This window comes from Sinohyriopsis cumingii, chromosome 1 (genome assembly GCF_028554795.1).
Source record: "Sinohyriopsis cumingii isolate HCF-2022 chromosome 1, ASM2855479v2, whole genome shotgun sequence".
Taxonomy (NCBI): Eukaryota; Metazoa; Mollusca; class Bivalvia; order Unionida; family Unionidae; genus Sinohyriopsis; species Sinohyriopsis cumingii.
Genome location: NC_142961.1, coordinates 102,604,082 through 102,676,170, shown reverse-complemented (window position 1 = coordinate 102,676,170; position 72,089 = coordinate 102,604,082). Strand labels below are relative to the sequence as shown.

Here is a 72,089-nt window from a genome sequence, read left to right as displayed (position 1 = left end):
ATTATGTTTCTCCGAGAATACTTACCCGATCACATTAACGTTGGGATATAAGCCTGCTACCTCTCGAATCCAGCCCTACTAAAAGACGAAAATTCGTCTTTTCTGTCTATCTCATATAGACCAAAGGGCAATAACTCTTGCCCCTTACCTCCCCATGCCACCGCCAGGTGTCACTAGTTTTTTAAGCTGAGCGATATATCTTATACGAGGATGCTTGCATTGCAGGGTGGTTGGGAGGGTTTTTAAGTAATGTGATCTGGTAAGTATTCTCGGAGAAACATAATTTACTAAAAATTTGCTTTCTCCTTCAAATACGTTCCCCGATCACATTAACGTTAGGAAAATAGGTAATAGGAGGAGGGAATGCTGAGCATCCTACCTCCACCCCAGGTACCTTCTAGGGAATGATGGCTGGATTCCCCATTTGAACGATAACCCATTCTCCTAATTTCATCAGCAACACAGCCTAGGGTCCCGTGATATGTGACCCCTATATACGGTTAAGAAGATAGTTATTGAAATCTTCTTACCTACGAAATTTCACTGGCGAATCCAGCGAAGCTGATAGGCTGTGCTGATTGTTTTAAATGGGTCTGGTGGTCATCTGGGCTGCCGACACCTGACCTACCAGATTCAAGGTTTGCCTCTGTGAAGCCAAATCTCTGAGATAAAAACTGGAGAAGGTTGACTCTGCATGCCAGCCAACAGCTTCTATTATATCTCGGATCGAAACATTGCGTTCGAATGCAAGGCTTGCCGAGATTTCTCTAATCACATGAGCTGTAACCTTCATGAGGCTACTCTGATCTTATGAGACCTCAGAGTACGCTGAGCGTATAACCCACTTCAGCCAAGAAGCAAGGGCTTGAGGGGTGATATCCCGTTTACCAGCTTTGACTGGAAGAAAGAGGCGCTTACGTGTGTCCCAACATGCCTCTGTGCGTTTTAAATAGTGCTTGAGTGCACGAACAGGATTTTGCATGGCTGTTGCTCTTGACTTATCTATGGAAGAGAGTGAGCAAATGACGATTCTTTGATTGCCAATGGATGGTAACCTATTTTTGGCTACAAAGCCTGGTTGCGTCAGGAGGACCACCGAACCATCTGATCTGAACTGAAGAAAGTTTGGGTCACTGGAAAGGGCATGTAACTCGCTCACCCTGCATGCTGAAGCTAAGGCTATCAAGAAACATGTTTTGTATGATAGTAGCTTTAACGAAGTGTGGGGTAAAGGTTCAAATTTGTCTGAATTAAGCCATGTTAAAACCCAGGACAGATTCCATTTTGGAAACAGGGTGAGGGATTTTGGTCGATTGAAATCAAAATTGGCTAAAAGATCTGATAGATCTTTGTTATGCCCAATATCACATCTACCATGATGGCGGAATGTGTCTGATATCATGGAGCGGTAGCCTTTGATAGTAATTGGGGCCAACTGTTTCTCCTCGAAAAGCCAGAGAAAAAAGTCAGCCAGTTGAGGGATTGAGACACTCAAAGGGACGATGTTATTGATATGGCACCAGTCCCTGAAAACACGCCACTTTCCCTCATAAGCCTTCAGAGTGGAGGGCCTTCTTGCTCTTGAGATTCTCTCCACAATCAAAGGTTTAAATTGTTTGTCTCACAAGGCTGTCCGGACAAGAGCCAAGCGTGAAGAAGAAGATGGTCCGGGCAGGGGTGGAACACCCGTGACCGCGGTTGTTTGAGAAGATTTGGGCTGGTTGGAATCTTCCTGGGTAGATCTATCGCTAGATCAAGTAGATCAGAATCATCCGACAGTTCTGACCCCTTAACCTCTGGATTATTTTTGGCACCAAAACCATGGGAGGGTAGGCAAATGCCCACAACCCCTCTCAGCTGATTGACAGAGCGTCCACGGCCCAAGCCTCTGGGTCTGGAACCGGCGAGACGAAGATGGGCAACTTGCGATTCCACCTTGTCGCAAAAAGATCGATCATCGGATGCCCCCAAAGTGTGCAAATCCGAAGAAAGACTGATTGATGGAGTGACCATTCCGTGTGAATGACTTGACCTTTCCTGGATAGAGTGTCGGCCAAGACACTGAGTCTGCCGGGAATGTGTCTGATTTGTACGTTGATGTGGAGGTTGTCGCACTGCCAGATCAGAATGCACAGGTTTGGTGATTTGGTGCACCCTTGTTTGAGGAGGTAAGTCACCACCACAGAGTTGTCTGACATAATGAGGACAGTTTTTCCTGAAAGTTGATCCTTCCAGAAATGAAAGGCATTGATGACAGCCCTCATTTCTAAAAGGCTGATGTGGAGAGGCCTCTCCCCTGGCTCCCACGTGCCGCTGACTGTAGCGAAGTCCGGCAACAGGTGGGCACCCCAACCGTAGGTACTGGCGTCGGTACATACCGTTATCTCCGCTTGGGGCATCTCCAGAGGAACGTGGACAGCCACCCGGGGTTGTGCCACTGATGCAGGAATGATCGTATCTCAGGCGTGATCATTACTGTTTGATTGAGGGGACTTGAAAAGGGGCGCCATTGTGCCAGTAACGTCATTTGTAAGGGACGCATAAAAAGACGGCCAAGCGGGATCAAGTCCACCGCCGCATTGAATAATCCAAGAAGTTGCAAGAATTCTCTTGCTGAAATCCATGTCCTGTTGGAAATGGACGCAATGAGTTCAACGATCCGGATTACACGTGTGCGAGGAAGCCGTACCAGATTCAGATCGGTGAGAAACTCCATACCCAGATGGACAAAACGCTGGGATGGATGGAGATCGGACTTTATCCAGTTCACGAGAAAGCCTAGATGATCTAAAAGTGCTAAAAGATCGTTTCTGCCTTTGAGCAGAAGAGAACTTACTATATGTTTCTGGAGGATGTCGTCAAAGTACACTGCTGTCCCTGTAGATGAAGTCGAGCGGAACAGGGTGACGACGCAATCCATAACTTTGGTAAAAGCCCAAGGGCTGATGTTGAGGCCAAAAGGTAGGACCTGGAACTGATAAACCGCATCACGGTAAGTGAATCGGAGAAATTTCTGTGGCGCGGGGTGGATAGGGACATGAAAATATGCGTCAGTCATATCTAGACTGACGGCATACTCGTCCCGCCGGATGGAAAGACGGATTGATCTCGCCATTTCCATCTTGAATTTCGGTGGTAAAATGTATTGGTTGAGGCGACTCGGGTCGATGATCGGCCTCAACTTGCTGTTTGCCTTCTGGATAAGAAACAGCCTGGAATAAAACCCCGGCAACTGCGGATTTTTTTTCCACAATCTCCACCGCCCGTTTTTCTATGAGCGACTGTATCTCCTGTTGTAGAAAGGTATCCTTCTCCCAATCGGATGGTACGTCCGTGAAGAGGGGAGAGGAGGACAGGGGAGGGGGTTGGATAAACGAAATCCGAAGCCCGTCCGAAATGACCTGAATCACCCAATCGTTCTGAGGAAAAAAGGTGGTCCAGTGGTCCTGAAATTGCAGGAGGCGGCCGCCCACAGGTAGGCTGTCCGCGGGTGGTTGGGAGGGTATGTCAACTTTTAGAGTTAGGAGGCTTGAAGACAGAGAAACTTTGTTTCTTACCGCCTCTGTATGGTTGCCTCCTAGCTTGATTAGACTGTTGTCTCCTGGCATTGGGTTGGAATCTATACTGTGCATTTGATTGTAAGGATCCCTTGTCCCTGGTCCGCCAATCATCCCTCCGCTGTGGCAGGGGATTTTTTCTAAACGCCTGCGAGGGTTGGGCGGCGAGTTGGAGGGGCAGTTCCTGAGCTGCCTGCTTCCGAACTTCTTCAATTTTTCCTCCAAAGAGTAAAGGCAACCCAAACGGAGTCATCCATAAAGCCAGAGTATGATGGGGCTTGAGCGACGTGGACCGCAGACATGCGTCACGTCATATCAGGTCTAAGTTGGCAGAAGCAGTCAATGCATTAGCCATGGAATGGTGAGCTGCCCTGTTAATAACTCTAGCAATCCGGGCCATCGATTCCCAAGCGTGGTCATTGTCGGATTTTTCTGCGAGTCGGAAAATGGCTAATGAAGCCAAGTCTAACATTGAAGACGTAGCGACCACTTTCCAGACTAGCTTTGACGTGGCATGGAACACATTTTTGTCCACTTTGTAAAACAGTGGAACGGACATGTGAACTGCTGCCATATTTTTGTCCAGGGCCAGAAGATCCGTACTGAAGGCGTCTGAATGAGTTTTGTATCAGCGAAATGAGAACATCGCTGGTACTTGGCTTTCCGAAAAGAACGCCTTAGTATTCCCCGGATCACCTATTCGTCCTGACAGACGATCACTGATCTCCTTAATTTTTGCCGACTGGGGAAGGAGCCAGAAGGATGGCGTCTCTTCCTCCCCGTCAAGATCTACAGACGCCTTAACTTTGTAGTCTTGAGTGGCAGTAGGAGGTGGAGGGCATTCTGAAGTTGCCAACACCCTATAAATTTCTTCCACTGCCGCCTTGAAGCCAAACTCAGTCTGTTCCATGGTTGGATCTGTGTACGGCTGATTTGCAGGAGTTTCATCACCCTCACTGTGTGCCGAGTCGTGTTCTGGAATAGCTTGCATTTCTGGATAGAGCATACCAGGTGGCATACATGACGCGATTCCCTCATCCTTGACACTGTCACTAACTCTCCCTTGTGGATAAGCCGTGAACATATGGATGGCCAGCCCTGCTGGCTGGTTTGTCTGGCTTGTGGTCGGCCTGAATGTTGGCGACGGTCCTGCTATCACCGGTACCGGCTGCTCCAATGGCCTGGCTGGACGGACAGATTTCTCACTAAAATCTCCGCCATAGTATTGGTATGTTGCCAGCGGTACAGCTTGACGGACGGATTTATCACTAAGATCCCCGTAAATCATATTTGGTCGGACCGTTTTAGCAATAGGGTCCCCATGCTGGGACAGCTGGACGGCCGGTGACATAGAGGTTGTATAATGAAATGGATCCGATGGATCCGGTAAAAACCCCATGCGTCCTGACTTACAGGCCCGAAGGCCATGCTCGGACTTACGCCCACTGGGCAGCCTAAACTTGGGGGAACATTCCCCCAAAGAGTCAGAAAAAGCTGTGAAAGCGAGCAAGGGAAATAAGGGTAATATCTGGCCTGATGTCAATAGCTACATCGTCGTTTCCTGGACCAAACGATGCATCTGTTCAAAGGTGGACTGTTGACCCTGTCAACATTATTTTCCTCCATTGCCGCTGATGTTACCGTGGCTGACGGATTTTAGGTGAAAGGGGGACCCCAACGTCCCCCACAAGACTCGCAATGGAGGCTGTCTTCGGACGTATAATGAGGACATCAATGCTATCTTTCTTCGACTTATTCCGTCTATCCCTCCCTTTTGCTGCCTTCTGGACTACATCAGCCCACATTTGCTCTGTCCAAGTATTACACACGCTGCATGGTATAGATGATGTACACTTGGTACATACAATACAAGAGTCATGGTTGTCTTCTTCTGCTTTGAACTTTTTGCATTTCATGCATTTGGTTGACATTTCTACTGAAACGACACAAGAAAAGAAAACAAAGCACAAATTAGCAATTCAGCATGTTATTAATTCGCTAATACCACAACCGTTACTAACGGAGTAAGCGAAATTAGTCAGTGTCACGTTAACTCTTAACTGACAACACAAGTTCAGCGATAGTGTGTGTAACATGGTCTTCAGCAGATGAAATCCGTAAGGGTGACAGTCACTCAATTTTGAAAAAATTGTTAAAATAATGTCTACAACCTGTAGAAGAATGATTGTCCAACGCAATAAATCCAAATTTAACTTCGGATGGTCCAATTTAACGCTAAGATGGCTTGTATTGTTTGGAGGTATAATGTACGTGTTATCAGTACAAGCGAAGCTTAAAACTAGTGACACCTGGCGGTGGCAAGGGGAGGTAAGGGGCAAGAGTTATTGCCCTTTGGTCTATATGAGATAGACAGAAAAGACGAATTTTCGTCTTTTAGTAGGGCTGGATTCGAGAGGTAGCAGGCTTATATCCCAACGTTAATGTGATCGGGGAACATATTTGAAGGAGAAATTTAATATTCCCCAACTAGATCAAAATTAATATTCAGTCCAGCATGAACTTTGATTTTCATAGGTTGATGGTACTGCTATGTCTGTAATATATATATATATATATTGAAAATTCTTGTACCAATTTTTGTACCAATGCAACTGTCACCTATTTTCTACCAAAAAAAATGATGGTTATATGCTGGTGGTTGCCATAATAAGTTTGACTACATACTGACCACAGATCTAGTTAAAAACCTATTTTCTTTGAACAACTCACCATAAATCAGTCATATAAATCTCGGCTACTGACAGGTAGGCACTGGAAATGTCACGATCTGACACAGGCTGTCCCCCTCCACAGGCTGCAGCCACCTGTATCATATAGTTGTCATTTTTTTTAAAAATTCAAGCTGTATTGAGTTGACAATGATCACATATGTTCTACCAACCTATACACTGGATTATACTACCTATACACTGGACTATACTACATATACACTGCACCATACTACCTATACACTGGACCATACTACATATACACTGCACCGTACTACCTATACACTGCACTATACTACATATACACTGCACTATACTACATATACACTGCACTATACTGCCTATACACTGGACCATACTACCTATACACTGCACTATACTACCTATACACTGCACTATACTACATATACACTGCACTATACTACATATACACTGCACTATACTACCTATACACTGGACCATACTACATATACACTGCACCATACTACCTATACACTGCACTATACTACATATACACTGCACCATACTACCTATACACTGCACTATACTACATATACACTGCACCATACTACATATACACTGCACTATACTACCTATACACTGCACTATACTACCTATACACTGCACTATACTACCTATACACTGGACCATACTACATATACACTGCACCATACTACCTATACACTGCACTATACTACATATACACTGCACTATACTACCTATACACTGCACTATACTACCTATACACTGCACTATACTACCTATACACTGGACCATACTACCCATACACAGCACTATACTACCTATACACTGGACCATACTACCTATACACTGCACTATACTACCTATACACTGGACCATACTACCTATACACTGCACTATACTACCTATACACTGGACCATACTACCTATACACTGGACTATACTACCTATACACTGGACCATACTACCTATACACTGGACCATACTACCTATACACTGGACCATACTACCTATACACTGGACAATACTACCTATACACTGGACTGTACTACTTATACATGGCACTCCTGATAATTCAGATTTTAGAAACTTTTGATTCTGATAGACAGAATCTGAGAACATGGAAGAAAACATCTAATTTCAATGGAAATACGCTAGGTTGTCACTAATTTATGAATTAGGAATGGATGTGATGCAAGTAAATAGGGATCTGAGAGTCATAACATTATCAGAATTAACAACTCCCATTAATGTAGCACAGGTAGGCTACAAGAAAATCCACAGCTTCCAGCTTCTAATAATATTCCTGACCATATATCTTGCATGTGCTGAAACTAGGGGGTCAAACCCTACACTGCAGAGATGAGAATCAAATGTATTACTGCTGGGTTATCCACGTACCAATTTTACAGGTAGAGTATAGTTAGCAGGGGCTTCTGACACCCCTATAAATATATACGGAGCATACTTAAGATAGAAACTGTGAAGATTTCTGGGGGACAAAGCAAAATACAGCTCTTTTAATACATATCCAACACATAATTGCTGATATAATACATATGCCTGTGTTTAGTAAGGCATGAGAGGTAGGTGTAAGGTGGTGTTGTTAGCAGCAGAGGTTCAACAACTGCTCAGAATAATTATAACAGACTCTAGTATGATGATTATATTGGTGTCGGTACATACATACAGATTTCGTTTTTCAGTCAATTGTAGGCTCTTCTTTGAAAGTTATACACCACTCTCTCATTTTTGTAAACCCACTTAAAATGCAAAAATTCTTTGGATTCCATTTTTTTCTAAAAGTTAGCAAGAAAATATAGAAATTAAAAATAACTAAGACTTTTTCATTGTCCAGTCATACTTTATGTCCAATACTCACACACATTATATGTTAAAATATTTGACCATAGGGTTAAAAGAGAAATATATGTAAATATCAGCATATAAACAATATACTGATACAAGTGTTTAGTCCAAAGCCTTCAAGAATGCTGCATGATCAAAATTATATTTTTTTTTAAAACAAGCAGATGGACCACCTCTAAGCTGGCTTTTTGACAACAACTGATGACCTTGACACAATAATATAAACTAACTGGCATATAAGTGGTCTCCAGATATTTACAATACTTTATAATACATAATAATTGCTTACAATACTTTATAATACATAATAATTATTTACAATACTTTAAAATACATGAAAGAAGCAGACCTTAAGGTAACATCAAGATGTAAAGTCCACCTAATTAGCTTCTGCAGTTTGCTTATCTGTGGATTGTTCTTCAAAACTGCAGTGATATATCAGAAATTAACTTCTAGGTTCTAATGAATTAAAATATTTTTGTCTTTTTACTCTCCTTTCTTTTTCAATCTTTTCCAATCCAGATGTAGTATTCTGCAGACTGCCACTTGCCAACTAAGTTTATTAGTGACATCAACGGAGTTGTACTCGCATATTTGCCATGTGATATGGATGAATTAGTTTATGCTGATATGTAAAATTGCCATTTTGAGGAAATGGCATGTGCAAAAACATATTGATCAGTTTAGCTCTGGTGCTTCATGAGTCTAATTCAAGCTGTGAAGCTATAATTTTGTTGTGCTTGCTCATAAATGATTTATGTCCACTGACAATGGCAGTGAGGCAACTCCCAACTTTACAGATGCCAAAGTTTGAGTACTGCATGTCAATTTGATTGATGCTAAAAGAATAGTCAGTAATTCACTTCTAAAGAATTCATATCCATAAACATCAAAATCCATCTGACTAATGTTTATGTAGAACAGTGAAAATGAAAATTCTCATATCAGTGAGATCTGCCAGTACTGCCAACCCCCTTTCCCAATGGCTAACCAAACATTCATGCCCTCACTGTCTGATGTTCACAGACTTGCCCCACAAGTTATCAAGAGGTTAATGAGGTTGAAAGGCCATTAGAAACCATGTAAAAATCCAGTTACCAAATTTCCTGTTTTCAAAACAAAAATATGGGAACATAAATTCAACATGCCATTTATCCAGCCAATTTTGATTATTATCTGCTCATATCATTTCAACATTGATTTACACTTGGAATCACAGAAATGGCTGCACAGCTATGACTGCTTTTCTGCCATTAATTTCTATATAGATTCAAATCATATTCAGTAATAACCCTACCATTATCTTTCAAAGTGTTACACTAAAATTAGGACATGGATGAATTTATGTAAGAATGGATCAACAATTAAATCATTATTGCAGAACAGACAAATTTCATAAGTGTTTTTGTTCCTTTCTTAATTAAGCCAACTGGCTAATAAAGAGAACACTGCAAAAAGCCATTATCATATAACTCTTAAATTCAGCCATCCTTTTCTAAACTGACCTCCTCTGCTTGTTGTTGCTGTTTCTCTTTCACCATCAGTTCAATCCCTTTTTGGTAACACTGCACTGAGTGTTCCCCTTCCAGTAACTGACCCAGATTCATGTATTTACTGTAGCCTTGCTCTGGACACACTTCCACTGCACGCCCAAAACACTAAAGTAAATAATAACAAAAAATAATTTTACATGAAAATGCACAATATGTATCAATCCAATTATTGCCAACCATTTGGTGTCAGTGTTTTATGTCATTAATGTAAAAGCATGTTTTGGCTGATTCAAAGATGCTTCACGAGGTAGAATTTATGTCTAATACAACTCTGCATCTATATCTATCTTCCAAAGAGGGGCCCTGGGTAACCGAGTGGTCTAAAGTGCTCATCTTTACTGACCAATCCATCTCACCTCTGTCTGCATGGGTCTGTGTAAACACGTTCCAATGATATGAAAAGCCTTGTTACTTCCAAACAGAAATATGTCTAAAAATATGCTTCCCTTCTGACCAAAATATTCTCTTTTCACGTATTTAGTCATGAGCTAAAGAACAGCAAGAATAACATGACTAGCCATTCTAGACAAGCCATTCTAGACAAGCTGTTCTAGACTAGCCATTCTAGACAAGCCATTGTGGACAAGCCATTCTAGACAAGCCCTTCTAGACTAGCCATTGAAGACAAGCTGTTCTAGACAAGCCATTGTAGACAAGCCATTCTAGACAAGCCCTTCTAGACTAGCCATTGTAGACAAGCCATTCTAGACAGGCCCTTCTAGACTAGCCGTTATAGACAAGCCATTGTAGACCAGCCATTCTAGACAAGCCCTTCTAGACTAGCCATTGAAGACAAGCCATTGTAGACAAGCCATTGTAGACCAGCCATTCTTGACAAGCCATTCTAGACAAGCCCTTCTAGACTAGCCATTGTAGACAAGCCATTGTAGACCAACCATTCTAGACAAGCCCTTCTAGACAAGCCCTTCTAGACTAGCCATTGTAGACAAGCCATTGTAGACCAGCCATTGTAGACAAGCCCTTCTAGACTAGCCATTGAAGACAAGCCATTGTAGACCAGCCATTCTAGACAAGCCCTTCTAGACTAGCCATTGAAGACAAGCCATTCTAGACAAGCCCTTCTAGACTAACCGTTATAGACAAGCCATTGTAGACAAGCTGTTCTAGACTAGCCGTCTTTGGCTCTACTATTCATCTCTCATAACAGTGCTTCAAATGGCTTGGTTAAGAATTTGTCAACATACCCCAAGTTATAAAATTTTAAACAATGTGAACAAAACAAATTTGAAGCTGTTCTTAATTGAAAATAATATAAATGTTATACATCAAATGACAAGATAAAAATTATGAATAGTACTTATCTTGTCATTTGAAAGGACTGGGTGCATCAACTTTTTATACCCCAAGCAGCTGAGTACACAACTCAAGTTAAGGGTCAAAGGTTTCAACCCTGAAACAGCTAGAATTTTTCCCTTTTGACACGATAACCTTATCATCCTTGGTGAGCCTCAGAATAATTTGAACAAAACACCAAAGACAGCATCATTTGTGCAAACAGGAAAAGTTTTCAAACTACAATGCTGTCAAATTGGATCAAATGCTGTTAATCAGTTTTTTTAGAAGTTATTAAACGGTCATATATTTTTAGCAGCAGCAGTCATATTTGATGACAGGTTGGAATCATTTGAACAAACTTAAAAGTCCTTCATGCCAGGATGACTTCTGTCAAATTTGGTCAAAATATGCTGCATGAGAAAAGTTATTTAAAGAATATTATTTTTGCAATGGCAGTCAATTGTCTGTTGAATCAACATCATTTATACAAATCCACGCACCCTTAATACCAGTGTTCAATAAAACTTGGTCAAACTCTACTTAACAGTTTTAAGATGCTGTTTACAGATTTTTCTATCATTAGTAATGGTCGCCATATTGAATGACAGATCAGAATTGACTGCACAAATCTGAGAGGCCTTGATTTCCTGTAAAATCATGCACAAATTGTTCAAGCAATGTTTAAATTGTAAAAAGAAATTCTAAATGGACAATGCACAACAATGTAACAAGGACATACCATAAAGCTTACCAGGACCTACAGCTTTGTAAGGGAATACTATCACAAACTTAACAGCAGTATTCGCTGTCCCAATGATAGAAAAACTGCTTGTCCAGAAACCTAAAACAGTTTGAAAGTTTTGCTTGCTAAATAAAAAAAATTTCTTTCAATTCCCCAGAATTTTATACAGAATATGATGGAAAATGTTAACATCATGCAATTTCATGAAAATCTCTATACCAGGTAAAACAAACACTTATGGGATTTTCTCAAATCAATGGCTATAAAATAAAACATACATGTTTAGCTGCCTCCATGTTGCCAACCTCTAACAACAAGGTTCCTGATGTTTCCAGGGCACGTACATTGTCTGGCTCTATTTCCAGGGCTCTCTGGCAAAACTTCTGTGCAACCTCATACTCAAATCTGTCAATACATTCTTCAGCCTGATGAAGAAAGGAAAGCTGTCAAAATACCATCTGAAGATTTGAAATGATCAGATATGATTTCTTATTCTCAACAAGAGACCCGCAATTTGTGACATTGGTGAACCCTAGCACAATCCCTAAATAAACTTTTTACAAGTTATTTTTCAAACTTTTAAGAAGAAAATTTTTTAAAAGATTGTATACAAGAAAAATACATGTATACGAAAATTTCAGAACCCATGGCATTATCATCTTATATTAGAATTCATAGATCTCCTCCACAAAATATTAGTAAACTATTTACATGCTATTTTTCATATTTTCAAGAAGATTTTTTTTTTTACACACAAGAAAAATACACGCATGTGAAATTTCTAGAACCACTCCACGATGATGTTATATATGAATTATGTTATAATGGAGAATGCTATATATAGTGAGGCCACACTGTACTTTGTATCTTCATTCATTTTTTAATGGGACATCAGCATCAAATTGCCAACACTGAAAGGCTTTACGGCCACAATGTTTTCTGTCAATGTTGGCCAAATTCTGATGAGTGTTGTTTTAAAAATATATCTGCTGAATTGTTTTTCTTTTTTGAGTATCATGACCACATTTAATGGCGAATTGACATCATCTGTATAAATTTAAAATGATTTTAAATAAAAAAAGTCAAACTTGTCAAATTTCGATGAAGCAGTTTCTGAGAATAAGTAGTTACGTTTCTTCTCTAAGTTTAGTTGTTGTTGTTGTAGGATTTACCACCATTTTTCAGCACACGATAGGCTATACATGGTAGCCAATATTAATGGTGGAGGAAGAACCCGGGAAAACTCTGGAAAGAACCGCCGACCCACGAGAAGCTACTGGCAAGCTTTCTCACATACCCACATTAGCTGAATCTGAGACTCAAACCCACACAGACAGAGGTGAGATGGCAGTGACCCATAACGGAGAGCGCTTTAGACCACTCGGGGCCCCTCAAAGTTTAGTAACAGTGACCTAAATAAATGCTAAAGGACACTTTTAAAACTTTTAGAATTCTTTATGCCAGGGTATTTTCTGTCAAATTTGTAAAACTGTATTAAGCATTTTTCTGTTAAAGTCATATAAAGAATGACTTGTACAAACAACAAAACCCTTTGAACCATAGTGTTTTCTGTCAAATATGGCTAAGCTGTTTATCACCTGCTTAGAAGATGTTTAACTGCTTTTCTATTTTTAATAACAATTGCTGTGTTTGAAGGCAGACTGGCATCTGTTGTACAAAATCTTAACATCCTTCACACCTGGATACTGTCAAATTTGGTTGAATTCTGTATTTTTTTTAATAAGCCATTTAATGCTTTTACTATTTTTGGTAATGGTTGCCATGTCTGATGACTGTTCAGCATCATTTGAACAAACTTCAAATTGCAAGAAGTTTTTCTATTAAATTTAGTATAATTCTGTTCCTCATGTTTGAAAAGTCATTCACTGCAACAAAATTTGTTGGTGGATTGGCATTGTTAGTACAAAACCTGAATGCCTCACATGCCATGATTCTGTCTGTAAAATGTGCCAAAATTCCATTCACTGCTTTTTAAAAGGCTGATTCAAGTTTTGTCCTTTCTTTTCATTTCAATAACAGTTGCAAACTGACATAAAGCACAAACCTTTTTTTGGCCAGGTTGTTCATCATATTCTGCTCAGAAGTATTTCAGAAGTTGTTTAAGGGTTTTTTATGTAATGGTGAGTACATTTTATATTGGCCGATTATGATTTATACAAACTTCAAATCTATTCATGTCCCATGTGGTCAAATTCTGATGAGCAGTTTCTGAGAAGTCGTTTTAAAAAAAAAAAATTATTTGGTAACAGCAGCCATATTTGATGCAAGATCATCACTTGTACAATTGAAAGTCCTTCATGCAATCATGCTCTCTGCCAAATTTGGTTCAAATTGGTGGCTTGGTTTTTGCGTTGTTTAAAAAAGCATATGGTGACAGACCTTGCCATAACCTACAAAGAATTACTGGCTGCCACTGAGCTTAATTTCTCCATTCTTTATAACACTAACATATAGCATTTGTTTGTCTATCAGGGGGGCCCCCGAGTGGCCGAGTGGTCTAAAGTGCTCACCGTTACAGATCATTCCCATCTCATCTCTGTCTGCATGGGTTCGAGTCTCAGGTTCGTCCAATGTGGGTATGTGAGAAAGCATGCCAGTAGCTTCTCATAGGTCAGTGGTTCTTTCCGGGTTCTTCCTCCACCACTAATACTGGCCACCATGTACAGCCTTTCTTGTGCTGAAAAATGGCATTAAACCCTACAACAACAACAATTGTCCATCAGAGTGAGACTGAATTTTGTCAATCCAAGGAAGGTCTTATTCCAAGCACTAAGCTAGGCATCACACACTTTCTTACACTAGGCTACTGTTCCATCTAAACTATCAGTTCTAGCAACTTTAGCACTCTTCTGAATCTCATTACAATCTTTGTCAGTTTGCCGTTTAACCCCAAACTACTTACCCAAATCTGGGAATGGCATTTTGTCCAAGTCTCAACATGTCTTGATTCCGACACTGCTTATTCTGCTACACTCAGATATGAACACAATAATGAAAGCTAAAATTGTTTATCTGATGTACTCTTATTAATGATGACATGTACATCTCTGGGTCTTTCTGCCTCTGAATTCTATCACTGTAAATATCAATACATTTTCACACCCAGCCACCCATCAGTCATTGAACTTGCCACCCAGCGATTGCATCATGTTCTTTTGATGTACTCTTATAATGGCAACATGTACATCAAGGGGTCTTGTGCCACTGAATTTTGTCTTTGCAAATATAATCACAGCTAACTGATCAACACATTTTCCCACTAAGCAGGTGGCTAAAGCAGGATTGGCAAGTCTTTGAATTTTGATGCCCACCTATTACATGCATACGGAGGAGTCCCAACTAAGTGATTTTCTGAATCCCAGATAAAAAATTGGCAATCAAATATGTGTGATTAAGCGTTTCTGAGACCTCTGGATGGATATTGACAATGGGAAGAAGAGGAGCATTTAATTGGTTGAATAATCTTTCGATAATTACATTCGGAATAACTGAATCAAATTCTAACAAAATTCTTCATTTTTCTATATAAATTACCTTTATTTTCAATATATCTGATCTCTGGAAGATCTTTTTAAACAACTCCAAGTTGTTTTAACACACCTTACATGTGCACCAGCAAGAACAAAGTATTACATCACTGCTGTTGCTTGTAAATATGGACACATTCTAGTTTTACAGTAGATTCAGAAGAAGAAAAAACATTCTATATTTAGAGCAAAAGTGACATATTTAGAGAGACGAAATGAAGAAACTAGGAATTATCAAAGTTGCAGGCATACATGTAGAACAAAAACAGGTTCAAAATTTACAATGAAAGATACATCATTATGAGAAATATCGGTATTTACAAACATGGAGCAAGGATGCAATTCATAATGCTACCAAGACCAATATCCCATCTATTGCAGCCATATTTTCAAGATCCATCTCTTGTAAAAATATTTATATTTTTGACTATTTAATATGGGTCATGAGATTTTAAATAGCATTAACAGATCAGCTTTTCAAAGATACCAATGTAAATTTTTTGGGTACTGAGTGCATTACCTTATTCAATAGTTGATCGACAGAATATGTTACGGTCTTCTTCCCTTTGTTCTCAGTTGCAATTTCATTAGAGGCATCCCTCAGGATCCGTCTTCTTTCAACTATACAAGCATAAAATAAAAACGAATCTATTTAGTAATGTGCAAGCTGTCAGTGTAAACCTTTGATTTCATCACATGAAATAAATGCCACAAATATTTCATGCCAACTTTTTCAATGCCTCTCCTGTACTCGCATATTGTGGGAACAAAGATTGGATAATCACAGGTACATTTACATGCAAATAAATAACCAATTTCTTAAGATATCTCAAATAAACACACTGTATTTACCCATTCTATTACACATAAAAGTTAAGCTGAAAAATGACCACTCATTCATAAGTTCAACATTCACTGGGGCAGATTATCTACCTGTGGTGGTAATGCACTATCTACAATATTATAAATGACATGCAACTTGACAAGATATCATACAAGAACATCAAAGAGGTAGATCACATGTAATTCCTTTGATACAAGCCTTTGCACCTCGTTTATTTATATCAAAGAAGAAATCCACTTTCTTACTGATCTACTTTATACATGTAAATAAGGAAAGTTACTTTATAGTTTAACCAAAGATTTATGAGATAAGTTTATTAATGAAACAGTCCTAGTTGTTTGAAATTCAGACTGGAGGTCCAATATGGCTTTGTTAATGGTATGTGACATTCGTCCAAGCAGATAAATGTTAACATAATACAATATCAATAATCCTATTCTCTCTAGGTAATTTCATCTTCGTGTTTTATTGTATTTATGTATTAGTCTTGTTTTGTACTGTATATACTCACTTCTAAGTTGGGTCCAACTTAAAAGCAGCACAGACCCAGATCTGCCATTGCATAATGCAACAGCAGTTCTTGGTCTCCTCTAATCTGGAAAACAAATAACACAGACCCTGATCTGCTGGTGCATTATACAACAACAGATCTGGACCTATGTAGTTTGTTAGGACTAATGAGAAGAAAAATAACAAAATATAATCTGATGGTGCACTATACGATGGCACATCTAGGTCTATGTAATTTGCAATTGGACCCAACTTACAGGCAAGTATATATGGTAAATGTATAAAAAGAATTACCAACAACTAATACACCACTTTCACAAATTTATACATCATGTAGCACATAAACCCCATTGTAGAAGATTCTTAATAGATTAATACATGTCAGCCATGCAGGACTTGAACTTGATTTCTGTATTACAATACAGTCTGGCAGACATAGTGGGTGTCCACCAACTCATTTTCCTTATAGTCCCTACATCATCCAAGAGTCCTCCCACTGCCTCTTTCCAGATGAATAAAACACCCTAAATCTGTTGTTTTTATTTATTCCACATACTTTTCTGTTTATTTAGATTAGAATAAACATCTGAATGTACTTCTGTTTCTATTTCCAAAAAAGATTAAATTCTACATTTCATTATTGAAAACAAGTATTTTTATTCAAAATATGCTCTTTATTACAAAAAGTGCATCTTCCTTCAACAAAAGTGCCGATTTAACCAAAAGAGCCCCTCTTCTCCTCCCATGCGTAAGAAATTTCTAGCTGGAACACTGTATCATGATACCAACGACGAAAAATGTCCATGATGTTGTCAGAAAAAATGTCCATTATCGTCATTGATTGAAAAATTGACTCCTGTGCACAAACACCATGGTAAACACGAGTACATAACTTACTTTTAATATACAATCATCGGTAATGATTGGTAAATTACTCTTCTTGAGATAAAAACTCATACATGCTAAACAGCAACGTGTGTTCTCGTCGTTGTTTCTCCCTACACACAACATCCTCCCTCCTTACCATATTAATAAACATTCCTATGAAAATTTTCCCCATGTTACGATTATGCAACACTAGCATATGCCTCGAAAACAGGTGACGCTAAATACGGGAATGCTTTTTCTGATACAGCACTCTACTTTTGAGTATCATTTCGAGAAACCTGTATCTAAAACGAATGAAGTGTATTTTAATTATCTATTTATATACCAAGAGAAGCTCCAGGTTTCTTTTTAAATTTGTTCTTGCCCATTTCTGCACGTGTTATACATGTGGCACAACAGGAAACATACTTCTTGTAGCAGTTATCTCCACTTAGCATAAATTGAGCACGAGAAGTGAGGACCGTGAACTAGACAAAACATGCATGTATCTTCTTTCTGTGAAAACGTATGCTACGTGCACAGTCTGAGCGTAATTAGGAACTCCGAAAAAATAAAACTAAGAGGCAAAGCTAGATTCTTTGCTAAATAGATTGTAGTCCGCTTTCCTCACTACACAGATTGCTGATATTATGAGAGATTTGTTTCTAAATTTAAAAGAAGGAAATTTTTGGGATGCATTTTTAGTCAGTTTCCATTCACGACATATCTCTGACCTTTCACATATATTTTCAATGCGCTGTGTCAGTCACTGTTGTTGTTGTTATTATTATTATTATTATTATTATTATTATTATAGCTACTTAGACCAATTGGTGAATGAACGCTGTTAACATTAATTCTGCTAAAGAGTTTGTCCAGTTTTGACTCGAACAAATAAAACAAAACATCAACAAAGCTCAAAATATATCATGCCCTAAAAATTACGAGACCAGTCAGACGGTGAGCTATTGTTTGACAAACTGAGAAATTGCAAGACCGGTCTTGTTTTCAAGAGAGCGAAACTGTTTAGCCTTGAGAGGAGTGCAACATAGTCCGATAGATCAACCCTCCATAATCTGTGTTGATACTGACAGACGATATATGACCTGATGTCATCTGTTCATTAAATGTGCAATTTTGCTGCATGCAAATCATTCAGGAACAATCCTGCGTACACTTTAGACACATACCGTTAATTGGTAATAGCCTTATCTAGCACGAAATTAAAAATGGCCACAGGATAAACTGTTGTGCTATTTCACGCGGATTTACAAGTTACCAAATATAATTTGCTCTGGAAATATAATGTACATGTCACAAAAAGAACACTTCAGCCGACGGTAGCTCCACAGTCACGAGAAATACCGGTAAATGTATAAAATGTACACCAACGTGTGCAGACAAAATCGGATGTGAAAATTTGCACCTTTCAGTGACTATCAGCCCTAAACCCGAAAATCAATATCATCACGTGTGAGGCTGATTTATCGGCCTAAGCGCTGCGCAGCGAAACGACGAGAACAAATAATTAAAAAAAAAAAAATTCTCTTTAATCAGTAGGGACTGAGATGTCCACTGGACATGCTGTGCCAACAAATAATTATATTGTGCTTAGTGTCACGGGTCTATGCTCTTAAAATAAGTAAGAGGAAAGAGCGAAAGACAACAAGTTTTGTAAAATTTAACAAATAATTTATTTACCTAGAATACAAATAGAAAATGAGAAAAAAAGAACTTACAGAATTGAGAATTAAATCCCAAAATAATCGAAGAACTACAGACAAGAGTCCAAATAAATTTAAAGTTCTGAATAAAAGTCAGTACAAGTCCAGAAAAAAAAAACATCCAGAAACTAACGGCGATGATGTGTCTGTGGTAGCTTTTAAAGTGTTGATGTGGTGTCAACAGTCTTTTGTTGAATCACATAAATATGATTCCAGGTGTGAATACACTATAAATTCCAGTGAATGTCTCTATCCAAGAATTTTATCAGAGCACTTTTGTATTTCCAGAGAAAATAATCACTTGAATTCAATAATTTGAAGAAATCAAATTTCCACTCAACTGGACACAACATAATACAACTTCATAGTGCTAGATGTTAAAGCACGCATGATATATATGTAGTTTTCTACTTGACCTCAGGTCACAATTAGCCTTTTCTAAAAATAAAAACAATAACCTAATGGAGAATAACCTTCTAGAATGATCCTGATGTTTACAAAATCAAAACCATAAGCTGGATTACACTCAGGAAATTCCAAAACTTAGACCCAAATAACCATATTTACTTCTTCTATTAATAATAATCCTGATATTAAGCCCATATACAAAGAGAATAATTTAGCAATTTATTAGTTGTTTACACAGAATTTTTTTTAAAAAGTCAATCAGGTCAGGCAGAAATGAATTCAATTCTGGACAAGGTCAAGTCCAACATATATTGCAATAACATGTAACGAAATTTAAAAAAAAATAAAACTAACTAACAAACTATGTAAATTAAATATACATAACATTAGTTCAAAAGTTTGTAAGGAAGTGATGGAAACAGCTCACGAGTTTAACATGAAAGCTACATTGTCGATAGCAAGATATGGCTATTTGTTTACAAAGTTTACACGTTTCGATGTGATAAAAGCGTGGTCAAAGCTATTTGCGTTGAAGAAAAGCATTCAAGAAAATAAAGTTGTTTTTTTTCAAACATCAAAAATATTCCAGTGTGTGAGCAAAGATGTGGATTTAAGTATTACTTTTAGTAATGATAACATTGAGATGCACAGCATAAACCCTGATAGGAGGAGGGTTAAAATAGTTAAAAACAAATCTGAAGCTTTAATAAAATTTACAAGTTCAATCTAATATGATTTGACAAAAACAGATGTAGATCCAATTGAAAGCAAAGTAAAATTATAAAACAACATGGTGACGTAGGATATGAAGTAGCTGTTTTCACTGGACCGTAATGTTGGCAATATTTGGCATAACTGTCAAATAACTTATACGTTTTAAAAGACGAAGGAAACATTGAATAGTTGCAATTATTGCTATCTGTCTTAGACTGTCGCCTTGTTGGGTTGCTACTAATATAACGAGGCAATTTTTCAAACATAAGTATTCTCCAGAGGTTATATTTCGTTTTGAATGACCTTCAAAAGAATTCTATTTAGGAAATCATTCCTGCTATCCTGACAATCGTGTTGTTTATACAAATATCAATTAATAGTGGGAAAAAATTAATCAAAAAGACAATAAAATCAAAGAATAAAAATAATAATTGACTAAACAATCTACCCACGCTTTTCACAAGCAAGTTATGAATAGATTTCCAGACAGAAATATTTATATCAGTCACGATAATAACCAGAGGCGAGCAGACATTGTTGACATGCTAACATCTGGACAATAAAACGATGAAAATAAAATATTATGACAGTGATAATCATATTTTCGAAACTCGCTTGAACTGTAAAAGCTAAAATAAAAGAATTGAGATGATATACAAAGTCCTTTTAGAGACAAATATATGGAGCGAAAACCAGAAAAAAATGCAGTTCGATGAAGGAAAAGAACTTTACATCCAAAATGACAAGGATCTATTGGAGAAAGAAAACATTTCATGCTTTTCACCTTATTAAGACAACAAATGTATCTACAGTGGAATGGGTTTATCAAATCAATATGTTTAAGTATTTCACTCACAACGAAACCAGAAAATGCGTTGACGTTATACCAAATTTGAGCAAGCAAAAATAAACATATCAAAAGTATAAACCAATCTATCCGGTTACCAGATGAAATAAACATTTGGATCACTTAAATATCAAATCAGTGAATCAGTTAGAATTACGAAATATAACACAATTTGTAAAAGGCTACCTTACTAACTTTACTGAGGATATATTTAAAATCATGCAAGTAATTTTATCTGATCTTACATACTGGAAGACTTGAATGGAGATGATATCAAGAGCGTGTTTTTTAACGAAAATGACATCATGGTGAGACAAACAAGAGAACGTAAACAAAGTTTATAAGGGTTTAAAAACAAAATGAATGAACGGTATAAAGAATGTATTAGAGAAACGGAAATGATGTTGTTAATTAGTTAAAGGTTGGAACCACCTGAAAATATTCTGACATTAAAATGAATGCTGTCCGAATCGTGGAATACAAATGACCTGGATGAATGTCGATACATCAATAGCAGTATAAGAAGCGCCAAAACTTACAAGTTTGAAAATAGTGAATTTATAGAATGCGACAAATATAAATAGAAAGGTGAATTAAAAGAGAAAGGAGTTTTACCATGCATGATCCATGCTGGTGTGTATTTCGTCCATATCATGTCAATTTCCCCCTACATCAACTGACGTTTTTGTTATGTTTAGGTAATTCTTTGTTACCGTTATTTTAAATATGCAGCATCTGCATTAATAGTGTATATAATAAAATATTGTCCTCGCAGAATGCATAATTGATTCTGCAATTGATGTACATTTGCTTCATTAAATTCTAGAGAAGTGTAAATGTTTCCACGATTACATCAACATTTATCTTAGTTTACTTATCTTTCTTTTGCTGAAAAATCTCGCATTTAGGTTTGCAGTTATTTGTCTTTATTCACGTTGAATCTGGTTTGACCTTCTTGAGATGCAATTGGAACGAACTCATATATTTTTAATGGTATCGTGTAATTGTTTCAGTGATGTCAAATATTACCCTGCTTGAACACCGTGCATTTTTGTCACTTTATCACGATTAAACATATTTACCATTTGTTTTTACCTATGACGTATTTTGATTTTGTAAACATCAGGATCATTCTAGAAGGTTATTCTCCATTAGGTTATTGTTTTTATTTTTAGAAAAGGCTAATTGTGACCTGAGGTCAAGTAGAGAACTACATATATATCATGCGTGCTTTAACATCTAGCACTATGAAGTTGTATTATGTTGTGTCCAGTTGAGTGGAAATTTTATTTCTTCAAATTATTGAATTCAAGTGATTATTTTCTCGGGAAATAAATTATTATATTTTTAAAAGTTTGTTGTTTTCACTCTTTCTTGTGTTACTGTTTTTTTCGAGATTAAACACGTAGCATAAGAATATCAAGTACAATGATATGATGCAACGAATAGAAAATGTGTACAAAAGCAAGAAAGACCTTGGAGGACACAAATTTGAAAGTTGTTAAATCACGAGCAAATACATGTAGAGAATAAATTAACTGATCTTAAGCAGGATGATAATAAAATATATAAAGAATACCAGAGTTACACAACCAGGTGGAGACGAACAGACAAAGGAGTTTTAGATGCACAGGAATGGTTCAAGCAGAGATTCAGTAATGTGTCTACTTCTAAAAGAGCCTTATAAAAGAAAAGAAACGAATGGAGATATCAAATATTCAACAAAATTTACAACCATCTGAAGAGAGAATAAACAGTGATATGTGTATCTTAGAATGTGACATATAGAAAATGTATGGAGTGGCATGCTGCACTAAATTCAGGGGGAAAAATATTTGCTAAAGAACTAATTTCATAGAGTATATATATCACTTGATGACGTTTAATAAAAAAAAAAAGGTGCTGACTTCAGTAACAAGATAATTACTAATACTCCCCGCCCGATACGACTCGAGTCAGACTCTTCGATAAGAACTATGTCTACTGTGTTAGTCTCTTTGTCATTTGACACGGTATACCGTTCTCCCGCAAGCGATCGTGTCAGACTCTCTAAGAACTGACACTCAATTCAAGGCGCGCTTCTTCAATCCAGCGAAATCGTCAACGTGATTTATCTCGTGTAATCAGTGGCAAATCATGGGCCATGTATTCTATTTTATTTGATAACCTGGCACTGTTGGATAATGACTAGAGACCCTGCAAAAATGCACCATAAATCTGTTATACTGACTGATTTATGAGAAAAGTCAATATCATTTGGTAATAAATCGCAAATGTTAAAATAGACATAACATACGAATATAGCTTACAGCCAAGAGTGAGGTGGTAAAAAAATCAATTAAGAACTTACGTGCCTCAGTTCTATCGAATTCTCAGCAAATATAATCCTATTTAAATGACAGAAAAAAATTCATTTAATTTTGCTGTACAAATAATTTAAATGTTTAAAAAATTGCTAATTGTTCTACCCAAACTTTTCCCTCTAAACTGTCTCGTATCAGGCTGATGCAGATAGTTGTTTACTATTGATCGATACACGTCTAATGCAATAGCTTATATCGAGGCAAATAGGAAATGAATCACTGTTTTAAAACTGGTTTACATGTTATTGACTTACAGACTTTAAACCTAGCTTGCTGTACATAGATTGAAATGTCATGTTAAACTTGACGCTGGTATCTGATTTTTTTATACAACCGTTATATCATTTTATCAACTCCATTCATTTTCTTTTTATATCAGTAATGACTAATTGTGTAATTGTCTTTAATCTTGATAGAATGCTCAGATGACAGGTGTATCAACTGCTAGATATTATATTATATTGGAAAAGCTGTAATCGTCATTTTTATAAGTTATCAATGTATTTATTTTTTCTTAAGCAAAGCTCGCAATATTCAAGATTTCACTATATCCGCGTCTCTAAACAACTTTACATATTTTTTAAATATATCCTGTGCTTACGAACTGGAAGCTAATAATACTGGATAACTAGAAATGGCGCTGATAGACAACCCGCTGACCTCCCATTAACGTCTTTAGAATGATAACTTATAAAGGTGATACAGTGCTTTCGTTCTGCCAGCGTGCATCCAAAAATTAATTTCAATATCGTTGGTTTTGTTGTACATGTTTGATAAATGTGGTCTGCATTTCGACATGGATTTTGTTTTCTCCCTTTTCTTTGATTTTTTTTTTTATATTATCTTTGTGATGGGGCAAATTTATGTCGATCTACGAAATCACACTAGTTTGGGCCGGAGAACAATGAATTAGATTTATGGGGATATCCGCTTGTTAAATCATCGCTATACTGCAGTGATTCCAACTGTCTGGTCGGTAGTGGTAAAGATTTTTAAATAAGGCACTTGTTTTCTTAACAGCGAGACGGACTATTAGGGACACGCCTAACTTCCATTTCATAGTGTAACTGTCAAACTTGGAAACTTTCTAGAAACCGTTTTTCGAAGACCTAAGTCAAGTTGACCCCAATTTTGGCGCCTAGATAAAAGGCGGTAAATATATTTCATCCTGATTGGTTACGCTAAATAGTGGCGTGTTTCCCACACGAAATTTCCAAGCTGTAAATATTCCCCCCATCAAAAAATCTAATTAGTCTAAGCTTCGCTGCAAGAGGAAAGGTACATGGGACTCCGAGAGTCAGTTTGGAAGAAATTCTCTCGTAAAACATTTGTCCAAGGGACCGGATGTCTGGAAGGTCTACGGACACAATTTTAGCGGTATAAACGAACAACACTCGAAAGCAAAAAAAAAGGGGGAAAATAGCTCTTCAGACGTATTCCCAGAAGTATCCTCAGATGTACCTACGCACTGATGTATCCAAGTATATGTGTATCTACATGCTTACTTATCCACCTACCCACACAAAGTTTGAGGGCTGAAGTGAGGCGAAACATTTGGAGTGAAAAAAGAAAAGGAAGGAAAGGGAAAGGCGAAAAGACAGAGAACAGTTACAGTGGAATTGGAGTGAACCAGAGCTAAGCAGGTTATGCAATTGTACAAGGCAACAACTTCGATTGTTCACTCGATCGTATGAAAAACTAATTCTATCAGTAAAATAGATCAGCTATTTTTTTAATTATATTTGTATTCTGAAATTCGGTTAAAGATTTATTCCAATAAGAAGTGTATCTTCCTAATGTATTGTGTTATCAGTATTGTTTATGTAATTGATTAAATTTTGATTTTCTATGTACGGGAGCTCGGGTCGTTCTGTTCTGTATATCTGCTCAGATCTCTATTTATTCTACCTATACGTTTACTCGATCCGGGCAATAACACCAAGGGCTATCATTTCCTAGATAACGAGAACCGAATAAAGCGGACACCTTGAAAGAAGGTACAATCCGCAAAAAAAAACATCACCCTTTACAAAGAGTGGGGGCGTTTTACAATCTTTCTTTTGGGTGGGGTGGGGGGGTATTTTGGGTGTTGGTGTTGTTTATTTTTTAAAACTTTTTGTTTGTTTCTTTTTCGGGGGGAGGGGGTGTTTTGTTTGTGGCCTATTGTAAATATCGATACATTTGTAATTTTCAGCCAAGTTTAAACACATATTATGAAATATTAAAAAACTAGTGTAATGATTTGCCATGACCACGTGGGGGATGACAATACCAATATGAAAGATCATAAGTATACTTTACACTAGAGTGTTATATAGACACATACAATTATCGACTACTACAAAAAAATACGGTATAAACTACAACCCATGCTCAGCAAATGCACATATCGTATGTATTCGATTATTAATCGAATCCAGCTGCAAATTGCACAAACCCAGGTCTGCCGTCGCATCATGTGCCGGCAGATCTGAGTATGTGCAGTTTGTTAGGAGTAACCAGTGGAACAAACATCATATACCCTGATCTGCAGGCACATTATGTTATGGCAGATTAGTATCCTTGTTGTTTGGAGTTTGACTCGTCTTATAAGCGAGTAAATACGGTTAGTACATAATGCCAGTATAAGTGATTGGAAAATTGTTCCTTGATATTCCTCTAAGAAGTAATAGTTTGATATTTCATTGACTAGTTTGAAACAGAAGATTGTCCATGCCTGTATAAAATATTATTTCTAATGTAATAACAATAGCAATAATACACGATAATGATGATAACTACAATACTATTATTAATCAGATATTATTATCACCGTTATCACCATCACCTTCAAAGTCGCATGTATGTTATTTGTTGTGGTTGTTATTGTGTCGGAAAAATAGCAAACTTCTTCTTCTTCTTCTCTCTCTCTCTCTCTCTCTCTCTCTCTCAACTTAGTAAAACTATTTTATTATGGGGAGGGAGAAGAAGAATTTTTTTAGTGAATTAGGAAATGCTAACAAACCAGCCATAAATCAGAAATCCGAGGCAACATTTTAATTTCTGCCCCGTTCGCGGTACGTCCCTCCAAGCCAATTACCACAATTTCCAGTGTTAATTAGGCAGACTACTGACCGTTCACCCGCTAATAACATGCGGACCGATAATTTGATGACGACAAAATGGAGTCGACTTACACGGCACATTGCAGGAGGAATGAACCGATAAGATGAAACGCTTAAATATAGAACTAAAGTGGTAATTTAGAAAAAGGAAAAGAACGATAAAAAATAATATTGTTTGTGTCCTTTTTGATGTACAATAGTAATTAATCCGACGCAACGAACATCAATATCATTCGACTAATTTTAATGAAGTTTGCTTCATTTGCATTTTAAGTTGGAAAATTAAAGGGACATTCAAAATGTATCTGTGAAAATGGAGTATTCATAACGATCTCCGCTCCAGCAACAGCGCTGTTAGATAGACAACTTACTGAAAAGAAAATATCGTGTAACACTTGTAAACTTTTCAAGAATACTGTACGTCGACCAAATCATACGAACGTAGAAATAGCATTGGACTGCATATCTTCGTATGGAAACAAATCAGGCATTTTCTCGGATCGTGACATAGAAGATAAACAAAAATACGGACAGGAAAATGCTTATTTTTTTTTTTTTACTGATATCTACTAAATTAGATCTTTGCTATAACAAACGAATTGCTATACCCATTGATCTTTCAATGTAACAAAAATTCCATAAAGGGTTATAATTTTCATTCATCTGGAATAGATATGATCAGAAGCATTTCTATGGGTATGTAATATTTGGTTTTTAACTGCGTTACTAGAACTCAAACCTCAGAGAAAATCTGTGGAATTTATTGCTCCGTCTTCATGTTTAAGTACTACAGTCTTCACTTCATGTTTAAGTACTACAGTCTTCATGTTTAAGTACTAGTCTTCATGTTTAAGTACTACAATCTTCATGTTTAAGTATTACAGTCTTCATGTTTAAGTACTAGTCTTCGTGTTTATGTACTAGTCTTCACGTCTAAGTACTACAGTCTTCATGTTTATGTACTACAGTCTTCATGTTTAAGTATTAGTCTTCATGTTTAAGTACTACAGTCTTCATGTTTAAGTGCTACAGTCTTCATGTTTAAGTGCTACAGTCTTCATGTTTAAGTACTACAGTCTTCGTGCTTATGTACTACAGTCTTCATGTTTAAGTACTACAGTCTTCGTGCTTATGTACTACAGTCTTCATGTTTAAGTAGTACAGTCTTCATGTTTAACTAGTACAGTCTTCATGTTTAAGTACTACAGTCTTCATGTTTAAGTACTAGTCTTCATGTTTAAGTACTACAGTCTTCATGTTTAAGTACTAGTCTTCATGTTTAAGTACTACAGTCTTCGAGTCTATGTACTACAGTCTTCATGTTTAAGTACTGCAGCCTTCATATTTAAGTACTACAGTCTTCATGTTTAAGTGCTACAGTCTTCATGTTTAAGTACTACAGTCTTCGTGTTTATGTACTACAGTCTTCATGTTTAAGTACTACAGTCTTAAGTACTACAGTCTTAAGTACTACAGTCTTCATGTTTAAGTACTACAGTCTTCGTGTTTCTGACTTAAGATTTCTACGAAGACCATTAACGGACTTAGGACTTTAGAAGCGGGCTTAAGCACATACTTTTCGATGATGCAAGGTACCAAATGACCACTCCGATTACAACTTCCGCCAAGAACTATTTGCAGCAACGTGTGCAGCATGAGATAGGAAGCACTAGAAGGCTTTGCTCTACGAGTCACTAAATCGTTTTGTCCAAAACAGATACAGGTAAAGACCACTAAAATTATGGTGGCTTCATTTTGTTTTGTTACGAACAATTATACAAAACAAAATGTATAAAATAGTATAATATACTATGCTAAACAATCATGCGGATAAATATATATTTCATCTGCTACCAGTTCTCAGCTTTGCAGACTTGGAAAAAATGTGCAAATCGGAACGTCTGAAACCAGCAGCTATTAACAGATTTATTCCATACGTTTATACGTTAGGATTTATTTCTAAATCTATTTATATATTTCTTAGATATAAGATAACTAAACGTATTTGTATTTTATACATTTGTTCAAAGTCAGGCTCCAAAAACACAGATACGTATCTTTTGTAGGTGTTACAGTATGTAAGAGGAAAAATTCATGCATTCTTTTAAAACAAATTTCACTAATTAGTATTGTAATTTTTTTATATATATTTAGAAACACTAATGTTTCTCATATTTGATCATGCATTCGGCATTTACAACATTTGCAACTAAATCTTGCCACGCTCATATGTAGATATGTCGTATTTTTAGTAAATCATAACTCTGTCTCTCTGTCTCTGTCTCTCTCTCTCTCTCTCTCTCACACACACACACACGTGCGGTGGGTGGGACGAAGTAAATTTCTCTCTGTTTAATTCCATTTCTTAATTATTTCTTTTTAACCTCAAAACGATTGACCGCCTCAAACGAAGATTCTATTTGAAAAGGAAAATGTCCGTTTTAATTCCGGAACAGTTACACAGCACATTTGTAATTAGAACGTATCACACCGAGAGTTTCATGCTCTTGGCCCCATCAAAAGCACAATTAGTGACCGATCAAAGCATACTTCCACACTTGAGTTCTAGGAAGATTCTAATAATATTTTCGTTGAAATTCAAAAAAAGTTTTAACCATGGAAAAATGCGGCGTAGATGTATCAATCTTTAATCGTGCGTAGTCAGCTCAAGGCGCTCGCACCCTAATCTAATTTTGGTACGGCTATTTCCGTACCAAGACTGGACTGTGGTTAAACAACGTACAATATGGTACGGTCAAAAGTTTAATATTACATGTAAAGCCCAAAATATGGTAATGTAATTGCCGCAACGGCAGCAACGCCCGCGACTGCCTTGCATTTAGATATTATGCCAGAAAAAGAAGAAAAAAACATACTTAGTTTTGGAAGTTGTAACACAAAAATAATTGACTTGCAATTAAGTATACTGCACAAAACTGCATGAAGATATTATAATATTTTCACTCTTTAAACATTCCATACATATTTACATTTGTTTTATTTTTTAAATTATTTTTTTAAAAATATATTTTCGCTTGCTTGTTATATGTTTTGTTTTACAGGGGATACCGGACACGTTTTTTTTATGTTTGGATGGTTTGTTGTGTCTCTTTGAGGTTGGAAGGATAAACAATGCTACGTTTATTTTCATATTAAGACCTTTATTTTGTATTTTCAAATACCCATTTGTCATGATGAGATTTAATGATGCAGTTTGTTTGTTGTTTTGTCTTTGTGGCTTTGACGCCATCTTGTAGCACACGATAGACAGAGGAAGAATCCTGTAAAAACCCTTTAAAAAAACACCAACGGGAAGCCACATCAGGCCCTTCTAACGATGCAGATAACTGAGATAATGTTAAAGATGACTCCTTGGGGAGGTGGCATCAATGACAAACCAGAGATTGGAGTCATTAGGTTCGCGTGCGTTCTAATTTCGTCTCGACCAACATCGATATGTGAGAAAATTTGCCAGTAACTTCCCGTGAGTAGCTGGTTCGTCCCGAATGTTCTCGAGCTCGTCTTCCACTAAATATACTGGCCGCAACGTTCAGCACACTGTGTGCTGAAAAATGGCGTTGAACTAACGAAACCAAACTAAAGGAAGAGCTCATATATATGTGATGTGGGGGGCCGGAAACTACAGAACAAAGTTGGCTTGCGTGAAGTTAAACAATGTGAACTGAACCATGTTAATATATGTATATATATATAACTTCATACTAAAGCAATCGTATACTTTCCGACTGTGTTTACCCCCCCCCCCCATTCAAACATATGTCATTGAGGATATAATAAATGCATAAAACTCAGTCATTTCATTCATCAATTTATAATTTCTAACCTGATTGACGCTATTGGGTCCCAAACACTGTCTACTTGCTGGCGTTTCAAATCAAACGGGAGTTTCTTTAGTAAAACAGTCGTCATATTCGCATGGGCGGGTCTATGTTTTCAAGCAACAGAGGTGATGAAGTTCACCGTTTTTAATAATCTCAGTAATTCCGAACATTTTGCAGTTATATCTCTTTGAACAGATGTATACAAAAGTTCTTTATATATTTTTTCAGTTTGTTTTTAGAAATATTAAAATTCGACTTAGCACATATTGGAAGCAGACGAGACAGATTTTACTGATATAGATTATTGTAGAAGCCAGAAAAGGACAGCGACCAGTGACTAAGTTTTGTGCTTTTTTTATCGTTGATGCTTTCCATTTTAAAAATCGGGGTGGGGGAGTGGGTACGAAGAAACTGGAGAGTGTCCAAATACAGTGATGTTTAAGGTAACATTAGCAAAGCATACTAAGAGACTGGTGATAGGTTGTTTGTATTCCATATAAGCTCCCTGTTTGCTGATTCCAGCTGCTTGATTGACAAAATTAACAGAATAGACTTACCGTTTTAACACCACCTTATCTTTGGATTTAATTAATTGATGTCAATAATAGGATGTCCCAGACTTAGCCCACCGGGGTCACATCAAAAGCCCCCACCATAACTCTTGCAAATACTGCCAGTGAGCAAGATACTTAGAGTCAGATAAGTTTAAATATAGCACATATGAATGCTATGTGATTGCATCAACGATTTCTATGGCAACATTATAAAATAAATTTATAGCCTACCATAAAATTATGTTATCTTCAAATACACAGAGCTGATCCATCAACATTAATAGAAAGGAAGCTACAAAAGAAAGATGGAATCAATTCTCGTCGAATTTTATCACACGATTTTCACGAAATTCAGTGAAACCGTATAATTTCGACAGATTTAGAAACAATTCAAATGAACATAGAACCTACATTCAATATTCAGTGTAAGTTTTACTGACATTTCAAGCCAGATAGGAAGATTTTTACAAATGGACAAACTAGTCGCAATTTTGAGATTATGGTCCATGATTTTAATATTAAAACTGCTCCTTGTACTTGTCTAAACGTTGAGCATAGGGCATAAAAATGTTGAAATTGAAAGATAATTCAAGCTGAGAAATGATATATATGTGTTACCAAATTATCTAGAAACAATCGAAAGGGGTTACATGTGTAGGGCTGCAGTGTGATTAATTTGTCTGCATCAGCTTAAAAAGACTGTGAATGCTCATCAGGCGGCCTGTCACCAGTTGAAATATCAGAGAGAGAGAGAGAGAGAGAGAGAGAGAGAGAGAGAGAGAGTAATTGAATAATGTCTTTGCAAATTGTTTTGACGAATTATTTCACACCTACCCACAATCTTCTCCTCGACATTTTACATCAGTTAGGATCCTTTTATGTCCCTTAGTGGGCCTATTTGACAAGTCTGAATATATATATATATATATATATATATATATATATATATATATATATATATATATATATATATATATATATATATATATATATATATATATATATATATATATATATATATATATTGAACCCACATCGATAACCGAATTGACGCATTTCATGTTAAACAAAACAAAACATATGCAACTATAGTTTTAATTACGTTTTTCCATACCAGTTATCGTAAAAAGCAATTTCAGTATTTTGATCAGTTTCCTCGATCCAAATATTTTTATTTGACATTATTAGTAGATATTTGCTTGTCTTATTCCTGAATTGTTTTTAGGACTCATGCGGCACTCTAAATTTATTTCGTAGACTCAGTATAATCATTTCACGATCGAATACGTAGAATTCCAATTAAGATACATAAAAATCACCCTCCGTCCTACCCGGATGGAATTTCGATCTACAAGTGTAAACTAGACATTTATTGTTTTAGCGCTCTGTAACACTCGAAAAGATAATTACAATAGCAGATGTAGAATTAATTTAATCTATGTGTGCCGCCAGTATCTCAATTACCCAATCAAATTCCCCCATACACCACGCATATTTCTCTTGTCCAATCATAATGCAAATAGCGGTTAAATGTTAAGATTAGAAACCCTTGAGGTTGTCGGCAATTGAAATGGATAGCAGTGGTTAGTATTCTATAATTGTTTGTGGCAGATTGTGAATGGGTAAGAGTGAGAAGTGAAATTCATCAAAACTAAAACTGAGTGGACAATTGGAAACAAACAGAGGTAAGTGCTGACTTAAGTGTAAATTTTTAAAAATATTAAGAAGGAAACCGAATTGTGAAATATTAATCAAACAATGAGCACTAAGTGGTACACTTGTTCTATCCGACTCAGATGATGCAGACTGTCGAAATAGAGTGTACATGGGTTAGTGTTTGTAATCATATCATTATATATGTTTTTTTTTTCTTCTTATAGGTATTGTCTAATGTTGTAAGGCGCTTAGAACGTCTGAAGATTAGGCGCTATACAAAGTCCTCATTATTATTACATAATTAGATTTACCAGCCTTTATACCATAAAGCTAGAATATAGGAGATTACGTTTTAGAGCAATGAAATATGTGATAAAAACACATTCTAAGTTTAGAAACAAAAATTGAGGAGATTATATTATTATTTCAAATTGTTCTTTTTAATGCTCTAAAAACGGTCTGTCTAAATATGCTTTTTAAAAAAACTTAAAGTTTACAACTGAACGTTAGCAAATTTTAAGCAAGAAAAAAATCGCAATAATAATAATAATAATAATAGCTATAATGTATAATACTAATGTATTAATAATAGAATTGAAAGTAATAATATCATTCGTCAAATCAGAAATCATTCCATATATGTTTATTTGCTGCCTAAACTTATCAGGCTTCATTCAGAAAATAGCTTTGGATCTAATAGCGACCCACCCACTTTCAGTGAAGAATGGAAATTGATTTTAGAAAAAAACATGCCAATGAAAGAACAGTCATAAGAATTTGAAATTTTGTTAAATCAGTCCCGCTTCGGGTTGGAATTCGTCATCTTGTTAAGTTTTAAGATTCGAAACAAAAACCTGCTTTTGGAAATCGTGTTGGCATTTCAGATATAGCATTAAAACATTCTCCAGGAATCTGTCGTCGAGCCAGATAGAAGCAGCAGTGTCCACAGTGACACAGGTGATCGACGCGAGCTTGATATTGAGAAAAAAAGCAACAATAATCTGAAGGAACAAAATCATTCAGAGTGACAAAAATATATCAGATTAACCCCATGACTCGTACTGACTTAGGACTCTATCATATTATATAAGAGATGCATTTTATTTAATAAATGTCTGGTCTGTACCGTTAATGTATGTGAGTTCTTGGTGATTAGCTAGAGTCAACTATGCGAAGAATTCTCTGAGGTAAATACAACAGGTTGTTTGTCTTTAACCAATGCCTAATTTTAAATATATTTATCAATGAAAATTAAACTATATATATATATATATATATATATATATATATATATATATATATATATATATATATATATATATATATATATTATTATTATTTAACAACAGTAACTCTGAGATAACTAATTTTTATTACTGCTACTGATACTACTACTACTAATAATGATGATGATGATGATAATAATAATAATAATAATAAATCATCAATAACATATGTACCATGTGGTCATCAATTTTTGTCACAGGTAATATTATACATTTTTTGAAGTCACTTACACTCAAGTATGCTCGCACACGTACTCGCGCATATTTTAAATGAATTAACAAGTTTAACTATAGTGGTCAACAGTTACATATATAACCAATATATTACACACAGGTATACTCATTTCAGCGTGTCGGAAGTCATATATACATACATTAAATAAACACGCAGATAGTATTATATGAAACCGCGCTTTCATTCATTTAAATTCACGTGACTCATCAGCATTACTTATTTGAATGTCTTCTCGCAATTTTTAAAAAAAGATTTTGAAAAAAGATGAATGGTTCTATTCTTCAGCTTTCAAGCAAAAAAATATTTATTACCGAACGTGATGACCTGACACAATTCAGAGACATTCGCACAACTTCACCGTTGTAAGTTGAAGTAACGGGAGTATTCGACCGAACAGGAACGTGTCGCCAATTCATTTCATATTTGGCTAGCTCCTGGATACATGTAGCAGATTCAAAAAAAAAAAAAAAAAAAAAAAAAATGAATGACTTTACTATCGCAAAGGGTACATTAAGTCCATTTTGTATTCTATTTCAAATCGCACATATGACCGATATGGTAATCCTCCCTATGATATTTTCGACAGCTAATGTCTGACTTAATTAATGGCTGGAAAGCCTTTGAACATAGCATAGTCACGTAATTCATATATGTCTTATAAAAATATTTTTAAAATTTCCTGAATTTTATTTTAGTTGAGTTTACTTTAAGATATATTTATTTTAAACTTTGCAGAGTATATGAAGTATGGAATGTAATTATTAGATTTGGAGAGAATATATCTGTGTGTGTGTGTGTGTGTGTGTGTGTGTTGGATAATAGACAGTACAATATTCATCTGGCCATTATTCTCGTATCATTTACCTCCTTGTAGTGTTTACATATGTAGATAAATGTAATGTCCAGTATACCAAATTGTGATAAGTAGTGAATGAATAAATAAAAGCCATATCTAATAACATGTTACGACGGCGATGACCAAATGAGATAATTTGGAGTTCAGCAGAGTTTGATCTTTCGTGCGCCATGTATTTGTTGTACGCAAAGATACAAAATTATTGACAAGTGAAAAGGTTTTAAATCTGTCACATTAGACATGCGTGGCACACATTATCATATATTTCGTTTTTTAAAATATGTGATTATGCTAGAGACGATGCGAAAAAGTCACATTTTATAAATATAGATTTAATGTTATCTAATTCACTTCCATTCTTAACTTCTAGTCTAAAAAAGGAGCACAGTAAGTGAGAAAAAGATAGTTCGATGGATGTCCTTTACTGTAGATATACATTAATCACAATGATTTTAGGATTTATCTTTGTATCTTTTCGGTTTACGCGTTTCAAGTGAGTTATACGACAGAGAGTCTCAAACGTTCAACAAAACATAATTAAAATATTCAAGGGAGGTAAAGCTGAAAACCACGTATTTAAGTACATAAATCTGACATAATCCCTATAATCAATATCAATAAATATATCCACATGAAGGTGGATGAAAGGTAACCGAAGCCAGAAGATATAAATGCGCGCACCATAAAAAAAGACTTGCATTTTTACATGTAAAACGCTGACAGGCATTAATAATGCAAAGGTCAGTTTTCAAGGTAGAGTTATTTATTTATTTATTTATTTATTTATTTATATTTAAGTCGCAAATTAAACAGCGAACATATGCTTCCAAACCTTTTCGCAATGCATGCATTTCAATATCGCTAATACCTTTATCTTCCGTTAAATTTAATTAAGAAAACGACACAAAAATACTAGATAGCAATAAAATAAATTTCAAAAACAAAAACAAGGAGAATTTTAATTTGTACTGTCTAATTAAAAAGGCAACCTAAACGAGGAGTTACATTTTCTGATGAGAAAATCGTTAGACTGTATGTATAGAAACCCTATTTATTTATTTATTGATTTATTGATTTATTTATTTATTTTCCTAGTCTAATTTGTTTGAAGCCAGTGTGGAACCCAAAAATGTTCCTAATGATAAATTGATTGTTTTCAAAATATTGGATTTAAAACCTAAGGACTGCGAATGATAAAATCAAAATTTATGTTAATTTAAATTTAAGAGTATATATATATATATATATATATATATATATATATATATATATATATATATATATATATATATATATATATACAAGCCCTGTACCATTTAAAATCTTACATTACTTAGAATCTTTATTTTCCAATGTCAAAACGCTTTAAAATGATGCTGATATTTCTGTTGCATAGGTAGAACGATGGAAGAATCTAGACCAACAGTGACATCAAAAGAGGACAAGGCCTCCGAAAGGTCCATTACGCAGAATAGACGACAATTCGGGTCATCACCAAAGCGCATTCTCCGTACCCCTAAATGTGCAAGATGCCGCAACCATGGGGTTGTATCGTGCCTAAAGGGTCACAAACGTTACTGTCGCTGGAGAGACTGTCAGTGCCCAAACTGTCTACTTGTCGTGGAGAGGCAACGAGTTATGGCGGCACAGGTCGCCCTCAGAAGGTAAGTTACACGGAAGAGGCATATCACCTATGCGCCTGGTTTCTCTTTCTTTACAATAGTTATATACGACGTTCTTCCATGTCTCGTCCGGATCAGGTCAAGTGTTGGAGGTGATTTCCAAAATTCAAAAGAACCCTGACTTTCCTCGAAAGGGCATCAAAGCAAAAGTATACGCATATGTTTACTCAAAGTGTAGATAATTCCCGATAAAAGTAGGCAAGAATAAAACTAAGGTCAAATTTCAAGTGACAAGTAACATTACGTTTGTGTGTATACGTTTTTTTTGTTGTTGTTGGTTTTGTTTTTAGACTAGGGAAACCCTGGAAACCTCCTCCTTATCCAACATGGGATATATCAATGCCAATCTGTAGATAAAAGACACCCCACCCCACCCCACCCCTAAAAAATGCACAGAAATAACGGGAATAAAGAAAACTTACGGAGGAGCCAGGTCCCTGGCGTAACAACAAATTCTGCACTGCCCCGTCCTCCTCCATTTTGATGCGGTTGCTACGCTACTGCGCATTGTACCGCAATAAGATAAATTAAGGCGCACGTACTAACTGGAAAATATGACAAAGTGACACAGGTTTTGATATTGTGGATATCTTTGTCACTGTTTTTTTAGACTGTTGAGTAAATAAATTAATAGGTTCAAAATGCATTATTTTCATGAACTACTACTAGAATGGACATAGTGTTTAAGGGGGCAGGGGCCATTTTTTTTGTACAAATTTAATGCCGCAATCAGTTACCTAGTATTAAAAAAAAAAAACATCATGAAAAATCAAATACACAAGTGAGGTAAAAAAAAGGTCAATATTTTTAGATACCTATATTAAAACAAAGCATAAAAATATTATCCACTTGACCAGAGAAGTCAATGGCAGTTCATAGTAGAAGAAGTTTTTGTGCACCCCAACCACAAATTTCCACCTACAATTTTCATGTCCGAAGGTCATTTTTGACACCATGTGATGCTCACAGTGCAAACACAAGCCCTTTTCCTAGATGACAATTCTGCAAACCAGTATGTACTTAACAGGCTGATGCAATTGAAAATAGTTGTCACCCAAGCCGTTTTTGAGATATTCTACTTCCCCCAAACCCGTGTGTTTACTGCAATGGGAGGCTAGCTATTCTTTCTAGCCGACTATTTGTATTTCACTATCAACATACCGCAGTGTAGCTATGGAATGTGTAAATGCGTGACATCAGTTTCAAGAACAACACTAGCCCGAAAGACCTATTTCACCTATCTTTAATTAGTAAACAATAATAGCTGAAAAAGTCGTACCATAGCCCTAAGTTAAGAAATTTACCAGGGGCCAATTTACGAAACTGTAACCCTGCCACCTTAATGTTTTAAAACATATTGTGAGCATGACCCAATGACTAGAACGGATACTGCGTTTAAAAATTGCTTTAAGACGTGCGCGCGCGCAAAAACAACAAAGAAGAAGCTATAGAAACTTGCCCACAATTTTTCTACGAAACTTCTCGCAAACGGACTTAGTACTCTGGGTATGAAATCAGTACTGTTTCTTGGAAAGTGCGGATTTGTTTGTTCTGCCTAAGAGTTTATACCAGTCAATTTCTCAGATCTACAATTACAGTGAAAAGGGATTTATGACTTCAAAACAAGCCCTACCTCTAAAGCCTGGCTGACAACAATCTCTCTCTCTCTCTCTCTCTCTCTCTCATTGTTTTCCTCGGTATTTTTGTCACGCGTATGCTAGAGAGAAACATTTGTTTATTACGTATGTCTGATCTTGTAGCTACAATTTGAACTGTCACCATGCTTGTATTTGTTGCTTCATTTCGCGTCACCGTGAGAAAATAATTATTTAAAGCTATTCCATTACATGACTGATCAATTATCATTTTTATCATAAATGAGTGAGGTGATGGGTACTTTTATTTTCATTTCACTCTAATTAATAGTTTAAAAATCTTTTACAAAGCTAAGGACTGCTAATGTAAATCGTTTGTTGAATATATTCAACCTAGAGTTCCAATTCATACAAATTTATATTTCGAATAGATCCCGAATGTTGAACCAGAAGATACAATGTAATCAAATAAATACCCCCCCCCCCCCGAAGTATTTGAATTTATATCAGTTTGACAGTACACGTTTTTCGGGCAACGTGCAAAGTGACAGTTAGTTTCGCGTCAGTACCGTAAGAGAGAAATGTTATGAATAATGCTTGATAACAAATTGGCGTTGTTATTTACCTCTTTTAATTGGCATTATTATTATTATTATTATTATTGTTGCTGTTGTCATTGTCTGTCCATATCTCTGTTAGTGCCAATTGACATGTATACCAATCGTGCCACTAATAATTATGATATACACGTTTCACATTTTCTTCATTATAGAAAGCTATTTCCCCTACCGCATTTGTTTAATTCTTGAATTATTTCGACCAGCCTGTTTGGTGTTAGCAATATCCTTTGATATTTGAGACAATGAGTGACAGTAATTGAACCAAAAACTATTTGTAAAAGCAAGCTTGGAAGTCATGGTTTCATTAATACACCATCAAGATCACATGCGAATTTACCATTTTTGACCTTTCGTCTTGTAAAATATCTGGCAAAACAAACACTCGTTTAATTGAATTCGATTCCATAGGATCGTAGCATAAACACCACGATGAGTGTGTGTAAACTGAACTGGTTTTAGTTTCGACTGTTCGTAGAGAGAGTGTGATTTCTGTGTTATTTTTGTCTAGGAGAACGATGTAAACACAGAAACTGAATGAAAGAAATTTCCCATGCCTCTATTTTTTTAACGATTATTGCAGAGAAAGTCCTAAAAAAATAACTCCTTTTTTCGACTGGGTAATCTATCTGGAACTCATAAGTAGAAAATATAATTGTTAAACAGTAAATGTAAGTAGATCTTTAATCGTTATGGGCTGGAAACTAGTGTTTAGGCAAGTATTGACTAATTTATTCATCATTTAACAAAGTGTACCAGTCTACTTCTGAATTGATGTCAGAACATGATTACTTGAAAGCACCTTTTTTCTTGCCTGATAGGAACAAGAAATAACTACCTCACAATAAAGTGAAAATAAAAGCATTTTGAGGGAAGCAGCGTGTAAGTTGAACTCCCAATTATAAAAAAAAAACAACGTAAGAATGATATTGTTTCCAAATGTAAAGATTACAAGAAAACAATTAGAATATTGAAACAAAAATTCGACAACAAATAAACCCAAGATAAACTAAGAAAACTGCAAAACAGAAATCCCAAACAATGCTGGTCAATAATAAACAATTTTACCAAATCAAATGGCGAAATACCTAACGATATTATGATTAATTATTTCTGGATATAAATTGTCTAATGAGAATAACGACGATGCAGATGAAATGAGACGCCATTAAACAAAGAGCATTATACAGTATTAAATGAACCCGTCCATTCCGGGTGAATAATGAACCCGTCCATTCAGAGTGAATTCTCTACGTACTGAGAAATTTTAAATCGAACAAGTCACTTGGTGACGATACCGTTTTTAATGAATGCTTTTGAAGTGCACCATGTGGAATTTTTCACATGATTTTAAATGTAGATATTATTCCAGCAGCCTGGATTACATAATTGTTTAAATAAATATACAAACAAAATAGATACATAGATCCTTCCAGTTATGGGTCTAGTACTCGAGTGCATTGTGTCGGTGTGGTTTCTACTGTCCTGCTTAACAACACAATCTCGCTGTATCTAGAAACAAAAATATTTTACTCGCTGATGTGTACGGACAAGTTTTCGTAAAAGGATCCTCAAAAAATGAATATTTTTGTGCTAAATTGTTTAATTGAGTTTTTCAGATAGTAGAAACAAATCACATCTCCGAACTTTAGGAGATTTTTTCATAGTTCTTAGATAGGAGATCTGTTTCATGGAGAATATAGAGTAACACTGGTATAAACTGGAAAATATTGAAGATAATCATGAATATGCACATGAAGATAAAATGTTTCTTTTTTCAGTGCATATAAATCGGGTTTATTTGCAGGCAAACAAGGAACAGAACGAGGGAACAATTATTCTCAAGTATTATTTGCTCAGTATTTAAATTAGATTGAAAATTACTCTCTGAAGTCAAAATTGAAATAACATTACACCTGATGGAGAAACAAAAATCAACGAGCTATGCATAATGTTGACCTATTCATAAATTACTGCCCAAGAATATAAGGTTATTACTCAATAATTACTGCCAGCATTATAAGCTTATTATTTAATAATTACTGCCAAAAATATAAGATTATTATAACACAAACAAAACCAAAAGTCATTATTTTTGTTAACTTTAGCAGTTGACAAAGTATTAAGTTCAAATTGAGAGATTCGGAACTGGAAATTGTCAAAAATAACTAAATATTTAGGAAAAACCATCGCGAAGAACGGTACATATTTATTGTGAACTAGGACACTAATTAATTAAGTATGGAAAGTTATATATATTATTAAAACGCAAACGAATGCTAACTCTAAATTTTGAATGTGCACTATCAGTTGCAAATTCTTGATACGAGATTACTTCCGATTCTTACTTGGTCAGACGAATACTTCAGTTATCTGCCAGGGTTGGTATATACATTAAATAATGAACATACTGCAGCAACAACTGTAACACTTTTATTTGTATCTTTGAGGATAATAAAAAATATAAGAATGATAACTGATCGCTTTCCCCATATCTGACATTTTTGGGAAGCTACGTGTTTTCCAGCTGAAAAATGCTTTGTACTTGCATTGTGTATTTTTAAAGAAGGAATAACTTTTATTCTGTATTGATTTCGTAGCTATAACCTCTAGCAAAGTAGTTAAGTTAATATTTTTCTATGACAAGCTTTGCTTCCATCAAGTTAATTAATATTGTATCTATGACAAGCTTTGCTTCCATCAAGTTAATTAATACTGTATCTATGACAAGCTATAACTTCCATCAAGTTAATTAATATCATGTCTATGACAAGCTATAACTTCCATCAAGTTAATTAATATCATGTATATGACAAGCTATAACTTCCATCATAGTAACTAATATTGTATCTGTGACAAGCTATAACCTCCAACAAAGTAGTTAAGTTAATATTGCATCTATGTATGACAAGCTATAACTTCCATCAAAGTAGTTAATATTGTATCTATGACAAGCTTTAACTTCCATCAAAATAGTTAATATTGCATCTATGACAATCTTTAACTTCCATCAAAGTAGTTAATATTGCATCTATGACAAGCTATAACTTCCATCAAAGTAGTTAATATTGTATCTATGACAATCTTTAAATTCCTTCAAAGTAGTTAATCTTGTATCTGTGACAAGCCATAGTTAAGTTAATATTATATCTGTGACAAGCTTTAACTTCCAACAAAGTAATTAATATTATGTCTATGACAAGCCATAGTTAAGTTAATAGTGTATCTATGACAAGGTATAACTTCCATCAAAGTAGTTAATATTGTATCTATGACAATCTATAACTTCCAACAAGTTAATTAATATTATATCTATGACAACCTATAACTTCCAACAAAGTAGCTAATATTGTATCCATGAAAAACCATAGTTAAGTTAATATTGTATCTATGACAAGCTATAACTTCCATCAAAGTAGTTACTGTTTTATCTATGACAAGCCATAGTTAAGTTAATATTGTATCTATGATAAGCTATAACTTCCATCAAAGTAGTTACTGTTGTATCTATGACAAGCCATAGTTAAGTTAATATTGTATCTATGACAAGCTATAACTTCCATCAAAGTAGTTACTGTTTTATTTATGACAAGCCATAGTTAAGTTAATACTGTATCTATGACAAGCTATAACTTCCATTAAAGTAACTAATATTGTATCTATGACAAGCAAAAACTTCCAACAAAGTAATTAATATCATATCTAAGACAAGCTATAACTTTCATCAAAGTAACTAATATTGTATCTATGACAAGCTATAACTTCCATCAAAGTAGTTAATATTGTATATATGACAAGCTATAACTTCCATCAAAGTAGTTAATATTATATCTATGACAAGCTATAACTTCCATCAAAGTAGTTAATATTGTATATATGACAAACCATAGTTAAGTTAATATTATATCTATGACAAGCTATAACTTCCATCAAAGTAACTAATATTGTATATATGACAAGCTATAACTTTCAACAAAGTAATTAATATTATATCTCTAACAAGCTATAAATTTCAACAAAGTAACTAATATTGTATCTATGACAAGCCATAGTTAAGTTAATATTATATATGTGACAACCTATAACTTCCATCAAAGTAATTAATAGTATATATATGATAAGCTATAACTTCCACCAAAGTAGTTAATATTGTATTTATGGCAAGCCATAGTTAAGTTAATATTATATCTTTGACAAACTTTAACTTCCACCAAAGTAGTTAATATTGTATCTATGACAAACCATAGTTAAGTTAATATTATATCTACGGCAAGCTATAACTTCCATCAAAGTAGTTAATATTGTATCTTTGACAAGCTATAACTTTCAACAAAGTAGTTAATATTGTATCTGTGTCAAACCAGAATTAGGTTAATACTATATATATGACTAGCTATAACTTCCATCAAAGAAGTTAATATTGTATATATGATAAGCCATAGTTTAGTTAATGTTGTATCTGTGACAAGCTTTGTCTATCTAACAAAGTAGTTAATACTGTATCTATGAAAAGCCATAGTTAAGTTAATATCATATCTATTACAAGCTATAACTTCCATCACAGTAGTTATTATTGTATCTATGACAAGCTATAACATCCATCAAAGAAGTTAATATTGTATATATGACAAGCCATAGTTTAGTTAATATTGTATCTGTGATAAGCTTTGACTTCCAACAAAGTAGTTAAAATATTGTATCTATGAAAAGAAATAGTTAAGTTAATATTATATCTATGACAAGCTATAACTTCCATCAAAGTAGTTAATACTGTATCTATGACAAGCTTTAACATCCATCAAAGTAGCTAATATTGTATCTATGACAATCTATAACTTCCATCAAAGTAGTTAATATTGTATATATGACAAGCCATATTTAAGTTAATATTATATCTATGACAAGCTATAACTTCCACCAAAGTAGTTAATATTGTATCTATGACAATCTATAACTTCCATCAAAGTAGTTAATATTGTATATATGACAAGCCATAGTTAAGTTAATATTATATCTATGACAAGCTATAACTTCCACCAAAGTAGTTAATATTGTATCTATGACAAACTATAACTTCCATCAAAGTAGTTAATGTTGTGTCTATGACAAGCCATAGTTAAGTTAATATTATATCAAAGGCAAGCTATAACTGTCAACAAAGTAGTTAATATTGTATATATATGACAAGCCATAGTTAAGTTAATATTATATCTGTGACAAGCTTTAACTTCCAACAAAGTAATTAATATTATGTCTATGACAAGCTTTAGTTAACTTAATATTATATCTATGACAAGCTATAACTTCCACCAAAGTAGTTAATATTGTATCTATGGCAAGCCGTAGTTTATTTAATATTTATTTATGACAAGCTATAACTTTCATCAAAGTACTTAATATCATATATATGACAAGCTATACTAATTGTATAGGCTATTACAGGATTATAATAATGATATGTTATTACAGGATTATAATAATGATATGGGCTATTACAGGATTATAATAGATGCAGACTATTACTGGATTATAATAATGCTATAGGCTATTACATGAATATAATAATGATATGGGCTATTACAGGATTATAAAAATAATATTGTCTATTACAGGATTATAATAATTATATAGGCTGTTTGAGGATTGTAATAATGGTGTGGGCTATTACAGGATTATAATGTGTCATTACAGATTTATAATAACGATATATACTATTATTTGATTATAATAATGATATGGACCATTACCTGATTATAATAATGATATGGGCTATTACAGGATTATAATATTGATATGGACTATTACAGGATTATAATATTGATATGGGCTATTACAGGATTATAATATTGATATGGACTATTACAGGATTATAATATTGATATGGGCTATTACATGATTATAATATTGATATGGGCTATTACAGGATTATAATATTAATAACATGGACTATAACAGGATTATAATTAATGATGTTTGCTATTACATGATTTTAAAAATGATATGGGCTATTACAGGATTGTAATATTGATATGTGCTATTACAGGATTATAATATTGATATGTGCTATTACAGGATTATGATAATGATATAGGCTATTACAGGATTATAATAATTATATGTGCTGTTACAGGATTATAATAATGATATGGGCTATCACACGATAATAATAATAATAATAATAATAATAATAATAATAATATTGTTTATTTATAAAATAGGCCACTGACCATGATACATATCCATACATCATGCGGTACAAAAAGATGTTATAGTGCATAAAAAAAGAACATCATATTTATATGAAGTAATATACATGAAAGTAATAATTATTGCTTTCTTCGGCTGTAGGTGAGACACAATTATATAATGCACAGTAATCAAACAAACGGATTTAAGACTAACCCTAAAATTTGCGTGGAGGAAGATTTGCGATAATGATTTAAAGTCTTATGTAGCAGGAGTCTTTGATAAAACGGTTTCTCTAATTTTTTTTAGGCTTTTATAGTAAACATTGCTAAATTAGTCATTAGAATTTTACTATTATCATTGTGTATAACGGACCTAAATTTTTCTAAAGTTGGATTTTTAAATACGTAGGTGGGTAGGTATTTTCTTCATATTTCTCCATATAGCCGACAAGCGGTAATAAAATGGAATTCATTTTTGATGTTAACGTTACAAACTTGGCACAATCTTTCTATCTTCCGGTATTACCTCTGATTGGCAAGTTCCCCACTCTAAGCATAGTGATTATATAGCAAAGATCGTTATCTCCCAACAATTCTAGATATTTTTGACAAGTAAATTATACTCCCAATGACCTATAGGACGCAGTCTATCCATTGACTTAATCTCCTTCTGCAGCTTTTGCCTAAATATATCTTCACCTCTCTGGCTGAACAACCTAAGAAATATATTTTCACCATTTGCGCCATGAGTACACCAAACATTGTCAAATCCAAATCCAGAAAGAAGCTTTTTAACATAGCCCAGCAATCACAATTTTTCCCCCATTGTAACTATAAATAGTAACATTGTTTAGGATATCTATCTTCTGGCATTTTTAGAATTCTTAGCCAATATTTCAAAATACGTTTATCTCTTAAACACTGCATACTAATTCTTCCTAATTCGTTATATACGAATGCATTTGATGTAGACTTAGACGTACCAAGGATATATTTACAAAATGACAGATGAGCTTTTTCAATAACATTGGCATCATAAAAAACCCAAACCTCAGCGCCATTATTAACTATGGGATCTATCTTCGCGTTAAACAGACGAAACAATTCAATTACGGGTAATCTGTCAAATTTTGAAAGACTTTGTTTCAATATATGCACAGCCTTTAGCGCCTGCAAGGATAGTTTTCTGGCACATATACTAGGAGGTTGTTTTTTTTTTTCTCAAGAAAATATGCATCCTAAATACCTTTAATATGATTCAATATTTACATCTTTATGACCATATTACCACTTTTCTTAACTTCTGAGTTAGCCACCTCTGCGAATACAACAACTCTTGATTTTTCCATATTCACTTTTAATTTCCACTTTAGGCAATGTGTATGCAACCTATTGACTATATTTTGCAATTGTTGAGCAGTGGCAGCAAAGACAATAAATTCGTCTACATACTACAGTAAAAATAGTTCTAAGATTTCTACAGACACTCCCCTGTTTCCTTCAGCTAAAAAGGGTTTAAAATCATTCAAAAGTAAAGAAAAGAGTAAAGACGTTAAAACACAACCTTGGCGCACGCCCAAAGGGCAATTAAACAAATCGATAATAAGACTGATGGACTTAGCACATGCTTTTCCATCAATATAAATTGCCTTAATGATTCTTAACAATTTTCCCCTAATATTTTCGCTAACTAGCTTTTGGTACAGTAAACGCCTCTCTTTCCTATTAAAGCCTTTTCATAGTCAATAAATACTGCATAGAATCAACCCCAACCTTTTCTTAAATATTTGAAAATTAATGTATAAATATAAATATATTATCTGCTGTGGAATATCCAGCTTTAAATCCTACTTGCTCTACGCCCATTAATTTGTTTTCCTCCACCATACATTTATTATGTTATTTAAAATCGATGTAAACACTTTGCTTAATACAGGTAGTAGATTAATGCCTCTGTAATTGGAGGGTTCATTTGCACCCCATTTCTTCAAAATTGGTATGATGATAGCCGTTAACCAGTATTCTGGATAATATCCAACATCGAATATTTTATTAAATAATATTGTTAATATTGGTGCTATTATGTTGCTCATACATAAAAAGAAGTGGCTGGATAATGCATCCATTCCCCAGCTTTGTTATGTTTCAGTTTACTCAATGCTAGGCGTACCTCTTCTTCAGTGATTATTCCATCTAAAGTCTCGTGAATTACTTTAATGTTTTCAGTTTCCTGTATCTGATCAACAGAACTGGAAAATTTAAATAGTTCCAAACAACATTCATACCAAGTTGCATACGTGATACATTTTTGCATACCAGGTACTTGGGTTCTTTACAAGACGCCAGAAAAGTTGTGTATTTTTAGAGTATAATGCAGATAAAGGCTATTTGTTTGTTTTAATTCATATTGCTTTTGCTTGCTTTTTGTAAGAGATTTATACATATTTTTATAAAATGTATCATCTTCAAATGATTTACTTGTACGTTTTAATCTAAACTGTTTTAGATATCTTAAGGCTATGCTTTTGTCGGTTGTGAAATCGTTATCAAACCAAGGCTGACATTTAACAATTCTTCTTGGAGATGTCACAGCTATAATTTGTTTTCTATTGATTGTATTCATTGTGGTTGCTGCATCATGGTAAATATCAGTAATTGTTTCGACGCATTCATAAAGTTTGTTATAGTTTATATCATTCAAAATCTTGTCCATATTTTGAGATAATAGATCTTTGCAATTCTGGATAAACGATAGACCTTCTTCTTTGTTCAATATGTATTTATTTATTTCGTTACCCCCAGAGGAACTTATAGCCTTTTGCTCTAGTTTACCCATGTAGACAGGTGAAAATAAAATGTGCGTGTGTATTGATTCCAATCTATCATCTATGTAAAAGTGTATAATAATGATATCGGCTATTACATGATTATAATAATGATATGGACTATTACAGGATTATAATAATTATATATGCTGTAATAGGATTATAATAATGATATGGATTATTACAAGATTATAATAATGATATCGGCTATTACAGGATTATAATAATGATATAGGCTATTCCAGGATTATAATAATGATATAGGCTATTACAGGATTATAATAATGATAAGGGCTATTACAGGATTATAATAATTATATATACTGTACCAGGATTCTAACAATGATATGGACTATTACATGATTATAATAACGATACGGGCAGCAGTAAATAGATTAAGAACTTTCATAATATTTTATCGGAAAATGGGTTTACATTTTCCGTCATTAATCCAAGTATTTCCAATAAATCCCGGTCAGGCGCAATCATTACAGTAAGCTTTCTTCATCAGTTTATATAGACCCCATCCACATTCCTGACTCGACAACAATGGATACACACATAATTTTCAAAGAGAAAGTCAGATGGGAAAAGAAAAATCGAGTGAATTACGATCATCTTTGTCTCCTAGAATTTCCGATAACAATGAAAACGACTATTGCCCAAACATTTCTGTGCCAGACCCAAGGTACCTAGATTTAAAGAATGACTGAGTTATACGAAAATTGGCGTTATGAAAAATTGTCTACACTAATCGATATTATTTGATACAAATTTCATTAATTTAAAAACATTTATTTGACGTGCATGTATGTATTGTAACGAGCCAGGGATCTAAAACCAGCTAGTATATGTTCAGCACTAGTCAGAGCGGGATAAAAAACAATATCACACACACTGATGAGTTTGGCTCGATATCGTTTTTACCCCTGTTTTTAGGCACACCAAAACAACAGTTCCTGTCAGTTGAAGAGTGTTTAGGCCACACAGTCACGAGGCTACAATTTCATATTTGTATGACTTTTCTTGCCTTACATTGGCATGACTTATCAGCACAATTTTCTAAGCCATGTATCAATATTTCTTGCCACGTGATATAAAACTGGACCAAAACACCATATACACTTGATTATTCCTATCTCAAATCGCTAAATACATAGAGTGATGATATTTAAATAAACCAGTCTGACAAGAAAGTTGTCCATTTCACGAAATTAATCCATGCTACTTGTGCCGTGACGGGTTGTTATGCCGTCACTGTGGTATGTATGGGGTGGGGTGCTTCCAATATTTTATTTAAATTATTATCGTAGTCCCACCCAGGCTCGATTTTGGTTAGAAATTTATAAAGATAGACGTAAAGCTCCGAGCTCCCAGTCAGCAATGCTGACGGTTAAATGATTTAATATACAAAAAAGTCAAATACAACGAATAACAATTTAATGACAATTCAATAATCAAACGATTTAATTTTTCCAAGTACGCTCCTTCCGCTCGACCCTGTGATAACCTATTGCATCATTGGATTAATAGTATGAGGTAGCTTTCCACTTGTCCTTGTATTCTACTCATCTGTGTATTCTTTTCTCCTATTCCTTCAATTCCTTCTCTTCCTCCCGACTTTCTCCAAATTCCTTCTCCTCCTCGACTTCTCTGTACTCCTCCTTCTCCACCTTCTCCTTCTTGACTCCTTTTCCACCGACTAGACTTGTCGACTCCGCCTGTTCTGCTAGTCGCACTTCCTTCTCCCCTCCTAGAGATTGGGGACTTAACTAAACCGTAAGTTCCATCCCCCCAAAAGCTTCCTGCGCAAACTCAAGGACGGTGCAATATTGCCCTTAGCCCTCTCATCTCACACTACAGCCAGCCTATCATCAGATAACGGCTATTAAATTTCTTCGGTCATGCATTCATTCACGTCGAAATACTTATACGTTCTTGTATGGTAAAACATCATAATAAAAGAACGGTATCAATTCTCATACATAAATCAATAAATTGCGTCACATCAGTACATATTCCTAATCATATTATACTAAACATTATCACAGCAATCAGACACATTTCTTTACATGCACTAGTTTACTTAAGAGTTTGACGTTGTTTTCTTTCTGAGTTTATCGTAGTATAAACTGGCAGTTGCCGACTCACACAGCAAATAACGCCCGAAGCGTTATGTAAGCTGTGTAAATAGGCAACTGACAGTTTATAATACGATAAACTCAGAAAAAACAACGTTAAACTCTTATAATTGAAATTTCAATTATTCGTTATGTTATTTTGTTTGCATCATTAAAAAAACAGAAATCTTAATTGAGCGTAGTAATAAATGTTTGGGGTTTTCTGTTACGTAACTATTTATAGCACTTGGGATTGTCCTGCTGGATCGTGATATATTTTTCACAAATTTCGACAAAGAAAGAATGCTTTTATACATAAAAGATGAGAAATATCGGTTGCTTTAGTCTTTCAGATTAAATTTATTCAATTTGTTTTTAAATTTTTCGAATGTTCTTTTCCTTTAATGCTTATTTCCTGTCTGCCTTCACTGGCAGTGTTTATCTTATGCTGAACACGTAACTCTATTTATTTAAGTGGGTATTATTAGAAAATTAGTTCTCCTTACAGTTCCCGCAGAAATAAACGCAATTCATTTTAATCACGTGGTAACATTCTGACCAATGGAAATGTTACTTTCCTTTACCAGCTACTGGCATTGCAATTATTACGAAGTAACCTAATAGCAAATTATAAAATTAATTCTGATCACAAGCCAACAATCTACATAATTCTCTACATAATACTCAGATTCATTTCTCAAATACGCATGTAAATTAAACACTACAAAGGTAATTTGACGTACTAAACGATCCTAGCAATTAAGTACACATACTACACATAATTACAATTACAATGCCGTAATATTCTGCAAATATCAAACAAAAAACTTACTGACCTTTACGAAGCTTTGTCTTTCCTTAGAATCTCCTCTCTAAGTTTGACTGCCAAATTACGAGTGGCTCCCACGTAGTGACCCTATTGCTCAGCAATCTTCCTAGGCGAAACTAAATTTTCGCCTGCGAGTTAGAAGTTATAATTCCAATCGAATGTTTTTCCACACCCTCTATTTCAATTCCATTTGGATGTCGCTGTGACCTGATGCAATCAAACTTAGCGGACAATGTCCTTCTCGCTGTATGTCCACGTGGGGACGGATTTAGAACACTCCCCGTTCCCTCGCGGTTCCTCTGGTCTAGGACAAAACTGTAACACCTAGTTGGAAAGTTGCGCTATCTAACGCCTGTGCCGATTTAAGATGCCGGATCTTCTCTCTGGTCACGGTAACCTTGCGTAAGAGATTAAGAGATTAACTCTAGCCTGCGGCAATGTTTATACAGCAACCATGGCTTGTACTAATACCTTAGTTTATACACGACTTTCGAACGTGACACCACTATAAAGTCTTCATGGATACCAGGCCTAGATGGGCAGGCTTATGTCATATCGTGTTAAAAGTAAGTTAGATTGGGGAATACATCCGCTAACCCTGTGTGTAAAATGGCCATAACGCGCTGTAGCGTCATTCGTCGCTGGTTAAGGCTGTACCGGCATAGCCTGAACATTTCAAGCAAGATTAGTAAACATGCATCTTATTTCAATTGGATTATGTATTCTTTATCTTTGCTGTACTCTCGTGAACGTTTTTCTTCTTCATAACTTCGTATATAACATCTAACTCGCTTATCAGTCGGGTCCAGCTGCAAACAATATTCAGACCCTAATCTGCCGGCGCATAATGCAGGTCTGGCTCTAGGTAGTTGGATTTGACTTTTAAACGAGTATGTATGGTAAGTTGTTTTTGGGGGGGAGCAATTGTTTTTTGTTTGTTTTAAAACAAGGAATTTATTATAAACCCAAATGATGAGTTCAGACGATGCTATGTATGTATGTATGTATGTATGTATGTGCATGAATATATATATATATATATATATATATATATATATATATATATATATATATATATATATATATATATATATATATATATATATATATATATATATATATATATATATATATATATATCAGTGTAATTATCCTTTGATCGTATGCCTTTTGAATGTTGTTTATGATAATTGCTATGACATTGCTGCTATTACGAGCTGAATTGCCTTTACTATAACATAATTGTATCACCCTTGGCTGATGTGCACCGCATACACAGCGGGATGACCAATTTCCCATTTTTGATACTCCGATTTTCTTACAAGTTTTATTATTTTTTAGATATTTTTTAATGTAAGCTCGTCGCCTTTTAGCACCAGTAGGACTGAAGAAAAAAAAATCGGAGCATGGTTGGGGATAACAAAGTCAACACCACCTTTTAAAAATTAATTTGTAAACGGAGTTGATGTGTGGATGCCGAGGGTACGAAACAGAGTATCTACAAAACTATATTCAGCACAAATCTATTACGAAACATCGTAAATGAATTTGAAGTTGTATGCCTTAGAAAATTTGTACGAAAAAAAAATATCGAAATGAACGTAATTATATTTATAAATGCATTATCACCAATATTCCACACTGAATATATTGAAATAAACTATTGGAATATTCGATTTACTGTGTACTGATAATGAAAGATAGAAACATTAAACAAAGATAATGTGAAACTTTAAAGTACATAGCATACAGGCAGACATATAGAAAGGTGGGTTAACAGATGGAAAAAATAAATACATTGAAAGATAACGTAAAGCATCAAGAACAAAATGAAACAATAATACAAAAATTAATTAAGTTAATAAATAAATGAATAATTATTCGTATTAATACTCTTAATGAAAGTAATAATTGTTAATTTAAAAAAAAAATCTACCAGAATGCAGCAGCCATTCGGAAAATAGCTCTGTGAAAAGCCATGGATACGTATAATAATAATAATAATAATAATAATAATTATATCGTGTAGGTAGAGGTGTGTGATTTCATTTTTATCTTTCTATACAGACATCAAGCCTCAGAAATGTCTGGAACGCTGAAGGCAAAGGTGAGAAATGCCACTACAATGCTTCAACAAAGGAAAATGATACAGCGAAATGTCAGACAGCTGCAGCAGAGGGACATAGCACGAGAAATCCTAACGGGTATGTTAGTACGGAAGATTTGAAGATTTTTTTGTTCTCGGCAATGATAAATATTGTTGAAGTTTATTTGTTGTTTTCCTTTGTGTACATTCTTTTTTTTTTAAAGTAACGAACATAATCTTATTTAATGAAGAAAAAAAATTCTTCTGAAATACACTCATATGACGATATTAATGTTTGTATACGTCTATTTCCTAAAAACTATTTATCTTCTATTAGAACTTAAGGGACTGTAAGGTATTTACCTTCGACCCTGTCCACGCCAAACAGTACATTAAACAATTTCTAGTAAACAAAAATTTTTTTTTAATTCCATCGGTTTGCTATAGAATTAATTTTAAAATCTTAACAATCCAGTGTTTCTTTAGTTCAACAAGTTTGAAGTTGCTGTTTGTTCTGCAGCATTTTAAAACATTTATATTGGGAGAAGCTGTTGCCATTTTGTCAGTTTTTATTCCACAAACTGACCTTGTTATGCAAGATTGCAGTAACTCGCACCAGGCAACAGCTGGATGCCACACTTTGGTTTCCAACGTAGGAATTTAGGAGATATTAAGTAGAGTTAGTTGACATGAAGTAATCATTAATTGCCACAATGCTAATGTGACAGGGATTGCATTTTTAAATTTCACCACCGAGTTTTCAGTCTTGTTCTCTTAACGGTTAACGTTGCCGTAAGTGATAGTATACTTTATTTATAATTTCTGAATGGTCACTTTTCTTCCACAAACTGTGCCCTCATGGAACGGTTTATCCAAATGAGATAACAACACTGCGTGTGAACAGAATTTGAGACTACATGCTCTCTCTCTCTCTCTCTCTGTACATTTTATTGATCTTCTTAAGGTCTGAATAAATGTTGATAACTCTCAAAAAATGAAAGTGTTTATACATTCCAGCATATGGATCAAGGGTGTTTTCCGTACCTGCAGACCCCTTAAAAACTGTGTTACCATTCATGAACGAGAGGATGAGAAAGAGGCGATGTTTTGCTGACAAGGAGTTGGAGATTGCCATGTTGGAACGCGAACAGCACACTGAAATCACATCGCAACAGACGTTTGCTTCAGATATTATCGGTCACGTAACTAGAAAGGCGTATGTAATGCAAGAATCTTGTAACAATCGGAAAGATATGGATGTTTTGTTCAAACTTTTCCCCACATACAATCCAAACGTCCTTGAACTTGTATGGCAGGGTTGTGAAGGGAACTTGGATAAGACGATTCAGCAGCTGACGGACAGTTTCAGGTTTAGTACTCAGTCCAGCAATCCGAAGATATTTTCTCATTTATACATGTGCCATAATGATCTTCTAGGTAATATTGGTGGCTCGTCAAATCTATTCATGCCAGATCGTTATATCGAAGACAAATCGGATATGAGCGCCTTCCATAAATTTGATTCAACAACTAAACTAGGACCTCTTCCTCCCTCTTTTGTAGGAAACACATGTTTCCCTAGTACAGCAACGCCAAATAGTTTTCATTTGGGATACGGAGATCTGCAGCATTTACATGGGCTAGAGACTGAAGGCAACAAAGGATGGCCAAGAAGGCTGTCCACCATTAAAAGTTGCGATATTGCTTGTGCTTCATCCCAGAGTCACGCTGTCAAAGAAAAAATTTCAAGCACTGTTAACGCTGGATGTATTAAAACGGAACTCGAGCTGAGTCTGAAAAACGATAAGTCTACCAGAAAAGGTGAAAATGGTATATTAGATTTAAAACATGAGAGAAATGGAACAAGAAGTGAAAGTAATAGGGAGACGATTGTCCGTCATGACTGCGACGGAGGAACAAATGCTACGAAGGTCAAATGTCCACTAAAGTTCTCTGTTGCTGCCATCATTGGTGAAGCATTGGCATGAAAATGATATCCCTCAGAATGTCCATTAGAACAGATGCCTTGACCATTAAGAACGGCCATATTTACTTTTTATATGTAATATTTTATACCATTTTAGACTCTTGAAACCTCTACTCTAGCAAATAATTCAAAATTCATATTTGAATCTCATATTATGTAAAATAAATCCGTAAACACTGAATGAACCGTAATTTCCTTATTTTGTTATTAATTACTTTTGTTGGCTCTTTTGGCTTTAGTTTCTCCATGAAATGATCTAAATTTCTCAACGATAGTTACATGTTTACTTCTGTTGTCTTTCTTCATTTTTTCCCCTGGTTATTAATTCTGTTGCACGAATGTTTCTGTGTGAAGGATTACGATGTCTATCTTGAGAAATATGACGTATGTATTGTTCTTTATGGTTGGTGTTACCCTATCTGTATAAAACGCTTTGCGAGTTACATTATAGTTCCCTGTGTGTTATGGGCTGACGGAGATGCGGGACGGCTCTTTACAAATCTTGATCATATCCTATTTTAGACCAATCAAATCATTGGTAGAAAAAAGGATCTAGAAAGCATCGTATCATATTAAATTGGTTATACATTTTCCTATAAGATAATGTAGATTTTCTTAGCATTGTAACGTGTATTTTAGATTGACTTCCATATTAGTGCGAATAAACGCCTCGTGACAAATTCATTACAACAGCCTTATAAACTATTCTTTTATAAAATGTAGTGCAAGCCAGTTTGTATTTATTCCAAAAACAAGATATCTGATAAATATTTATCACATGGTAGGCATAGTTTTCCTATAGTATGTGCAGTTTCATATTTTATATATTACCACATGTTAAAATATCACTTTATGGGATTCTGATTGGTCCAAATAAGCCCATGAAATTATTGTACAGTATCCTCTTTAATGATTGGCCGGGATCGTGGGAAAACATTTTTAACCCCGCCTTCTAGAGTGTTTTGTTTGAATGAACATTTTTGGCGGCCATTTTTTAACTAGACTCGCGAAAGGAAATTGAGGAAAAAATGTTTCGGCTATCTGAATATGGATATGTTACCCCCACAGGGGTTTGTTATGTCATATACAACAATATCATAATAAGAAAAATGGGGTAAAACTAAAACAACAAGAACAACAATAACAAGTAAAACTAAGGGTATTGCTTATTTGATGGCGGGTTGGGGGAGGGTCGGTATATCTGTAACATAGATATAGAATCCACCGTATATACAAGCGTGGTTTAAATGTTAACTTACAGAAGTAAATAAACTCACCTCTGTTCACAGAAGAATTTGGACATAAATGGGTCTCTTAACTGACAGAACTTTATCCAACCACAGCTGATCTTTGCGCAGTGTATGTTTTCTAATTTCATGGTGTTTGTTTTTGTAATCATATCATTACATGTTTTTTTTATCTTATAGGTGTTGTCTAATGTTGTCAGGCACTTAGAGCTTCTAAAGATTAGGCGCTATACAAAGTCCTCGTTATTATTATTATTATTATTATTATTATTATATGGGATGCAAATCCGACTCAAAAAGAAATTTGTTTACGTCTTCTGTGCAGTCTATTTTTCCAGTCAAATACGGCAAATATCCGGTAACAAATGCACTGCAGTAAATGTGGGAACTTCTGCATCCAGTAATCCTATTTCGACAAGAAAATCGCAGCAACGTAATGTTTTGTTCTGAAAGGGATCTTCTAGGGTAAACGTGTACTCTATGCCTGCTGTGTACCGTATCTAACAATGTGGCATCACATCGCATTGATCATTCTGTTTTGAAAAATCATTTTGCCGTTATAAAACGTTCTGTTTATTCGGATGTAAGTTTTTTCTTTGATATATAGTTTGCAAAAAAAGTACAATCTACTTTTACTAGTTGAACTTTGTTTGGCACTATATTGTATGCACAACAAATGAAAGGTGCACCGTATGTCAGAATAACTAAATTATTCGTTCTTCTTTCTATCTAAATAATTTCCACTGAAATACTGTGATAAAAAGAATCTCAAATGGGTAATGATATAATATTAAATTTATGAAACTCGTTGAATAATGTCCAGCATTTGCTCGCCAAAAAGTTGGACATTATTCAACGAGTTTCATAAATTCAGTATTATATCATTACCCATTTGAGGTCCTCTATATATGCAAGATAGCATATATATATATATATATATATATATATATATATATATATATATATATGCCTATTGATCAATAATGAATTTCCACTCATCGACAATTAATGACGTATGAAAATAACGATAAAAAGTATTAATAGTCACCGTTTTCTAAATGAATTTAACATGGCATACAATTTCACCGCAATCATTTCTTTTTTCCGTTCCCCTCTCCCCTATCGTGCACAAGGGACGACATACGCAAAAATATGGAGGGAGAGAGAAAAACAATGTGGGTTGGATGAAAACCTTAAAACCGAACTTGCACCAAGTGGCATACAAGAATATGGTTCGTTGTAACGTATGTTTACACTTTCCTTGGGATCTATCTACAGTGTTCAATATGTCGACACCTAAAGTTAAATTTGTCGGTTACGAGACACAAATACTGGAACGTATTTAGGTTCATGCTTTATTGTTGTTGTTGTTTCTTAAATCAATTATAATGTTTAAAATACGAAAATGTCCAAATGGCCGACTCCCTCTCCCTCCCTCTCTCTGGACCATCGCAGCAAGATACTGGTGAAAATACATGAAAATACGAGCTTTGGCGATTTTCGCTTGTGTTATACGACGATGTCTCTGGTGGACGTGTGAATGATGGTGAAGTTAAGTCAAACCGTCCGAAGGAGAGAGAGAGAGAGAGAGAGAGAACGTTTTAACACATATTTAAAATAAATAAGATATCGGATTAGGTAAGATATCTTACAAACAAAAATAATCAATAGATCTTGCAAAGTGCTTAAGATATCATTTATTATGAATACAAACATTACGAGATATCTTCTACAACTTTTTATATTTTATTTAACTCCCCTTATTTATTTTAAATGATATTTTGGAATCTAAATCCAAAATATATGAACTTTATAAAATATCTTATCGAGTTTATCTTTGTCTAGTTTGTCTTATAATAATTCAGAAAATAACTTATTCACTTTACAATATTATCTATGACCATAGGCCCATAATGTACTACAGTTGCACAACAATATTGCAGAGACGCAGAGCGTCATATTACAAATATGTTTAACAAAGTGAGGTGAAAAAAAAAAAAAACTATAAATATGTAGATGATGAAACGGAACAAGAATTATATAACTACATAGTTGTGATCGTCCATGTAGGTAGAGAACAAAATAATACAATAATATAATTACGTGTAAACTTGATCTCTTCTGTGGAATGCTGAAAAGACGACTTGTGCAAGTTGATATATTATGACATGGTTGTTTGATTTAATCAGAGAATAAAAGATTCCTTCACATGGGTGTTGTTTTCTAAAAGTTTCTGGTATGAATCTGCTGCTAAGATCTGCATGAAAAGGGAATTGTAAAACAAAGTGATATTCATCATCTACTTGTCTTTTATAACATAACATTATATATACTCTGCTTTAGGAGGATGTCGTTATGCTTTAGGAGTATGCCAGTATGATTTAGGAGTATGCCATTATGACGTCTATCCTGTATAGCTAAGTTACGAGCGGAACAACGGAGTCTGCTTAAAGCAGTTTGTAGATTGGTAAGTAAATTAATGGTTGTATGAAACTGAACGGAAAAAAGTATCATAACATTACTATAGCGATATATCTTATGTGATTTATTCACGGCTGAATTCCAATCCTGAATAAAATTGTTATTAAGATATTGTATGAAATTCGACAAAAATACTTTCTCATCTCCTACACTCTGTGCGAACCAACTATAGCCAAAGTCATATCTGAACGGTATGTCTTTAGCTTTCGAACACATTTAACTTTACCGGACTCATCCATTTTTTCAGCATAATACAACATTGTCTTGGATATAGGCTACCTCCCATTCTAATCATCCTAATCGAATACCTAATACATTCAAAATAATAATTAAAACAGAGTTAGTCTTCCACATTCTCCTCATGATAGAAGGGAGTCTGTATGTCTCGGAAGGCTTAGAGCTCTAAAACAAAACCTATCATGTACCATTTCAATTGAGACATCCGAATTTGATTTTATTAATTCCTTTTTATTTTTTAATTTTAAGTCTCTGTTTTCATGCTAAAATATTTTGACCTATTTCTATTCATTTTAAAATTGGATTGGGGTGGGGTGCCTTTTTAAGAGATGACATTGTTTATCCCACCAGAAAGGTTATGTTTTCGTATCTTTGTTACACTGCAGACAACATACACCGGGTTAACTGTGATACATATATACATTGCACAACTTCCTCAAAAAAACATGGGATAAAGAATGATTAAAATTATATCGAAATTCAGAAAATTAACGTTGGAATGAATTGATTCCTTCGTCTTTCCTTCTTTCAGTCTGTATCTGTCAAAATTTTGACTAATATATATTTCTTCCGATATGTGCATGCTTCTAATGAGGGTCAATGGAAAAGAGAACTCACATATGATAGTGAAGTGTACAGATTCAATCCTACACCCAGTTTAGAAATATGAACAATACTAAAAGTGGTCGGTTAAAACAATCATATAGTCAACTACGCTTTCCCCATCATTAGCGATACATGTTAAATTTCCCTCTCGATATTGGCGCAATCTACCATTTAGGATGTGTACAGAGTTTGTTTTACATATATCAGTCAGTGAGATACCGAAAGCAGTACAAACAGAATCTTTCGATTATCAATTTCGAAAAAAAAATAATTTAGATTACTAATTGCTATTGTTGAGGTTACCAGCCAAAAAGAAAAAAGCACCAGGTAGTTACATCAGGGTTTCGATATGTTAACCCTATCCACACCTTGGCGGACGAAGCAGATATTTATGTGCTTCGGGTCTGTGAATTTCAATGGATGCGGCGGCAAGCAACCTCATTCAATCAAAATTAACGTGTTAAAATTTGAACACTGTTCATACACAATCGAAACAAGCGGATAACAGAACTCATAAATAAGCAATTTCCACTGCCAGTCCGTGTTTGTACAAATACCTTTCACTCAAATAGACCGTAATGTTTCTCTCTGGTACGTAGTCATATTATCGAGGTTAAACTTAAAAATTTCCTTTTTTAAGTCAGTTGCCGCCACCATTTTCGGCCGATGTACCTTGCACCGCTGTTACACGCTAGGTGGCATTACATACTAATGGAGGCAACTTATGAAATCCAATAGATGTCGCTAGGACAAAGCACTAAAATATCTACTCGATCCGACAAGGTGTAGCTTGGGCTAATATATCGGAACAGTGGCTAGCGAATATGCAGGAAGTTACTATTTTTGATAGAATTCTTTCTTAAAATAATTCGACCCCATTCTCTTCAGTGTCAATCGAATCATAAAACAGAGACCCCTTGTTGTGGTAAATATGCAAAGGGTGGTATACGATAGCAAATGTATGTATCTGTATCTTTCCTACTTTAAGAAATAAAAAATAGAATCTATTCTTTTTTTATTGTTCCTATCATTTTTGTATCTCTTTCAAGATCGGCTATTTGGCTTGTGCTTCTGAATGTTTTTGTCTTGGAAGTTTCAAAGTAATACTAAATAATTATAATGACATAGCAATACAAATGTATAGAATTAAATCACGCGTAATTTGGTGTAAATGGCCCGATAATATTTCACTATGACACCTTGTTTTTTATTAACCGCTGTCTCTAAACACCTGTTAATGCTTTCTAATCTCCTATCGTACCGATACTAAAGGTTGATTTTATCAATAAAACTATTAAAATTAAAAGGATCGCACACTGAAAGCAGATAATTCCATTTTTAGAGGAAATGAGACTCCGTCATGAGAGTACAAAGGAGCAGCAATCCACGAAAAAGAAAAAATGTAGAAAATTTGCAAAAATGGTATTTCTTAACTTTTTTGTTCTACAGTGTATATGAATTAAAGAGACAAACGCAAACGAATGCATCAGTATTCGTGGTTTCTTTCTAAAAGAGAAAGACGTTGTTAATACGCGTTGCTAGTTAATATAGAATACGATCTATTTATTTCCGACACTGGTATCATAACTTTGCAATCACGTAATTCGTTTATAAAAACTAAATTTCTTGTAAACACTAGCATCCCAAATTTGCAGTAAGGTAATTCGTTTATACAAACTCAATTTCTTGCCAGCACTAGTATCACCACCAATTACTGTCAGGTAATTTGTTTATACAAACTAAATTTCTTGCCAACACAAGTATCACAACTTTGAATATGAAATTTGGAATTTAGAATATACGGAACATAATGAATTTATAATTTGAAAAACAGAAAAATAGACGGGCAAAGAATTTGGAATAGAAAAAAACAGCAAACGACCGACATCTTTTGTAGTGTCTAAGTGGGTGAGGATTTGTGGGTGGGGGTGATCGCAAAGTGTATAGCCTGGTTTACTAACGGGTTGCACCACGAACAGATTCAACAACGAAAATAAAATATAAAATAAAATTTCAACATCAGAATTAACAGAATGCATTTAAATTACTGCTTACGAGCGAAAATTAATAATTAAGGACAATACATAGCATATAATTGTCACTCAGGGGACAGGCATAATGCACCATTGCTAAATTTTGAGTAACAGTCTTGTCCATTTCAAAGACGTTTAAATACAAATAGAAATGGAAGGAAGTTCTCTGTTCTGTAGAATGCGTCAGATAGTGTTGCTTGACCATCGGGCTCAATGAAGTCAATCCTGCGCTGTTCTTCGTTGATGGGTCCTCATGTGGCTGATGAGTCCGATACGACATGCGCATGTCCTGGAGCAGTGTGTACACTGGAGGCATGGGTTGGTTCTTGACGTTAGGGCCTCCATGCGTTACCTGGCGTCAGCGACTTTCTTTCTGCAAGCATACTCGAAGTTTTTGCACCCATTACTAACAGCTGCATGCCAGCCAGGTCTATCCTTGACGCATGACTCGAGGTTTGTCACAGATATCGAGCAGCATCTCAGGCTGTCCTTGATGGAGTCTTTGAATCTTTTCTTCAGGCGACCAATATTTCTGTCCTCTAGACAGAGCTCCATACAACATATGGCGTGGCATTCGAGTCCCTTCCATGCGGATGACTTGACCCGTCCACCGGAGTTGGGCTCTCATGACCATCCTTTCGATGCTGGTTAAGCCTGCTCTATCCAGCACTTCCATGTTCATCACTCTGTCTTGCCATCTGACGCCCATAATCCAGCGAAGGGCTCTCGTGTGGAAGCGCTCAATTTGCTTGATGTGCTTCTTGTATGTTGTCCAGGTCTCACATCCATATAGGAGGCTTCTTAACACAACTGCTTTATACACCTTTATCTTGGTGGACAGTTTGATATTCCTGTGACTCAACACGCGAGATCGGAGATGTCATAATGATTGACTTGCGCTGCTAATGCGTGCCGTTATCTCTTTGTCTTGCGATCCATTGGAAGATATGATGATGCTTCCTAGGTACTTGAAGTGATCGGCATCTTTCAGTTGGGTTTCTTCGATAGACACAATCGGGGGTGAGCTATGGTGCCTGGGACAGGTTGGTGAAGTACGTCTGTCTTGTTCAGACTGATAGTGAGTCCGAAGAGTCTCAAGGCTTCCGCGAAACGAGTAACGATGATCTGGAGATCTGCTTCCGTGTGTGCCATGAGAGCACAGTCATCCGCAAAAAGCGCTTCAAGAATAAATTTCTCCATTATTTTGGACCGGGCATTCAGTCGGCGAAGTTCGAAGAGAGAGAGACATCCAGTATGTACTTTATGTACACACCTTTCTGGAGATCACGTGTAGCATCGGCGAGAACGCAACCCTGCTTCACGCCGTTAGAAACGTTGAATGGCTTGGAGACATCCCCGTTGTAGACAACGAGTCCCGTCATGCCGTCGTGGAAAAGTCGGATCATCTTAATGAACTTCCTAGGGCAACCGAGTTGTGCTAAGATAGCCCATAGTGCATCCCTGTTGACTGTATCGAAGGCCTTTGTGAGGTCTATGAAGACACCGTATAAGTTCATGTCTTGTTCAATGCACTTTTCCTGTATTTGTCTCACTGTGAAGATATGTCGATCGTGCTCCGATCTGGTCTGAAGCCACATTGGGCCTCCGGCAGTATGGCTTCCGAGACATTACAGACCAGACGGTTGAGAAGGACGCGCGCTATAATCATGCCTGCAATCGAAGGGAGTGATATGCTTCGATAGTTTCAGCAGTCAGCTTTGTTCCCTTTGTTTTTGTATAAGGTGACAATCATTGCGTCTTTGAATTCATGTGACATGGACTTCTCCTCCCAAATGCTGATCAGGATGGTGTGGATTGCCTCAAGTACCTTAGGGCCAGCTGTTTTGAAGTGTTCAAGGGGAATTTCATCCGCGACTGGTGCCTTGCCAGAGTTGATCATTTTGATGGTTCGCTCGACTTCTTCCGTAGTAAGGGGCAAGTCCAGGTCCGAAATAGTTGGCTTCGGGACAATTGCATCTAACGCTGCAGAGTCTACGGTGGAGTGCATGGTTAGTAGGTTAGAGAAGTGTTCCTTCCACCTTTCAGTGATACTCTCTTTGTCCTTGAGCAGAGTGTTCCCGTCAGATTAGCGGGATGCAAGCAGGCTTTCGAAGGTCCATAGACATCTTTCATGGACCTGAAAAACTTTTTCGAGCTGTTGGTGTCTACGTAATGCTGGACTTAATCTGCTTTGCGGTCCCACCAGCTATTTTGCATGATGCGGAATTCTCTCTGGAGTTTGCTCTGCATGTGTTTGAAACAATCAAGTTTTGAGACTGAACCAACGTCATTCTGCCATTCTATAGGCCTCTCGCTTTTGTTGAAGATAGTATTTCAGATAGTATTTACGCCATAAACAGTTAAACAGTTTAGTTAATGATGTAATGATGTATATATAACAATATTATAAATCATAATGTCTGATGTAATGGCATATAGATAACAAGATTATAAGTCATAATGTCTGATGTAATGGCATATAGATAACAAGATTATAAGTCATAATATCAAGTATGAAATGACATATAGATAACAACATTATAAGTCATAATGTCTCATGTAATGACATATAAATAACAAGATTATAAGTCTTAATGTCTGATGTAATGACATATACATAACAGGAGTATAGGTCATAATGTCAAGTATGAAATGGCATATAGATAACAAGATTATAAGTCATAATGTCTGATGTAGTGACATATGGATAACAAGATTATAAGTCATAATGTCTGATGTAATGACATATAGATAACAAGATTATAAGTCATAATGTCTGATGTAGTGACATAGATACCAAGATTATAAGTCATAATGTCTGATGTAATGACATATGGATAACAAGATTATAAGTCATAATGTCTGATGTAATGACATAGATAACAAGATTATAAGTCATAATGTCTGATGTAATGACATATAGATAACAAGAATATAAGTCATAATGTCTGATGTAGTGACATATGGATAACAAGATTATAAGTCATAATGTCTGATGTAATGACATATAGATACCAAGATTATAAGTCATAATGTCTGATGTAATGACATAGATAACAAGATTATAAGTCATAATGTCTGATGTAATGACATATAGATACCAAGATTATAAGTCATAATGTCTGATGTAATGACATATGGATAACAAGATTATAAGTCATAATGTCTGATGTAATGACATAGATAACAAGATTATAAGTCATAATGTCTGATGTAATGACATAAATAACAAGATTATAAGTCATAATGTCTGATGTAATGACATATAGATAACAAGATTATAAGTCATAATGTCTGATGTAATGACATATAGATAACAAGATTATAAGTCATAATGTCAAGTATGAAATGACATGGATAACAAGATTATAAGTCATAATGTCTGATGTAATGACATATGGATAACAAGAATATAAGTCATAATGTCTGATGTAATGACATATAGATAACAAGATTATAAGTCATAATGTCTGATGTAATGACATATACATAACAGGAGTATAGGTCATGTGTCAAGTATGAAATGACATAGATAACAAGATTATAAGTCATAATGTCTGATGTAATGACATATACATAACAGGAGTATAGGTCATGTGTCAAGTATGAAATGACATAGATAACAAGATTATAAGTCACAAATGTCAAGTATGAAATGGCATATAGATAACAAGATTATAAGTCATAATGTCAAGTATGAAATGACATATGGATAACAAGATTATAAGGCATAATGTCAAGTATGAAATGACATATAGATAACAAGATTATAAATCATAATGTCAAGTATGAAAACTCGGAAACTAATATATCCCTTCCTGTAACATTTTTCACTGGATATCTATCAGCAAAACAAATAATATACGGTATGCAGCAAGCAAGAAATCAAACGAAAACGTTTAATAGATTATAGTATCAAAAACTGATTGACAGAAATGTGTAAGAACTTATGACAGCACTCCAGATTTTAAAAATGTCACTTTAGCGAACATAAGAATTTAACTATGCTTCACCATTTTGGAAATACGTGCATATGGCAAAAAGGAGATTTTAAAGTTAAAAACGTCCATATAATTAACTTTGTGGGTAATTCTAGCCTCGATGAAAATTTAACATTACAACTCCATATTGATAACTGTAGCACTCTAGCCACAAAAGGAGCTTAGTGCTATATAAATAAATAAATAAATAAATAAATAAATAAATAAATACATACATACATACATACATACATACATACATACATATATATATATATATATATATATATATATATATATATATATATATATATATATATATATATATATATATATATATATATATATATATATATATATATATATATATATAATAATAATAATAATAATAATAATGAGGACTTTGTATAGCGCCTAATCTTTAGAAGCTCTAAGCGCTTTACAACATTAGACAACACCTATAACACAAAAAACATATATAATGATATGATTACAAAAACAAACACCATGAAATTAGAAAACATAAAAAACATGCTGAGAATATTTAAGGTAGGAAACATTAGGTCTTTAAGTTTGTTCTTGCAGTCGAAATAAGTGACTTTTGAGAGCACTCTTGAATGGGATCACTGTCTTCGTGTCTAAGTTCAGTGGGCAGTTCATTCCACGTTGCCGGGCCCTGGTATGCAAAAGAACGCTGTCCATTTGACTTTGTTTTCATTGTGGGAATAATGAGTATATGATTGTCAGAAGACGAGCGTAAGTATCTTGCTGGTGTATGCACATGGGTGAGGTCGGATAGGTATGTTGGACTAGAGTCCGTCAGTGAAACGTAGCACAGAGAACAAATTTTGTGTTTGATTCTGGATCGAATGGATAGCCAGTGTAGTCGTACTCTAAGTATGATCCGAGCAGCTGTGTTTTGAACTTTTTGAAGTTTCTGGAGCAGATATTGAGATGAACCAGACAGAACTGAGTTACAATAGTCCAGTCTTGAAAGTACTAATGAACACACAAGTGTTTTAGTGGCATCAGCTGAAAGATATTTGCGAAAGGAGCTGATGCGTCTCAGCTCAAGATATGCAGCCTTGCATATGTCCATGACATGTTGGTGCATTATGTGAGTACTGTCTAGAGTAACACCTAGGTTTCGTACTGATTGTGTGAATTTAATGTTGGTATTGCTGATATTTATTGTTTGAGTTAAAGGATGTGAATGATAAAGCCTTTATGTTGTGATCAGAACGGTCTCAGTTTTATCATCATTCATCTGCAGCTTGTTACATGTCATCCATGATTTCACATCAGAAATGCACCTCACTACACCTTGGATGGTAGCATCAACTTCAGTTGGGTGGCTAGATTTGTATATTTGGGTGTCATTAGCGTGGAATTGGTGAGACACTGGATGATGATCTATGAGACTTGAGAGCGGTTGAGTGTATATAATGAAGAGAACAGGTCCAAGAACAGACCCTTGTGGAACACCACAACATAGATCAACTGGGTTGGAGTGTATTCCATTTGCAGACACAGTTTGTGTCCTGTTGACCAAGTAGGACTTGAACCAGAATAAGGCTGTATCATGAATGCCAAATACATGTTGTAGACGGTGAAGTAATATATCATGGTCTATTGTGTCAAATGCTGCAGACAAATCAAGGAGGGTGAGGACTGTAATCTTTCCGCTATCCAAAGCAGAGAGAATGTCATTAACTACTTTAGAAGAATAGTTTCAGTACTGTGGCATGGACGATATGCAGGTTGTACATTGCTAAAAAGATTGTTTGAATTCACATAAGATACAAGCTGGGATAGAACAACCTTTTCTAAGATTTTTGATATATATATACCTTTAACACTGTTGGTCTCTGTAAATTAAATACAGTGGCACTAATCGAGATATCTTGTCCCGTTTGTGCGCATGCGCAGCACAAGTTTGTAAAGCGTTTGTTAAAAACGTTTGCACACAGAAAAAATAAAATTACAAAAATAAGAAGGTAATCGGCGGCGATTAAAACATAAATCCGGTAAAATTTATTAAAATGGCCCAGACTAAAGTCTCACTAAAATTACGACACGGATACAGGATTGAACGATACTATAATAATAATAATAAGAAGAAGAAGAAGAAGAAGAAGAAGGGGAAGAAGAAGAAGAAGGAAAAGAAGAAGAATTAAAATGTTAATGAAAATGATAGTAAAAAGACGAAAAAGGCACGAACAAAATTTAAAGCCTGAAAATATACAATAATAAAAACTCCCCAAAAATTGTTGAAGACAAACTTATGCATAAAATGCATGCAAAGCACAAATATAATTTAGGTTTGGCAGTACTGAGTAGTATATCTCTTTCTAGAAACATGGATGGCAATGAAATGTTCTGTTGGTTAGACTTTTAATCTCAGTGGTGCCTGCATCTCCATGGCCGGTCTCCACATCCAGAACATCCATTTTCCTCACCTATCCTGTCTCAGTGAAACTAATTTCAGGGTGAAGCAAGGCTGATTTACCTCGCTCTCCCTGTCCTTGACTCCGGGGGTTAACTCCTCTGTCGAGGACTGTAGCTGCTGTTGCTCCAGGTTCAACTGTCGGAAATCTGACACTGCTCGGAATTGAATTGTTCTTGCTTAAAATAAAATTCGTACATTAACCAAGAAACCATTCTTTTTGTCTAAATAAAATATTTTGTAATAAGCCTGACTAATCAGTCATCAACCACGAATAAAGATAAAGGATCAGTGAAGTCCTTCCTGTTCATGTACAGTATTTTAATTCTCATTTCAATACAAATACACATACTTAACATCAAGTATGAACATAGTACAAGGTTAACAACATTGATAAATCAGACCTGGGCTCCAACAATCTAGGATGGTTCTGTTTTTGCCATGGACGGATACTACGTTTTGGAGATACAACTTATAATAAAAATGAAAGAAACTAATTAGAAAATAAGCATATAAGCAAATTTTATAAACTTTTTAAAAAGGTAAAATTACAATAAATTGGATTTAAAAAACGCAAATAATTTTCAAAATATATTTCACAAATAAATTTGCAAACCATGAATGACAAATAAAAAGTAGAAAACAAGCAAAATAAAAAATAAAAAACTTACAACTAAAGAACTTAAGAAATGAACAAATCTTAAAATCCAATCTCATATTACTACAAAAATGTATAATTTTCAAAACGTAAAACAAAACTAAACCAAATAAATAAAAAAATAATAATAAACAAAATATTTGTATGAAAAGCTGTGTAAAATTTAAACATTTTTTTTAACAGAAGTGAGTAAAAATGTAACAAATATTTTTTAAATTGAATTTTATAGAACTATTGTTTAATTTTTTGGGAGGGGTGGGTGAGAATGAAACAGAAAAGTAGAAATTGTGTTTGCGTGAGTGCATGTGTGTATCTATAAGAAATAAAATAACTGAGATATTCATTGATAGTCATGACTGAAGAAAGTATGAGGGAATCATAACAGTTCGATAGTTTGGTATTGCATGTAGAGTGTAGAAAGTACAAAATTCAACTTGAAAAAGAACCCAACAAAAATTACACAAGCTTTTATTGACCACAAATTATACTTTACTGACAAATACATTCATGTTAACCAATACACATCTTTACTTTCCAACACGAATTCTTTCTGGCCAGCACACATCCTTGCTGATACATATTCACCCTTCTTGACCAAAATTCACTCACACACAAGCAAACCCATGTGCAAGGGCGATGCAAAAAATGTATAAGATTATGAGTACTAATCCATATATCAACAGACCCACACACGCCTTTGAAGACACACACACATACATACATACACAGACCCACACACGCCTTTGAAGACACGCACACATACATACATACATACATACATACATACATACATACATACATACATACATACATACATATATACATACATACACAGACACACACATGCAAACAAACAGATAGGATTTGAGAGTTTTGTGTGATGGTTACAAATACATGCGATGACACCCATATTTGCCTGTCAATACAAACAAAATAGGGACGAATATGGATTGGCAAAGGTGACTCACACCTGCCTAAAGACAAAACAAATACACTCTCTTATAGTTACAAATACATTTCAAACAGAAGGCTGATAGGTGAGTGTCATTGGTACCTGCTGTTGGATAAATAAACACAAATCCTTATTAACAAACAAACAAACAAACACACACATTCGCACTATCAAACAAACACACTTTTATAAAGAAACAAACACATCCTTATAAACAAATTAATAAACAAATATACATCCTTATATACAAACAAACATTGTAATAGGGAGAACGATGTGTTGGGGGTTACGTTTTCTTTTTCTTCTTAAAGACAAGCCTACACGTAGACAAATAAGCACCTAACAATGACAAGCATCTTACATGTACGTTTATGTTTAGATTATAGTATTTGTCTTTGTATGTTAAAATGAATTCAAATAATGTATCGAAAGTGGCTTTTTTTTAAAATATATAAAAGTTGCATTATTATTTATAAATCATGTTTTGCCTTTTTTTTATATCTTAGCAGCTACAACTCGATGACGAGCAGTGTCAGCTGTTGCAACAATGGAACCTGCAGCAGCAGCAGCAAGAACAACAAATCGTCGCCAAACGAGCTAATTCCCAGTGTGAAAAATAGAAAAGTGAGGCTATTTTTCACTCTCCTTCACCCTGTCCATGGCTAAATCATCGATGGGGGAAATGGATGTTCTGGATGCGGAGACCTACTTGGGAGCGGCGAGCACTAACCCTCTCCAAAAAGGACTTTCTCAACGGTTATAAATGGCAACTTTTCAGAGCAATCTATATTTTTAGAAATATAAATATTACTCAATATATCCCCAAAATCAAATTATGTGTGCTTGCTACACAAATGTAAGTTAAATTTTGTTAAAAACTTTTGTTTAAAATTTGTTTGTAATTTTAGTAGTCAAATTTTGTAAAGTTTAAAATGAAACTTTAAAAAATAAAATTAATTTCTTACTTGTAGATTTATTTATTTATTTTTTAATTTAAAAAAATACTTTATAATCTTTTAATTTTCAAGGAATTTTTGTGGGGTCTTATATAAATTACGTTTCAGTTTAGAGATTTAGTCTTTTAGTCTCGGAGATATAAACATAATATTCCGTGTGTGTCTGTTTGTATGTGTGTGAGTGCGTGTGTCATTCAGACAACTTCTGCTATTTCAGCGAGACAAAAACATGTTTATGAGGTACGTCGCAGCAGTAAATTTCAGTAAAAGCGTACCTTTTGCTTCCCGAATATTTCTTCACAGTCTATTTATATCACTTCGACTCGGTGCGATTGTAATGACGGTAGATTTGACCGGACGTTGCGAACGAGAAAAAAAAAAAATACTTTGATGCATTCGCAACCAAACTTTACAAGTTTTGGTGTTATATTTAGCGGCTAGGCGCAGAGTGCATTCGTAACTTCTCAGTCAATCTTTGTTCCGTAAATTGCGTAGACGGTCAGAATAGCAGCCATCTGCATGAATTCGATGTACTAACTGTAGAAGTGAACATGATGTTGAGCGCGCGCGTGTATTTGTGTTTGTGTGTGTGTGAATAAATAAACAAAAATGAAATGTGTATGCGTACTAGATGTGAGTTTAAATCGTTAATAGCTGTGTAACAGTCGAAATTTGTAAGATGCTATTTCAACACACAACTGAGTGCATCTTGCCGCGGTCAGTGTGACACAAAACAAATTAAATTGATTAATAGGCTAGATACCGTATCAAATCGCTAAACTGCGATGGTTTAACATCTATGGTTTAAAGCACGATTGATTTGCAATTGAGAAAACGGTGAAATAGATGGAAAGGCAGGATGAACTTATGTTTAATAAGCGGAAAACGACAAAGTGGAGAGAACCCAGAGGCAATTTTGTGCCGTTTGAACTAGCTGTCATAAAGTGAAATTTTGCAGGAATCAGTTTATTTAATAGGGATGGATTAGATAATTATTCTAACTTTGATGGGCGTATGCTAATTTTCGCGGTTAGATAACTTTAACACTAACTGGCTAAGCTAATTAATGGGGGGGGGGACATTCAAAATTAAATGTTTTAAGTATTCTACCTCAGAAAATTAGTCAAAGTTTCTGTGTGATGGTACGAAGTTCTTAGCTCCGACCTTATTATAAAGTACTTTCTTGATAAAATTGTCCAAGGGACAGGTGTCTTTTAAGTTTTAGGGACACGGAACTTAAAGCTGCATAGAAACGAGCCAGTCGCGACAAGGTAATTGTCTCTATTTCAATAAATTTTCTTGTCATGAGTTTGTAATTATTCGTTTGAATTTATAGGTTGGTTAATTCATATATCAATTTTCTTTGATGAGTTCGGAATATAATTGCTTGCATTCATTTGTCTTGAATGTTATATGACTTGTTATTCTAGTTCATGTATTACGAGTTTGAGAGAATTGTCTTTCTTAAGTGATATGAA

General features: G+C 35.0%; 2 protein-coding genes across 4 annotated transcripts in view; one reads left to right on the top strand and one right to left on the bottom strand.

Moving 5' to 3' along the window:
• Positions 1-17,944, bottom strand: part of LOC149807464 (uncharacterized) — a 29,558-nt gene extending 11,614 nt beyond the window's left edge. Inside the window, exons 1-5 of the mRNA XM_089966885.1 lie at positions 17,844-17,944; positions 15,797-15,897; positions 12,007-12,153; positions 9,643-9,795; positions 6,288-6,382 (exon numbers count right to left, since the gene is read on the bottom strand). Coding sequence (XP_089823011.1) covers positions 6,288-6,382; positions 9,643-9,795; positions 12,007-12,153; positions 15,797-15,897; positions 17,844-17,886 — 539 coding nt within the window. The 5' untranslated portion in view covers positions 17,887-17,944. The remainder of the gene's footprint in view (positions 1-6,287; positions 6,383-9,642; positions 9,796-12,006; positions 12,154-15,796; positions 15,898-17,843) is intronic.
• Positions 17,945-32,612: 14,668 nt separating this feature from the next.
• On the top strand, positions 32,613-55,196 carry LOC149807463 (uncharacterized). 3 transcript variants are annotated; one of them, XM_089939166.1, is made up of 4 exons: positions 32,613-32,738; positions 36,483-36,750; positions 53,010-53,146; positions 54,046-55,196. In XM_089939166.1, the coding sequence occupies exons 2-4, from the start codon at positions 36,491-36,493 to the stop codon at positions 55,014-55,016; spliced, it is 1,368 nt and encodes a 455-aa protein (XP_089795292.1). In that variant the 5' UTR covers positions 32,613-32,738; positions 36,483-36,490; the 3' UTR covers positions 55,017-55,196. The 3 variants fall into 3 exon arrangements, with proteins under 3 accessions (XP_089795292.1, XP_089795455.1, XP_089795374.1); XM_089939329.1 differs by having other exon boundaries at positions 32,619-32,738; positions 36,487-36,750; XM_089939248.1 differs by having other exon boundaries at positions 32,619-32,742; positions 36,487-36,750.
• Positions 55,197-72,089: the final 16,893 nt, after the last annotated feature.

What these genes read in the sequence shown, in the direction of transcription:
- LOC149807463 (XM_089939166.1), top strand. Translation starts at nt 36,491, where the DNA reads ATGGAAGAATCTAGACCAACAGTGACATCAAAAGAGGACAAGGCCTCC. An exon ending in GCACAGGTCGCCCTCAGAAG is followed by an intron (nt 36,751 to 53,009) that starts GTAAGTTACACG and finishes CTTTCTATACAG; the next exon opens with ACATCAAGCCTCAGAAATGT. An exon ending in AGCACGAGAAATCCTAACGG is followed by an intron (nt 53,147 to 54,045) that starts GTATGTTAGTAC and finishes TATACATTCCAG; the next exon opens with CATATGGATCAAGGGTGTTT.